This window comes from Carya illinoinensis, chromosome 16, assembly GCF_018687715.1.
Source record: "Carya illinoinensis cultivar Pawnee chromosome 16, C.illinoinensisPawnee_v1, whole genome shotgun sequence".
NCBI classification, from domain to species: domain Eukaryota; kingdom Viridiplantae; phylum Streptophyta; class Magnoliopsida; order Fagales; family Juglandaceae; genus Carya; species Carya illinoinensis.
Window position 1 is genome coordinate 8,931,480 of NC_056767.1, and position 71,027 is coordinate 9,002,506.

General features: G+C 35.0%; 6 protein-coding genes across 12 annotated transcripts in view; 2 read left to right on the forward strand and 4 right to left on the reverse strand.

The window, feature by feature from the left end:
• Window positions 1-13,294: 13,294 nt before the first annotated feature.
• On the reverse strand, window positions 13,295-16,599 carry LOC122298521. Of its 4 annotated transcripts, none has more exons than XM_043108307.1 (7): window positions 16,324-16,599; window positions 15,470-15,527; window positions 15,034-15,105; window positions 14,849-14,884; window positions 14,433-14,672; window positions 14,188-14,329; window positions 13,295-13,836 (listed from the first exon to the last, which is right to left on the reverse strand). In XM_043108307.1, exons 1-7 carry the CDS (start codon window positions 16,416-16,418, stop codon window positions 13,343-13,345), a joined length of 1,137 nt encoding a protein of 378 aa, XP_042964241.1. In that variant the 5' UTR covers window positions 16,419-16,599; the 3' UTR covers window positions 13,295-13,342. The 4 variants fall into 4 exon arrangements, with proteins under 4 accessions (XP_042964241.1, XP_042964244.1, XP_042964242.1 ...); XM_043108310.1 differs by having other exon boundaries at window positions 15,436-15,527; window positions 16,324-16,416; XM_043108311.1 differs by having other exon boundaries at window positions 13,660-13,836; window positions 14,192-14,329.
• A 2,296-nt stretch (window positions 16,600-18,895) lies between these two features.
• Window positions 18,896-28,389, forward strand: LOC122299624. Its single transcript, XM_043110012.1, has 7 exons — window positions 18,896-19,349; window positions 19,484-19,572; window positions 19,684-19,822; window positions 26,822-26,923; window positions 27,072-27,194; window positions 27,390-27,652; window positions 27,837-28,389. The coding sequence occupies exons 1-7, from the start codon at window positions 19,205-19,207 to the stop codon at window positions 27,945-27,947; spliced, it is 972 nt and encodes a 323-aa protein (XP_042965946.1). The 5' UTR covers window positions 18,896-19,204; the 3' UTR covers window positions 27,948-28,389.
• A 1,459-nt stretch (window positions 28,390-29,848) lies between these two features.
• LOC122299235 (DPH4 homolog) lies at window positions 29,849-34,783 on the forward strand. Of its 2 annotated transcripts, none has more exons than XM_043109336.1 (2): window positions 29,849-30,046; window positions 33,842-34,783. In XM_043109336.1, exon 2 carries the CDS (start codon window positions 33,875-33,877, stop codon window positions 34,424-34,426), a length of 552 nt encoding a protein of 183 aa, XP_042965270.1. In that variant the 5' UTR covers window positions 29,849-30,046; window positions 33,842-33,874; the 3' UTR covers window positions 34,427-34,783. The 2 variants fall into 2 exon arrangements, with proteins under 2 accessions (XP_042965270.1, XP_042965269.1); XM_043109335.1 differs by having other exon boundaries at window positions 29,850-30,089.
• A 4,925-nt stretch (window positions 34,784-39,708) lies between these two features.
• Window positions 39,709-42,625, reverse strand: LOC122299234 (succinate dehydrogenase subunit 5, mitochondrial-like). Of its 3 annotated transcripts, XM_043109334.1 has the most exons (6): window positions 42,302-42,445; window positions 42,103-42,187; window positions 41,822-41,947; window positions 41,135-41,445; window positions 40,865-41,050; window positions 39,709-40,064 (listed from the first exon to the last, which is right to left on the reverse strand). In XM_043109334.1, the coding sequence occupies exons 3-6, from the start codon at window positions 41,865-41,867 to the stop codon at window positions 40,008-40,010; spliced, it is 600 nt and encodes a 199-aa protein (XP_042965268.1). In that variant the 5' UTR covers window positions 41,868-41,947; window positions 42,103-42,187; window positions 42,302-42,445; the 3' UTR covers window positions 39,709-40,007. The 3 variants fall into 3 exon arrangements, with proteins under 3 accessions (XP_042965268.1, XP_042965267.1, XP_042965266.1); XM_043109333.1 differs by having other exon boundaries at window positions 41,822-42,177; window positions 42,302-42,427; XM_043109332.1 differs by lacking the exons at window positions 41,822-41,947; window positions 42,103-42,187 and having other exon boundaries at window positions 42,302-42,625.
• Window positions 42,626-62,534: 19,909 nt separating this feature from the next.
• On the reverse strand, window positions 62,535-65,733 carry LOC122298428 (patatin-like protein 2). The gene is made up of 7 exons (XM_043108159.1): window positions 65,461-65,733; window positions 65,083-65,264; window positions 64,761-64,950; window positions 64,451-64,612; window positions 64,024-64,326; window positions 63,742-63,914; window positions 62,535-63,132 (listed from the first exon to the last, which is right to left on the reverse strand). Exons 1-7 carry the CDS (start codon window positions 65,593-65,595, stop codon window positions 63,042-63,044), a joined length of 1,236 nt encoding a protein of 411 aa, XP_042964093.1. The 5' UTR covers window positions 65,596-65,733; the 3' UTR covers window positions 62,535-63,041.
• A 2,854-nt stretch (window positions 65,734-68,587) lies between these two features.
• LOC122299660 (patatin-like protein 2) overlaps window positions 68,588-71,027 on the reverse strand; it is a 3,879-nt gene continuing 1,439 nt past the window's right edge. The window contains exons 3-8 of the mRNA XM_043110057.1: window positions 70,992-71,027; window positions 70,225-70,389; window positions 69,664-69,966; window positions 69,434-69,572; window positions 69,009-69,045; window positions 68,588-68,889 (exon numbers count right to left, since the gene is read on the reverse strand). The exon at window positions 70,992-71,027 is cut by the window's right edge and continues 151 nt beyond it. Coding sequence (XP_042965991.1) covers window positions 68,853-68,889; window positions 69,009-69,045; window positions 69,434-69,572; window positions 69,664-69,966; window positions 70,225-70,389; window positions 70,992-71,027 — 717 coding nt within the window. The 3' untranslated portion in view covers window positions 68,588-68,852. The remainder of the gene's footprint in view (window positions 68,890-69,008; window positions 69,046-69,433; window positions 69,573-69,663; window positions 69,967-70,224; window positions 70,390-70,991) is intronic.

Genomic DNA, 71,027 nt, shown 5'->3' on the forward strand with positions numbered 1-71,027 from the left:
ATATATTCAAATTTATAAAACTTTTCATCTGAATATTTTATTTATTTATTAAAATATAGAAAATTATACAGAATCTCACATTTCAGAAGGATTATATCATTAAAGAGTTTTTAAAATTTTTTAGACAATGTCCAGTACAAGAGAAATTGTGCACAATGAAACTTATAACAGATAAATAGTTGACTTATAATCAAAGTTTGTATCTGAATTTATTGATCATAATTATAATTTTCTTCATTTATAAATTTAAGTTTATTTAAAAAAATATAAATAAGCATTAATTTAAATAATAAGAAAATACTATCCATCATTAAAAATATTATTAACATCTTTTAAGAGTATCGTGTCAATTTGATAAGAGCCTAAGATTTGTCTCTTGTGGAGGGGTAACCATCGCACTCTTGTTGCTTGAGTAGTTATTAGTCAATTTCAAACTATAAATACTATAATATTGTCATCCTATCATAAAATATTATTAGGTCTTATCATAAAATTTTTGACTTTATCACTTTTTTTAATGTCTATATGTTGATAAGATAAAATTCTCACATTAGAATAATATAAAAAAATAATATTTATGATCGTAGAGAATGTAAATGCTGAATAATTTTTTTTTAAAATAAATAAATAGAGTACTCATACAAAAAGAGAGATTTTTAATAATAAATTTATTCTTTTTAAAATGATTGTATGGTACTTATACATTCTCCAATTATATATAGTATTACTCTATAATTTATAGGCTGAAAACACTTTATGCATGTTTGGGCAACGAAACAAGATAAAAATTTTGTAAATAATAATAAAATAGTTTAAAGTAAGATATTTTATTGTATTTTAGGAAAGAAAGAAAATAAAATAATTTGAATAAAAGTATTATAAAGTTAAAATATTATTTTAATATTATTTTTATTTTAAAATTATATTATTTTTTATATTTTGTTTAGAAGTTTTAAAAAGTTATAATGATCATATAATAATTAAATGAAAAAATTGAAAATTTGTAATTGAAAATTTTTTTGTGTTTTATTGATGTTTAAGAAAGAAATTATGAAAAATTTTGAGATAAAATTAAACGTCATCAAAGTGTCCAAACATGGCCTAAATAATTATTCTGTTATTTTAATTATTTCCAAAATTGTTCGAGTATGATAATATTTCTCCTAGCTGTCGACATTTTTTGTAACGTGGACTAACGTACAAATAAAAGTTACCATGGGCAAATTGACATATTGTCATATGGCATGTTCTATTTATTTTTTTCACGAGGATTAACTCCCAAGACAAAAACCAATACTATAATTTATATATATATATATATATATAGGTAAGCACCCAGAGACTAAAAAAAAAAAAAAGAAATGTTTTTAATTACAAATAAATTTTATAAAAATAAATTCATAAGTTGAAATGTACTTTAAATTGTAAAATTATTTTTATTATAAATAAATATAATATATTATATAAAGTCACGATAAATTTGTGAATTGAAAATTTTTTTAATTGTGAATAGATCTTATAAAAATAGACTTACAGACTGATATAATTTGATGAAGTATATTAGATTATAAAATTATTTTTATTATAAAATAAATTTAATATATCATATAAAATTATATCAATTTGAAAATTTATTTTTATAAAAAAAATTTGTGTTTATAATAAGTATAAATTTAATTTTGAGAAATTGTTACAAACGCCTATCAACAAAAATTAAAAAGGGTAAAAACGAAAAAATTTAGTTAGAAGCACAATTGTGTATTAATATGTGCATTAATTTAATGTGATTAGTTAAAAAATAAATTTTATTAAAAATAATATTAATTTAAATTTTAAATATAAAAAATTAATATTAATATATATATTAATATATAACTTTATTTATACGTAATAAAATTTAAAAAAAAAATCCTAAAATTTAAAGTGTGGCGAGCTTCTTGTGCTATGTGTGGGCCTGCGGACCATGGCCGACCATGGCGCGTGGGTCCTCTGAGATAGGCACCCATGATTTTTTTTTTTTTTTTGGATATGAGCCTTGTTTGACCTCCACGTGTATGCCCGTAATTCTCGGCGCCAGTTTGTCCGTGAGCAAATTCACCGGCAAGGCCCACACGCACCCAACGTGCATGCACAAAGTGGCTTTTCTTTTCTTTATTTTCTTTTCATTTTATTATTATTATTATTATTATTATTAATTTAACTTTTGAACGTTTATTTAATAAACAGTAAATAGCTTTAGATTAAAATAATTTTATAATTAAAAATTTATATATTTAAAAGATATATTTATTATTTACAGAAATTCTAAATAGCAACTTATTTCAATTGAAATTATCTAAAAGATATTGAAAAGCTATATATTTAAAAGATATATTTTAATATTATTTACAATTTAAGCTATTAAACCCTCTAAATTCAATTTTTATGATTTTTTTCAGTAAATAAAGCGTTTTTATGTAAAGAAACTTTGGGTCAATTGAATTGGGGCGTGTGGTCACGAGACGAGAGGCGCGTGTGGTGCCACTTCAAATCTATCCTAAATGGTCAGTTATAGGACAAACAACCGCGTGAATGAAAGAACTTGATTAATAAGAGCGAGCCAGACGGCTGAATAGCGCTTTACGGCTTTAGAAAAAATGGCTTAGCGGCTTAGTAGACTCCCTCGAAACAAGAAATCAAATGTAAAAGTCGTGGTAAAAAAAAACAAAAATAAATGAAAAATACTATTCAATCCCCGTTCAAAGTTATTGTTAGTTTTTTTTAAAAATAATTTTTTAAAGCCCTTAATCATTTTTTAAGAATAAAAATATTTTATATTTATTAAAAAATATTTTTTGACCATTAAATAAATTAAAAAAATCACAATTAGTGACTTCTCTCGATGATATTATAGACTTAGTTTGTTTTCACGAACCAACTCAAATCATCTCATCTCATTTAATTATTATAACTTTCTTAAATCTTCATATAAAATAAAATAAAAAGTTTAATTTTTTCAAATTTTAAAATAAAAATATTATTAAAAAATTTATTATAATAATATTTTATTTAACTTTCAATTTTAATTTTAACTCATATCATCTGAAAAATAAACGAGGCATTAATAGTCTTGGCTCTTGAACAACTTTTCATCATATTGTTATAGGAAAACACTTCTTGCAAACGACTCAGGTAGCAAATTGCACACCAATACTAATATGGAAAAACTTTAATCTCAACTAATCTTATCTGTAAAAATAAACGAGATATTAAGTGGGAATATAATCTCCCTCACAAAAAACAAATAAGTGTTGCTATAAACCATCTTAGCTCTAGAACGACTTTTCACCATATTGTTATAGCAAAACTCTTCTTTCAAGCAACTCGAGTAGCAAATTGTACGTCAATACTGATATGAAAAAACTTTAATCTCAACTCATCTCATCTATAAAAATAAATGAGGCATTAAGTAGGAATATAATCTCCCTTACAAAAAGCAAAGAAGCGTTGCTATAAACTGTCTTGACTCTTGAACGACTTTTCACCATATTGTTATAGGAAAATTCTTCTTGCAAGCGACTTGGGTAGCAAATTGTGCACCAATACTGATATGGAAAAATTTTAATCTCAACTTATTTCATCTGTAAAAATAAACGAGACATTAAGTGGGAATATAATCTCCCTTACAAAAAATAAAGAAGCGTTGCTATAAACCATCTTGGCCCTTGAACGACTTTTCACCATATTGTTATAGGAAAACTCTTCTTGCAAGGGACTCAGGTGGCAAATTGCGCACCAATAGTAATATAGAAAATGAAACGGCTTGTTTAATTGAAATAGATTTTGTTGCATATGAAGCATAAGGTTTCAAATGGGGGGAGGAGCATTGTTTTTGGTATTGTACCGTACCAGCTAGTACATTCCGTATCAGTCACTAGGCTAGTACAGGTATGGTACCTGTTTTGTACCGGTTGAAATATAAGCTGGTAAACTAGTTGTACCGGCTTATATTTCTGCCTATACCGGTTGAAATACTAGCCTATACCGGCCGATATTTCAGTATTTATCTTCTTCTATTTTTTTTCATTTTTTCAAGCTATAATTTCATTTTTTGACCCCTAATTTATACCAGACTATTTATAATTTATATATACATATGTATTCATGTATAATTTATTCATGTATAGATTATTATTTTGAAATATAATTTATATATATAATTTATTTATATATCGACTATCCCGAAACGATACACGAAACAGTACCGGTACCGAAATATTTCGTTCCAGTGCCTTGACCGGTACGACATTCGGTACGGTATTCAAAACATTAGGAAGGAGCATTCGAGTTTCAGTCTTCAGATGAAGAGAAAACATAAAAATGCACCTTTGATGAAGATGAAACCTATACAACTCGTCTGTGAAGTTCATCTTCCTCATGTGAAATCACCAACCCCAAAGCCTCTTTAGAGTAAGAGCTCTTGTCAAAACAATAATAATGGGAGCAGAACCCCCAATATAAGCGAAGCCAAAAAGAAAATGGTTTTGGCTAAAACCACTAAGGCTAGAAGTCATCTTCCAAGTACAAAGGAGTTAGGCAAAGGAAATGGGGACAATGGGCAGCCGAGATTCGTGACTCATTTAAAGGAGTCCGGATTTGGTTAGGCACTTATAATACTCCTGAGGAGGCTTCCGAGGCTTATCAGAGAAAGAGGCTCAAGTTTGAAGCGGCTATGATTGCTAATGCTGCCTCTAAGAAAAGCAGTAATGATGTGGCATTTTCATCTTCTGTTGCGGCATCTCAGTCACATAAAACCCACATTTTGGGTTCTTTAGAAGACTCTAAAAGTGTTCTATCTCACACTTCTCTAGCTTTGGTTCTGCCATTGGAGACCCCTGCCTCCAACACCAATGGGAATACTGTCACTGATTCAGTCGAAGAAGAGGGTATTGATACTAATGCCGAGATTTATTTGGTTGGTTTGTTGTAGATGCCTGATGATTTGGGTCTCACAGGAGAACTATTTGATCCTATTTCATTTGGTGAAGAGATCGATGTTGGGTTGGAGTTTCTCTCTTTTGTTTTTTGTTTTTTTTTTTTAAATTAATAAATAGCCCTATCATGTCAGCATTGGTGTGCCGATGATACGCATATTTGCTTCTCCATAGAAGAACTATTTTTTTTTTTAATACTGAATTTAATGGCATGGTTCTTGGAACTATTTGATTCTTTTTTGGAGGAAGTGGCTTTTTTTCTTCTGCATTTTTCGATGATGTTGTGTATGTTTTGGTGGAATTGAAGAATCACACAAACAACATCAAGATGAACTGACTTTTCTTGCACAGGGCTGAGAGGAAATCTACAATCCGTGTTGCTAATAATTGTACCTACTGGCTTCATAACTTAGATGTCCATTTTATGTTATTCTGGATGTAGTAGAGATAGTGATGAGTCAACTACAACATCTAAGAGCGGCAGAGGAATTGAAGATGGCAAAAAGGTTTTTTTAGTTCCTATGGCTAGTTTCTCTCTCTGTGGAGCCAAATTGCAACAGAAATGAAAATGGCAAAAATAGGGTGAAATTTGGGGGAGGGGAGACAAAGAGAAGATAAAGGGAAGATGAAAATAGCAGTTCAGTTCTTTCTTCTTTGTATTTTGTTTCTTTTCTTTTTTTGACAATTACACAAATTCCCTGCCATGTCATCTTTCGGTGCACGATGGGTCCACAACACTGCTTGTACTTAGAAGAACTCTTATGATTGTGTTTGAAGAATAAGGTGATCTTAAATACTCTGTAAATAGTAGTAAAAAAAGTGATGAAAAAGTATTAAATAGTAGTGAATAATAATACAAAATAATAAAAAATACGTAAAATGTAATAATAAAATAATAAATAATAGAAAAATATTCTCATCACCACCCAAACCAGCCTTGTATCTTTAGGCAAAAGAGATCATTCAAAAAAGAAAGGGATATTGACTTTCTAGGCAGGTGAAAAAAAGGATGGCGTAAATGCGAAACTAAAACTAAAAGCGAAGGTAAAAGTAAAAGTGTTGGCGTAAAATCTATAGGGATATTCACAAAGTTCATGTATATATTTATAATTTATAATATATTACAACAAAATTAATAATTTATAATATAGCCAAGTTTGTATTTAATATAAAAATAATAATATATATACAATCATTTTTACAATTTTTTATACAATTCCTTTTCAAATGATGGATTTTTTATAAAATAACTTATAAAAATAATATCATTTTACAAAAATATCCTCAATTTAAAACACACTTATATAAAATGTTATAAAAATGATTGTCTGTTTTGACATTTGTCCAAATATAAGACCAACTCGTCAATAGCTTGAAAGCATATAACTCACTTTTCCTAATAAAAAATTCTGAATTCAAAACTCCCTACCATTTCATAAAACAAAATATGAGACCAAGCGAAGGGATCTCCTGAATTATGTACTTTCAACTTTTTGCTTTGTACCATTTGCACGAGGTGTTTGTTAGGAATCTTATACTCCATTGTTGTGATTTTTATTTACTTTACTGCATCCTATTTTATTTTTATCTTAGAAAAAAGCCAAAAACAGCACATTAATCTCTTTGCAACCCCGTTATATCTCTCTTCCCCTGTTTTCGTCTAACCGGACTCTCTGTTGAGTCCATGAGCAGAGTGCATTGGACCTAAAAAGAAATCTATTTGCAAGTCTATTTTTTGTGTCGCAAAACTCTTGGACCAAAGATCAGCTTCATGTTGTGCCTAGAGCAGCCCAGAAATCAAATATAAAATAGATAGAGTCAGTATTTAATTAGTTCGACAATTTACCTACGTCCACTGAAGTGGAAACACTATATTCAATGTGTTTATATAATATTACAAACACTCTCTCAAAACAACTCTCTATCTATCAATGGCACTACAAACTCACACTCAGAATTCATGTTCTTGGATAATCTTTACTTCAGCTATCCTCTCCTATTTATAGGAGAGGTTGACCTCTTCCCTCCACAACACATTACGTAATGGAGGGACACTTACCATAGTTGGAGATGCTAAATGCTTTCCAATGCACATGGGTGGATCTCAACACATGGGTGGACCTTAACAATCACTCCCTCCACCCAAGTATGCAATACTAGGATACTACATATTGCATCATTCCAATGATTGCACCATCTTATCGAAATGTTCGTTTGCCATGAAAGATTTTTGTTATAAAATGCACCCTAAGGCGCCAATGCACCCCTAGGTGCTTAGTAGTGTGACATATTAATTAAGTTCAAGCAGTGTTGGAACTTGATCTCAGTGACGACTTTCGTCAACATATCTGCTGGATTATTTTCAGTGCCAATTTTCTGAAGTAGAATATTCCCTTCTTCCAATATCTCATGTACAAAGTGGAAACGGACATCTATATGTTTTGTTCGAAAGTGATACACTTGATTCTTGGTCAAATGAATTGCACTTTGACACAAATGGTAACCTCTTGCTACTTAAAGCTCAAGTCTATTACCAATCCCTGCAACCGAATGGCTTCTTTCACGGCTTTCGTTATAGCCATGTATTCAACCTCAGTGGATGATAGTATAATTGTAAACTGCAAAGTTGATCGCCAACTAACTGGTCTTCCAACCATAGTGAACACATATCCAATTGTCGATCAGCGTTTGTCAAGATCACCTGCATAGTCTGAGTCAACATATCCAATTACTAGACTATCTTCACTCTTCTCAAACTTCAAACTAATATCTAAAGTCCCTAAAATATACAGTAGAATCCATTTAGCCGCATGCCAATGAGCATTTCCAGGATTATGCATATAGTGATTAACTAAGCTAACGGCCTGGGAGATATCAGGTCGTATATACTAGGGCTGCAAACCGATGCGTCGACATCGGTTTCGGTGTGGCACCGAAACCTCAATGATGTGGGAAAAGGTTGCTTACAACCGGCGAAACTGATCGACTGGAGGAGAGAAAACCGATTCTATTGGTCTCAACTAACGTCGGCGCAGTATTCAGTCTGCCGTCGGCGTCGTTTGGGATGGCCATGGGTGTGCAACGAAGCTCTGGTAGAGAGAAATAGAAGAAACCTGAAGCTTGAAGAAGAAGACGAAGAAGAAGGAAGGGGCCAAGGTCGTTTAATGTCATTTTGGAACGTCGATGGGCTTAAGCCAAACGGCGCCGTTCCACTAAATTTTTTTCTCAGTCAAGGGTCTTAAACTAAGCCAAATGGCACCGTTCCAAAATTTTTTTTTCTTAGTCAAGGGTCCTAAATGACGCCATTTCACTCATTAAAGTGAAACGGCGTCGTTTCTTTATAGGTAAAAAACAAAAAAATAAAAAGGTTATAACTGACATTGGCCAGTTCAGCAGTTTTCCCTGGATTGAACCGTGAATCGAACCGGCTGACGTCTGTTCCTATAGATTTAACTTGACCACCGACTGGTTCTTCGCTAGTTCCGACCTCTGGCGGTCAATCTCCATCGGTGTAGGCCAATTTTTTGGTTTGGTGTACAACACTAGTGTACACACCATGACATACACTAAGCTTCCAACAATACTTGTATATGGGACATTCCTCATGTAGTCCCGCTCTTCATCATCTTTAGGAGACTGCAATATACTGAACTTGAAATATAGGGCCATAGGAGTACTCATCGGCTTCGTCTTAGAGTCGATGTTGAAGCGTTACAGTATTCTCTTCAGATGCTGCTTCTGAGTAAGGTGAACTGTACCTTTCACCCTATCTCTGCTGATCTCCATCCCTAATATTTTCCGTGCTTCCCCCAGATCTTTCATTTCAAACTCATAACTCAACTGAGTTTTTAAACAATTTATCTCCCCCTTACTTTTACATACAATTAACATATCATCCATATATAAAAACAAATAAATGAAAGACTCATTAGTAAGTTTTCTGAAATATACATAGTGATCGTATTGGCAACGAGTGTATTTTAGATCCTTCATAAAGCGATCAAAACGCTTGTACCATTGCTGAGGTGACTGCTTCAAGCTATAGAGAGACTTCTTCAGACTGCAAACCCAATTTTCTTTTCCAACTTCTTTAAAACCTTCTGATTGAGACAGATAAATCTTCTCTTCCACATCACTATGTAAGAAAATTGTTTTCACATTAAGCTGTGCTAACTCAAGATCATATTGTGCAACCAAAGTTAGCAATATCTAGATGAATGAATGCTTTACAGCAGGAGAGAATACTTCATTGTAGTCAATTTCCTCTATCTGAGCGTAGCCTTTGGCTACCGATCTAGTTTTGTATCGCACTCCATTTTAGCAGATTGATCATCTTTCTGATTAAAGATCCACTTACAGTCAATTGTCTTTTTTCCTTTTGGAAGTGGCACTAGCTCCCAAGTCTGGTTCTGGTGAAGAGACTGCATCTTTTCATTCATCGCCTTTGTCCATTCGACTTGTTCACTGGACTGTGTGGCTTCTTTGTAAGTGGTTGGGATCGCACCTCCTTCAGCTAGTAGCACATATGTCACATAGTCTGCAAAACGTGTTGGTACACGTTTCTCTCGTCTCAACCTGTTCGCTGCTATTAATTCAAGTTGTATTGGAGGTAATGTGACTAGACTATCAACCTCATATTGTCTGTGCTCTTCATTTATTTCTCTTGAATCTTTTTCAGTTGAAAACTCCACCTTTTACGAATCACTAGGTGTTTCGCTATCATGGCTGCCTTCATTGGAGTCTTTATACTTATGTGACTTAAGCATCTCAGACTCATTGAATGTTACATCTTTACGGATGATAATCTTCTTAAACTCTATGCACCAGAGTCTATACCCTTTTACACCAGTACTAAAGCCTAAGAATTTTGTTTTCTTGGCTCTAGGGTCAAGCTTACTTTCTTTAGCATGATAGTAAGCAAGACATCCGAACACATGTAAAGAGTCATAATCAGTAGCATATGTACCTCTCCACATTTCAGTAAGTGTCTTCCCGTCATTGGCAGCTGCAGGTAGTCGGTTGATGATGTGGCAGGCATATGTCATAGTTTCAGTCCAAAATTGTTACTGAATCTAGCATCTAGTAACATACATCACACTTTCTCTATTAAAATAGGGTTCATCCGTTCTGCCACACCGTTCTGCTGTGAAGTACCTTGTATCGTGAAGTGTCTGACAATTCCCTCTCTCTGGCATACTTCCATAAAAGGTCTAAAGTGTACTCACCTCTATTATCAGATCTAAGCCGCTTGATCTTTCTGCCGGTCTAAGTCTCAATCATTTTCTTCCAATCAAGTAAGATTTTCAGCACTTCATCTTTATTCTTCATTGTATACACCCACACATGACGAGAATAATCATCCACAAAAGTTACAAACCAATACTTACCTCCCAAAGATGCATTTTGGGTAGGTCCCCAAATATCAGAGTGTACATAGTCAAGTATCCCCTGTGTATTATGTATAACAGTTCCAAACTTGATCCGCCTCTGGTTTCCCAATACACAATGCTAACAGAAAAAAAATTTACCAGTCTTAACACCTTTGAGTAAGTCTTGCTTCACCAGTATTTGTAAAACTTTTTCTCCTGCGTGTCCCATACGCATATGCCAAAGATTGGTGGTGTTGGCATCAATCTCATTTAGTTTCTCACAGCATGTAGAAACTCTTTCATCAACAGTACTTCCTTGCAAGAAGTATAAGTTTTCTCGCCTCAAACCCTTTATTGCCACCTGAACTCCCATTAGTACTTTGAGAGTTCCATCTTCAATGGTGATTTTGAATTCATTTGAATCCAAAAATCACAGTGAGATAAGATTTTTCCACAAGTCGAGAACGTACCAAACTTCTGTTAGAGTTTTGACGCTACCATCGTGCAGCTTTAACTGAATGCTACATATTCCCTGAGTTTTACAGGCACTGTCATTGCCCATAAGTACTGTTCCACCCTCAATCTTTGTAAAGTCAGTAAACCAATCCCGATTGGGACACATGTGATAGGTACATTCGCAATCCATAATCCGTTTATCGGAATGACAAATGAATGATGAAATTGTCAAGGAAAAATCTGAATCATCATCTTTGTCCACGACATTAGCTGTGGTGGGTTGATTTTGCTGTTGTCCTTTAAGCTTGGGATAATCCTTCTTCCAGTGTCATTTGTTGTGACAAAATGAGCACTCGTCTCTAGCGAGTTTTCTACCAACTGATGAACCACGTTATGTGGCTCGAATTTTTGATTAAAAACCTTTCTTCTTTCCAGGATACCTTGACTGTGGTCTCCTTCTTGCTGTTAACGCTTCACTTGATGTATCTAGTTGTACTTGCTTATCTTTTCTGCGATACTCATTGCTAATTAAAAAACTAGATACATCATCAAAACTGATCTTTTCCTTTCCATACAGTAGAGTAGTAATTAAATACTCATATGTATCAGACAAAGAATTTAACAAAAGTAAAATTTTATCTTCATCTTGGATTTCAATATTCAAGTTTAATAAATCAGCAAGAATTTGATTATAACTATTTAGATGTTCATACATAGAAATACCTTCACGAAATTGGAATCTGAAGAGCTTTTTCTTCAAGTGCAAACGGCTCTCAATACTCTTCTTCATAAACTTATCCTCAAATTTATGCTAAAATTCCTTAGCATTTGTCTCTTTCATAACAAAATACTTTTGTTCTTTGGTAAGGCATAACCGGGTTATACTACAAGCTTGGGTATTAAGCTTCCTCCAATCTTTTTCAATCATATCATCTAGTCTCTCTTCTAACGCAATATCCAACTCTTGTTGGATCAAAACGTCTATAACCTCATACTGCCATATGCAAAATTGCTAGTTCCATCAAACTTCCCAACTTCAAACTTGGCATTTGACACTGTGGACCAACATCTAAAGCTATTGGCGTTTCTAGAGTTCCTATCTCTTCCAGATCCTTCCATTTGAATTTAAAAAATTTAGACAAAAAGATTTCAAAATTCTAACCGTACGGATGAGTCCAGAATTATCTAAATAGTTAAAAAATACTATTTGATTGTTGAAATCGGACTCCAAATAACTTAGTTCAAGCCCAAAATAGATATGGAAAAATAATGGTCCTGATCGTGTGGCACGTGAGATGCACATGCTACAGTAGGGCGTCTGGTGACGCATGGGCGTGTGTAATACACACGCTATAGTTGCTTGTGTGCGTGAGGGCGGGTGAGACGCGTGTTGTACATGGACAGAAAACTCCCTATGGCACGTGGGAGCGAGTGGGAGAGTGATGAACAAGCGTCCTCAATCTCCGATGCACATGGGGGCGCGTGGAGTTCAGTTGTCTTCTTCCTTTGGTTGCTATTGAGGCGCGTGAATCACACTCTTTAACTTTTAGAGGAGTGTACGAGCTCCTCCGGTGGTCATTTTCGATGCCGTTTGCAGCAACAGATCCGTCTTGACGAGAGAAACATTGTAGTGTGATAAAAAGTTAATTTTGATCAACTAAAATTTTTTGGACAGCACGAACTGAAACTCTAATACCAATTTTTGTGCCCAGAGCCGCCTAGAAATCAAACACAAAATAGATAGAGACAGTATTTAAGTGGTTCGGCAATTTGTCTAGGTCCACTGGAACGGAAACACTATATTCAATGTGTTTGCATAAGATTACAAACACTCTCTCGAAACAACTTTCTATCTCTCAATGGCACTACAAACTCACACTCAGAGCTCATCTTCTTGGATGATCTTTGCTTCAACTATCCTTTTGTTTCTCGACGGTGAAGTAAGACTAAGCTCATGAGTTTATTTTCCTAGGTCGAAACAAGTTGATAGGATCCCATTTTTTTGCCCCCATGTTGCCATACGCCGAGGGGGGGGACCTCCATGTCGCCATACGCGGGAGGGGGGCATGGGGATGTAAAAAAGGAAAGAAAGGGATGGAGTTTCTCTCGCTTTTGGCATAACGGGCCCCTGCGGGAGGCCCGCAAATGGGCTATTAGCACAGTGGTAGAGTGCGCCCTTTATAATTGCGTCGTTGTGCTTGGGCTGTGAGGGCTCTCAGCCACATGGATAGTTCAATGTGCTCATCAACGCCTGACCCTGAGATGTGGATCATCCAAGACACATTCGCATGGCATACTTCTCCTGTTCGAACTGGGGTTTGAAACCAAACTTCTCCTCAGGAGAATAGATGGGGCGATTCAGGTGAGATCCAATGTAGATCCAACTTTCTATTCACTCGTGGGATCCGGGTTGAGCTCCTTCCTCTACAAAACATTACATAATAGAGGGACACTTACCATAGCTGGAGATGCTAAATGCTTTCCAATGCACATGGCTGGACCTAAACACTTCATTCATAAAAGGGTGAACCTGTCATCGAGAGATTAAAGTCTAGAGCGACGCATGCATTTGATGGGATTAAAAGAAGTATTCTTCTTTGTGGGAATAAACCAACAACCATTTGAAGGACTTGATTTGAGATCCCAATCCTTGACATTCTTGGGAATACAGACATCAGAAACCATTTGACCAAGGACACCATGAACACTAATGCTTGGTAGACTATGCAAGTGGATCAAACCTTGCTTATGTTCATTTTGCATTGAACCAACACCTTTACCATTGCCATACTCCATCGAAGTGGGTAAGAAGTAATTGTCACTTGGTCCAATAGCAACTTCGCGAAAGCTATTCGAGTTCTTTGTTGCTGCTTTCTTGAGGTCACCACAAATTGGCTCAGGGATCTCATCCCTTGTTCCCTCCATGCCCATCCTTTCTCCATCAAGTCGAAGTGTTCGCAGAGAATAAACTTTATCTGCCTTATCAAGAAGCTCCATCAAGGCAGCTTTGTATTCAATTGGATAATGCCGAAAATGACCTGGAGATCAGATGACACAATATCATTTAAGAATATCGTAGAAAGGAGTATTTGGAAATGAAACCAAGTTCAGTTTCATGAGAAATGGGAAGAATAAACAAGCACAGATAATGTCTTTTTCAATTTGTCCAAGGAAAAACAAAAAGAAACAAAATTTTTAGTTGTATCATAACTGCGTACATGCTTACGGGTTACTACCCAATTTGTATATAAATTATGTCTTCCTTTTGAATTTGCAACACTGAATGTGTATTTGAGCGCATTCAGGATGTAACTAGGATGGTTTCAGCAGTACTCAATATATGTAAGATTGTATATGTTAACACAACGGCATTAAGTTTAGAAGCAGACCTACGTGAGCAGACTCTTTCCACTTCACCAGCTTAACATCACCCCCAAGCTCTTGAATTCGTTGAGTAAAATAGCAAATAACTTCGCAAGGAGCAAGATCGTCATTTTCAGAGCAAAAAATGAGATATGGGGCCTTCATGCTCTGTATAAAAACAAAATTCAGTAAATGCAGGAGAAAATGAAGTAAAAAAGTAATGACGATAGATTCTAATACTAGCCAAAAGAAAAACAATAACTCCCCATACAATAGAAGAGTACAGAGTCTGCCAATATTCAGCACGCTGTGATTCAAATCTGCTGAGAAAGAGGGTATCAAGACCAGAAGAAATGCTGTGGGCAATCCATGATGCTAACCGTGGTGGATGGGACATTGTACGAACAGTTGGGTGAAGAACAAATCTTGTGCCCAAATCGCTGGTAAAATCAACCGGGCTGGAATCATAGATATAACCAGATATGCAGTATCTAACCAGTCGGAAGTCATCCTTCACAAGAAAATAATAATAATAATAATAATAATAATAATAATAATAATAATAATAATAATAATAATAATAATAAAAATGAGTTTCTCCTCAATATGCATTTTAATACAATGGAGACTACTCTGCTTAATTGCAAAATAGAAGGGGGAGGAGGGTAGAAGAACATAAGAGAATACCAGATTTTCCTGTCCTCCACACTTTCCATCAATTATCTGCCACAAAAGATAAATCTTTTTACTTATCTATCTGAAAAGGATTTTTAATTTCTTATAGCTGCACTGATACCTTATACCTACAGAGAACCCCTTTTCAAACTCACATATAAAGGCTGCCTTTACTTTAAAGAAATTATCTGAAGGACCTTGTACATGCAAGCTTTAGGACCACCAGAAAAAGAAGCAAGGACTACAGGGCATGGCCTAATCTTTAGCTCCTACACATCCAAAATATCAAAAAATGCATTTATCAGATGACCTTGTCCAATGGATGAAACTTGCAAAAGCTAAAGCACAAAGAGCACTAAACTTTACTTCTTGAAAAGGAATATAGAGTGCTATCTTAGTTTAAAGGAAACATTTGGTTCTGGAGTGAAATAATACAAAACGAAAAAAAATAAAAGATTCTGTAAGTCGTTTCTTTCCTAATTTTGGACCCGCCCAAATTGATGGCATTGAAACTGAAGCAGGAATTCCAAAAGATCACAGTTCCACAAGCATTCAATAAGAATAGGTTAAAGAAACAACTCAATAAAAGCTTTCATCACCTGTTATTGTAGGATAACTAAAATAAGCACCGACCTGAGCAAGTTCATTGAGAACATGAACTGCTAGACTCGTGGCCTTCTCAGGGAAAAACCTGCAGAGATAATAGATGAGGTCCAAAATCAATATCATATTAAAAAATAAAGAAAAAATAGAAAAGAGGAATTACAAATTTCATCTTTTAACTCAGGTGCCAGCAAATGAATACTTCAAACAAACATATCTAAGATTATCGAGTCAACAAGCACTAATACTACAAATGAAATTATCAAGACTCGAAAGAAACTCATTAATATAAGAATTGCACACGGGCTGGTCAGTATACTTCCATTGGAGTGTTTTCACAAAAAGCAAACATGAGATAACAGATCCAGTATTTCCTGTCCTGATTTAATTTGTAATTTTTTGCAACTGAATTTGACATAAATGATTCATTGCTCAAAGAGATACCAATATCCCCGTGCGCAATACTTGTGTAGTCAGAACCCATGTCTCAAGGCAAGATCAGCAGGTGCACATACATATCTCAGTATAAATCGAAAGGACCCTTGTTTACTAGCAATATATCGAATCAACTACCGTTAAGAAGAATCATGAATTAGAGAGTAACACAAGTCTCATCCAAAGCAACCCAATTTAGAGTCTAGCAAATAAAGCTCTAATTTACCGAAAAAATAGAAGAACAGGCTCTAGTCTTTTCACAATTTTTATGAACAATAACCGGGTTAGCTAACTTTCATTGATTAAAAAAAATCCAATAATTCAGCAGCAAGGTGAAAATTTCCCACTAAAACAGCTTATTAGCAACCCGCCAAACTAACCCCAAGCTCTCAATCTCACAGATTCAGATATAAAACGTAATCAATCGAGAAACAAATGAGTGAACTCACATATTGAGAAACTCGGAATGGCAGACGAGTGAATTCCATCCCAAAGAACCGTAGAGCTCTACGTAGCTCTTCACGTGCCTCTCCTGGCTCGACATCCATACGAATACAACCACTATCCCCTTATTAGATTTGAGTAATACTGGAAAACTCTCGTGTGTTGTACAGCGAGAGGTCTGAGTTTATATATTAGTCACTGTGCCGAGAATACAATGCAAGAATCTCTTTACGGTCTGTCCAAGATCCGAACGTCTATCGCACAGCAGAATTACACGGAGAGTTTTTCTACGAGGAAAGTCGTGTATTAATATTAATTTTTTTATATTTAAAATTTAAATTAATATTATTTTTAATAAATATTATTTTTAATAAAATTTATTTTTTAACTAATCATAATAAATTAATATACATATTAATATATAAATTTACTTGCAACTAAATTTTTTCTTACAAAAAAATTATAAAAAAAGAAATACTAGAGATACCGGAATGAAAATATTTTAGACATCCGCAAATCACGTACACCTTGGCTGTCAACGTTGTTGGCGCTTATTTCCTTAATACGCCCTCTACTTTCCCACCCTTTTCCCTTCTTCCCCAATAACATCTGCCCCTAAATCCCCACATTTCCTCCTTTTTCTCCTCGTTTCAGGAACTCAAATTCGTGGAATACATTTGCCAATTTCTGTACTGGGACACACTTATCCAAAAAAGTGGGAAAATCTCACCGAGGTGAAGCGAACTTCGACTTTTATCAATGGAGTAAAGAAAACAGAGCGGTATTAACGATTGGGCAGAGAAGATGACAGAAAGCTTTCTGTTTTTCAACTAAAATTATGCAGCCTTTTTCTTTCGTAAGCAACAGACCAACTTTATAAGATACAGTCATTAAGATAAGATGATATATTTTGAATGATTTATTTTTTAATATTTTGTCTTCCTCGGCAATTTTGTGTATATGCTCGTTGAGATTAGATGGTTAACCCATAATCCTTAACGCTGGAGACGTGGGAGAAAAGCCTTGACAATGGCTTGAACTGGGATTGATGATGAACACTATAAGAACTGGTTTATTAATATTTATCAAGCTTTTTTTATACTCTGGTGGATTGTTAAAAGTATTTAATTATAAAAAAATTATTTACATTCATTTTTACTTACTCTTTATATATTTTATTAATATAATTAATTGTATCAATTTTTTAATATAAAATAAATTATTTAATAAATCATATTAATAAAATATGTAAAAAATATATAAAAATAATTATACTTAATTTAACTCTTTAATTATATATATACTTTAATGTTGTGAAAGACAAAAACTATGATTTCGATTTATAAAATAATAAAGATTAAAAATATTAATTTTGTAATTATATATATATATATATTTAAAAAATGGTCATATTTTTATGGGAAGAACATTCGTTGGGCCGTGACTCCTATGTTAGTTGGAGGCCATGATTGCAGCTCCAAGTGGTCCCCAATTTCTCCTGGTTTTTTGTCAAGAATTTTCTAATTCATGACAATTATGTTATTTCCTTAATAAATGAGGGCAATAACATAATTTTATTATTCATGTTGACCTAAGATTAAACTTATAATAAAAATTCCTATTTAAAAGGTAAGTTGTTATGAATAGCGTATTTTACAAGTATAAAAAAAAATATGTATTTTAGAAAAAGATTATAGTTTGAGGTTTTTTAAACTAAATTTTAATTAGATAAGTAGGTAATTAAACTACATTTTAAAGTTCACAAAATAAATTTTGATCATATTTGATTGTTTTATTTTTAAGTTATTCTACTCAAGTCTTATACAACACAACTATTGTTTTTTTTTTTTAATTTTTATTTATTTATTTATTTATTTTACCTCTAGTATAGGATTGCCAAGTAGATCTTTTTTTTTTTTTTTTTTTTTTTGTTATGACACATAAGTATGAGTTAATTTTGTATTTGTTTTTTTTCAAAATTTAAGTTTGATTGGTTTACACATATATATTTATGGTATATATTTTTATTTAATTGTTTAGAAGTTAGGTTAGATAATAAATTATATTCGAGACTTATCCAAATCTTAGGTGTGTAACTAAACGTTAACCATGTTATATTATAATAATATTTTATTTATTATTATTTAAAATATTTAATCTCATCTGTATAATCAGACGAGCCTGAGTATCATTTTTTTTTAATATGAGATTGATCATTAAGAAATGAATTTTTTTATATAAATTTCAAATTTATTCGAGAGTTCGTGAGATTCTTTAGGTAAATGAGACTCCTATGTAAATTATTTATATTCCTATCTTTCTAATTTATTTTTAAATTTAAAATGAGATAATGGATGCCAAAGTCGGTGAAATAAAGAAGAGGCAAAATATTAAAAAAAGGAAGAAAAAAGAAACCTAAAAGTTTTCCTAAATTGCTATCTGAGTTTTGGTTCTTACACATTATATATTACACTTATTAGTTTTTAAATTAATTAAAATTTTCTATTCATCGTAAAAAAATAAAAAATTATACCAAAGTGCACACCGTTGCACCTAAAAGGTGCATGGCAATCATAAAGCGTCAAGCACAAGATTAGCAGACAACAACACATTTACAGCACTGCACTGCATAAAGAAGCAATCAAAATCACCGCCCTTTGCACTCGTATTTGCAGGAAGCAAAACGCGTTGGGGGGTTTATCTCAACTTTATCATCAATCAAACACAGCAAAGTTCTTTGATTGATTATTGCGATCCGGTTGATCTATCTATTATCTACCCTGTGGTGGATAGAAAAGGATCTCTTGTGCGAGGTAAATAGTTGAGAAAGACAGAGAGATGGTGGAATGAGGGTGAGTAAGAGGAAGAAGGGAGGGAGAGAGGGACATGGCGCTGGGGAGAGTGAGGTGGGGTTGCTCGTACAGGAAAACCACTCTGGTCGTTTGCTCCATCAACATTGTAATCGCTCTTTACGTTCTTCGCTCTCTTTATTCTTCTCTCTACATCTACTCCGGTAACGTCTCGAGAAACAGTAAGTCTCTCTTTTCTTTTCCATCCTCTTCAGGCTTAAATAATTCTTGCTATTTTTGGCTACGCCCACTTTCTGTTTTGGGGATTTTATGAAAACCCGGTTCTAAAGTTTTATTCTTTAATTATTTTTTTCAGTTGTTAACTATACCCCGGATCAGATTAGGAAAATGGAAGAATCGATTCGGATTCGGAGAGCGTCCGAACCGTTGGAGCTTGTTAAATTGGTAAGATCTGTTTTAGGTAGATGTATATATTTTGATCGGCTTATTGGGCATTAGTGTTGTTTGAGCTGTTTTGCCTTAGGGGTTCCTGAAATTCGTTGTTATGGCCTATAGGTGAAGGAACTTAAGGAGGGGCTTTCTAGAGGAGAGGTTGTGGTTGAATTGCCACGCCCTTTAAAACAGAAGATCTCCGACGAGATTTTGACGAGGTTGAAAAACTTGAATGTCAGTGCCAACGTCACTGATCAGCGAGGTGGGTGCAACTTAATTCCTTCTAATGTCCGTCGGCTGATGGTAGCGAAGGGATCGATTTCACTAATTGTGCTCTGCGGTTGATAATTTTTTTAAGACTAATGCTAGATTCTACACTACTCTTCTATTGTTTAATCATAGTTGGATTTATATATATAAACTTTCAACCTCTCACCCTTATTTGCCATGACTCTATTAAACATGGTGTATTTCTTTGAATTGGCTGATACATTTTTCCTGGATTTTGATATTTATCTATAAAAAGAAATATATATTTTTTTAACAATGATTGATCTGAGCTTATTAAGTATTGCCACGCCAATAAACTGGGATAATGGTGGGATATTTGTGCACTTTATAGCATTTTCCTTTTCTGAAACATTTAGTAAGTTATGTTTAAGATATGGCAGTTTGTTCTTTAAAGCATTAAGTTTCTTGAAGTCTCAGTAAAGCGTTTGTCCGATGTTTTACTAGTTTTAGCTAAAAACTTAATCATCTAGGCCCTTTATATTTGCAATAAGCTCCCTTTGTTCTGGACTTTTACGTTTGTCTTTTCTGTTCAATGTCTTGTTTTGGTACCAACATATGATCTTGCTTTCTGCTTCCAGTTCACGTCTGTTCCTTGTTCTGATTTTTTAAGTTGAATCTTTCCATATGTTCCAAACTAAAAGTTTAAGTGGGAATCTCCTTGCCGAGGGCCTGTGCAGCCCTGGGATTTGGGACTTGCGTAGTATTGATAGGCACATAATTCGCAGCTTGTGGGGTTGCTCCTTTGTGGGGTGGTGTTACTTAGCTTCATCAGGGGCTTCGGGAGGTGTGTTGGTATTGTGGGATAAGCGAGTGGTGGAGATGGTGGAAGAATGTACCGGGATGTTCTCTTTGGCAGTATCTTTTAAGAATATGGAGGATGGGTGGACGTGGGCTCTAGCTAACCTATATGGGCCCAATGCGGATAGAGAGCGAAATTTGTTGTGGGAGGAATTGGCGGGTTTACACTCTGTTTGGGACTTACCTTGGGTCTTTTGCGGAGACTTTAATGTAGTCAGGTTTCCTAGTGAAAGGGAGGGGGCATCCACGTCGACGAGCGCAATGGAAGCTTTTTCAGAGTTGATATTTGATTTGAACCTTGTGGACTTGCCGCTGCAAGGGGGGGCATATACTTGGTCCAATAGCCGAGGGGGGTCCCAACTGGATAGATTTCTAGTCTCTTCTTCATGGGAAACACGTTTCCCGGATCTATGCCAAAAAAGGTTGCCACGGGTATCTTCTGATCATTTCCCAATTTTGCTTGATTGTGGTGGCATTTATGGGGGTAGGCGTTCCTTCAAATTTGAGAATATGTGGTTGGAAGTTGAAGGATTTGTGGAGAAGGTACGGGATTGGTGGGATGGTTACTCTTTTGATGGTACCCCTAGCTTTATTGTGGTGAGTAAACTTAAAGCTCTTAAGTTAGATGTAAAAAAATGGAATGTAGAAGTTTTCAGACATACAGAAGTACAGAAAAATATCGTATGGGAAGAGCTGCACGCTTTGGAGGAAGGGGATGTTAATGAGGCTTCTTTGTCAGGGAAGAATGCGGTTGTGACCGAAATTGAGAAGGTATTGCTGCTGGAAGAGATATCTTGGAGGCAGAAGTCTAGGGCGCTTTGGTTGAAGGAGGGGGACAAGTGCACCAAGTTCTTTCACAAGGTGGCCAATTCACACAGGCGCAATAACGCTATTGAAGTCCTCCATTTTGGCTCACAGGTGTTGCTTTCTACTGAAGAAATTCAAGATCACACAGTGCAGTATTATGAGGAACTTCTTGCTGAAAAAGTAGAGTGGCGCCCCAAACTTGATGGTTTAAGTTTTGAACAGTTGGATTCCGAGGTAGCAGGATGGTTGGAGAGGCCGTTTGAGGAAGAGGAAGTGCATCTTGTGGTGAAAGGTATGTGTAAAGACAAAGCCCCGGGCCCAGATGGTTCCTCCATGGCTTTCTTTCAAGAATGTTGGGATATTGTGAAGGAGGAAGTAATGAAAATTTTTCATGATTTTCATACTACTAACAAGTTTGAAAAGTCACTAAACGCTACTTTCATTGCTCTCATTCCAAAGATAGTGGGTGCCAATGACTTGAAAAATTTCCGGCCTATCAGTTTGGTAGGTGGGATTTATAAAATCATCTCTAAGGTGCTAGCAAAGCGCATGAGCATAGTGATGGATAGTATCATATCCAAACCTCAAAATGCGTTCGTTCGGGGCTGGCAAATTTTAGACTCAGTCTTGATAGCAAATGAGTGTCTGGACAGTCGGTTAAGGGAAGGTAATCCCGGGGTTCTTTGCAAGCTAGATATGGAAAAAGCTTATGACCATGTGAGCTGGGATTTTCTTTTCTATATGCTTAGAAGATGTGGTTTTGGGGATAAGTGGTGTGAATGGATCAAGCATTGTGTATCGACAGCTCGGTTTTCAGCTCTAGTGAATAGAACATCATGTGGTTTTTTCCAGTCTTCTAGGGGTTTGAGACAAGGAGACCCACTATCCCCTTTCTTGTTTGTTATTGTGATGGAGGCTTTGAGTCGCATGGTGGAGGCTGCCGTAAGGGGGGGGTTTTCTCGCTGGTTTTTCAGTAGGCAGCAATAGTAATGTTAGCATCATTTCTCACTTACTTTTTGCGGATGACACCCTCATTCTTTGTGATGCAGAGAGTGGCCAGATTCGAGCCTTAAGGGCGTTGTTATTGTGTTTTGAAGCTGTATCGGGGCTCAAGGTGAACTTGGAGAAGACGGAGTTGGTCCCGATGGGGGATGTGAGTAATATAGCTTCGTTAGTGGAGCTATTGGGTTGTAAAATTACGGCCCTTCCTTTAAAATACTTAGGACTTCCCTTGGGGGCACCTTATAAAGCAATGAGCATTTGGGATGGAGTAGTAGAGAAGATTGAGAAAAGACTATCGGGTTGGAAGAGGCTGTACTTATCAAAAGGGGGAAGATTAACTCTCATTAAAAGCACTCTATCCAATCTCCCCACCTACTTTCTTTCCCTGTTCCCTTTACCAGTGAAGGTGGCAAACCGGATAGAGAAGTTGTTCCGAGCTTTCTTGTGGGGAGGCATGGGGGAGGAATTCAAGTTTCCCCTTGTGAGTTGGCAAAGGGTGACCTGGCCAATTGCGAGTGGGGGGTTAGGGGTGCGAAATTTGAGTGTGTTTAACAAGGCATTATTAGGGAAGTGGCTGTGGAGATATCACTTGGAAGGGAACTTGCTGTGGCGGGAGGTCATTGATCAAAAGTATGGTTGTGCGTGGGGGGAATGGTGTTCCTTAGAGCGTAGGGGGTCATATGGAGTAAGCTTGTGGAAATTCATAAGAAAGGGATGGAATGCTTTTGAAAAACATCTAAAGTTTGAGGTGGGTGATGGAGCACGAACCCGCTTTTGGTTAGATGCATGGAGTGGGGAGAGATCTCTATGTACTACATTTCCAGCAGTATTTAACTTGGCTGGAAATCAGCAGGCCTCAATCTCAGAATTGCTATGTCGGGCCAACGGGACGGCAACTTGGAATATTACTTTTACTAGAAATGCGCAGGATTGGGAACTTGAAGAGCTGGTAGATTTTTACAGTTATTTATATTCAGTAAATCTAGGCGTCAATGGGGGAGACCGACTGTTGTGGACTCACACGGGGAGTAAAAAGTTTACTGTTAAATCTTTTTATAAGGCCTTGACAATCCAACAGCAAACTTTCTTTCCGTGGAAGAGTATATGGAAGGTGTTAGTACCTTCTAAAGTTGCTTTCTTTACTTGGACAGCTGCTCAGGGGAAGATTTTAACGATTGATAATCTTAGAAAGCGAGGTATGGTTGTCATGGAGTGGTGCTATATGTGCAAAAAGAGTGGGGAATCAATAGATCACCTGCTTTTACATTGTGAGGTGGCTGGGGAGTTATGGGCTGGAATACTTAGTAGAACCGGGCTAAATTGGGTTATGCCTAGGAGTGTGGAGGAGGTACTTGCATGCTGGAACAGACCACACAACAGCGCTCAACTGGCAGCAGTGTGGTGGATGATGCCCTTGTGCTTAATGTGGTGTTTATGGTCGGAAAGGAATGAGAGGTGTTTTAATGCTAAGGAGCGTGGAGTGGGGGAAATCTGGAACTTTTTTGTATTCTCTTTGTTTCAATGGTTTTCTGCTATTGTTCTAAAGGGAGGGAATGTTCATGAGTTTCTATTTTCTTTATAGTCCACTAGAACGTAACTAGGTGTCTCACTTTGTATACTCCCTGTGTACTTGGGCATTGCCTAGTTTCTTCATATTCAATAAAGATTATTACTTATCAAAAAAAAAAAAAGTTCCTCTTTTGTTGTTACCATTTTTTTCTTGGCCACCATAATCACAACCATCATTGCAGCTGTGAGGCCATTATTGTTTGCACCACTGGTCTTGACACCATCAATGCCATGATCACCTCTGTCACGGCGATTGACTGACATGTATCTTTGAAATGTTATACCACAATTATCATCTACTGGTAAAAAAAAAAATTATGTATACCGCAAATTTACTAAGGTCTACCACGATTCACCTAGAATTCACTTGTGACTTACTGCCTTCTTGAGACTGCTGTTGCTTTTACCAACAGTATATATAGATCTATGCAATACCATCACCACTAGAAGCTACACTATCGCCAAATTAATAGTGTCATATTATTGGAACTGTTAGTATCACACCTTTGCACCTCCTTGTAACTACTTATCTCATTGCCACTACATGACCTCCATGCCAGCTCCATGGAGTTGGGTAGTAAACTTATCCTTTGATAGGGGGTTTTAATAATTAGTTTCAGAACTTTTTCTTCTTGATATAAGTAATAAAAGAAATTCAAATAAAAATTATGACTTTTCATTAGGAAATGGCTGCCCTCTGAATTCTCTTGTAGAAGTATCTGGATGTGGTGATTAGGTTTTCTTCTCTATTGGTAATAAAGCGTAAAAGGCACAATTCAAAGAATGGAACCTCCTTGCCGAGGGAAATTGACTTCTCTGGTAGATTCCGGTTAGTGGGAGTTATGCCTCAAAGGTTGGCAGACCTTTTTGCAAATTGGAGAAGTTTATATGGCAGTCCCCAAATCGCAGCAGTGTGGAAGATGGCTCCCATATGTTTAAGGCGGTGTATTTGGAGGGAAGGGATGATAGAAGTTTTAAAGAATTTGAACGGACAATGGATGACCTTAAAAGCTTCTTTTTCAATACTTTGTTACATTGGGTAATTACTATAGATTTAATGGATGAAGCTTTCGTAATTTCCTTGTGGAACTGGGGAAAGAAAAAAGAATGGAACCTTCTTACAAATTTATACTGTTGTGCAAATGTTTTAAGCTGTGAAGTTAATAGATTGATTGTAAATGAAATAAGCAAGTTAGCTTTGCTGCTGAACTGCAATTTGGTTTTTTCATTCAATGGAAATGTGATTAATTTTGATGCCTAAGGCTGCCCTTCTTTGTCTCTTTGACCAAGATGCTCAATAAAATATGGCCAAGAGGCTCTTTTTGAGTTATGATTGATCTATGAAAGATCCTACTGTGATATTGAACCTTTGAAAACTAAGAGGGAGGCCTCGTGGAAAGTTATGGTGGATTCTAAATCGGGTGTGCTTGGGGTGGATAATATTCTAATGAGGTACATTGGGCTATACGGAGTGGGGTTATGTAAGAGTATCAGAAGAGGATGGGGGTGTTTTTTACTTATACTAGACTAGAGGTGGGTGGGTGATGGCTTTGTGACTAGATTCTGACATGATTTATGCTGTGGTGACAAAGCCCTCAAGTAAGCTTTTTGAAAGATAAATAATATCGCAAATGCATAAGAAGCTTCTGTGGCTGATCTATTGGAATTCTCCAGTCGCCCCCTGCAGTGGAATGTTTATTTTTTCAGAGCGTCTTAAGACTAGGAAGTTGATGCCTTCACAGAGTTCCTTATCCTCTTATACTATACCAGATTACATCTTGGATGTATGGATAATATGCTTTGGACCCTACCAAGAGAGGGAAATTCACTGTTTAGTCTTTCTATAAGGTCCTTAACACCTCAGGATAGGAATCAATTCCCTTGGAGGAATATTTGTCAGACAAAGGTGCCTATGAGAGCCATTTCTTGTTGCCTGGACAGCCTCCTTTGGGAAAATTCTCGTCATGGACAACCTAAGGAAGCATCACATTATTGTGACTTATTGGTGCTCCATGTGCAGAAAGTGCGGGGAACCTGTTGAGCACCTTTTACTCCATTGTGAGATTGCTAGTACATTGTGGAATGACATTTTTGGGCGGAAAAAATCTATTTATCATCCTTTTTATCATCATCCTCTCAACATCCCTTGATGGAGTAATAAATGATAGGCCTACAAGTGAAACATAATAAATAGTCTCCAATAATTTAATATCATATCATGGAATGAAGAGAGGATGATGGTAAAAGGGATGATGAGTAGTATTACTCTTTCGACTGAGTTGGGTTGGCTTGAGTTATGCCCAAGAGGATAGTAGACCTCTTCGCCAATTGGAGACAATTATATGGTAGCTCACAAGTTACACCAGTACGAAAGATGATCCCAGTTTGTTCAGTGTGGCTTATTTGGAGAGAAATGAATGGACATTTTGAGGACTGCAAGTAAGCTGAGGAGCTTAAAACCTTTTTTGTAAAATACTTTCTTCTTTTGGGTAGCTTCTATACATTGTAATGAGCTGATTTTCCGTTGTGTGTTTTTTATTTTTTCTTTCTTATTTTTTCTTTTTTTTCCCTATTTCTAATTAGGAGTTCCTCCTGTATACTGTCCATGCACTTGGGCTGTCTTTTGCATTTCGAATAAAATCTTTGATTACCTCTAAGAAAAGGCCTTCAATTACCCATCTGTATCATTATGCAGTAAGCTAAAAAATATCGTCCTTTAAATTCTTGGGTTGCTGTAGTTAGTAATTTGACTCCATATTTGGCTTATTTTTGCATTGTTCTCTTGAACAAACAGAGGCAGTTGAAAGCTGGCGCAGAGAAAAACTTGAAGCAGCTAAGCGACGGTTAGCCAATAAGGGAGGGACTTTGAATTCTACTATTCCACATGAGGAAGCCAGTATGGTCTTTGCTTTCATGACTGTTTCTTTCGTGTTTGAGTCTGTTTGTATGCAGAAAACCTTTCAGATCACCATGCTCGAGTCTTTAAGGGATTCTAGTAAAATCATTGTTGACTGATGGCTAATTTCTGAAATTCATTTTTGCAGTGATGCTAGTAAGAGCCTTGGAGTCTGATTGGGCAGTGCTGTCAGAAGAAATTGGCCTTTGGATACCTGCTGAAGTCATTAACAAAGAACATGATGATAAACCCGAGGGTGAAGAAGAGTTAGGTAATTTATTTTCTCCCCCTTATAACCCCCTCACCCCCACTCGTCTAGATGCTGTCTCTTCTCTCACTTGAATCTCAAGAAAACCCCAGTTTTCATTTTTTCTCTGCTATTTTTCTGAAAAGCACCGTATATGATTTTGGTCTGGTGGAGAGATGTATAATATCAATCGCTGTGGTATATTTTTATTTTCTCCAGAGGATCAAATTTTACCGGGCAGGCCTGTTCCACCTGAATGCCATGCTGAACTTCATACAGATTATGGTGGTGCAGCTGTTAGATGGGGCCTTACCCACCATAAAGAAAGTGCAGCTGACTGCTGTCAAGCTTGCCTGGATCAGGCTAAACGTGCCAACCCTCGTGAAAAGAAATGTAATATATGGGTTTATTGTCCGTCTGAGGCAGGGTGCCACTCTCCAGATATCTATAAACACAAACATCAGGAATGCTGGTTAAAATATGTAAGTTTCAGCCTTCCTCTTCATTATGTTGGCACTCATCTTCTAATACAACCACCCCCCCCCCCCCCACCCCCCCCCCCCCAAAAAAAAAAAAAAAAACAGAAAAAAAAAATTGTTGTATTTCCTCATTTACGTTAAGTTTTCATCCCCATTCACATGATTAGTTCTGACAATCAAAATGCAGGCAGAAAAACCCAAAATAAGTTTCAGGGACAAGTATTCCGATTCATATAGAAATTCACACCCTACTGCCCCTTTTGTTGTACCATGGGTTTCTGGTGTTGTCAGTGCATGATTAGATTCGTCAACATTGGCCGGACGATTTGCATAGGATTGCAAGCTGCAGCTTGTATTATAGCTTGAAAAGCACATGAAGGTAGCTCCACCAAGTTCTTTGTGATCCGGTTCTTATTCATTGTATTGAGAAGGAAAAAGGAAGAAGAGATGAGGACAGGGGTGGTGATGGTCTCTACTTCCTTTTTTGTCAATCAATTTTTGTAGCATTGGGTGTGGTTGTCTTGGTGCTGATGACTTTTTAAATCGAGAAGTCTGTTGCTAAGGCAAGGGGACAATTAGGTAGATGGGAAAAATGCTTTCATTGTGGATTCAATGATCTGCAAAAGTGATTCATTGTAGTTGGGAATGTGAACTAATTCTATCGAAACGATTCATTATTATGGGGATGTGATTACTAAGGCACTTGTTAAAATGATTCATTTTAACAGATGATTACTGAATCACTGATGTATTGACAGAAGGACTGATCTGATAAAGTTAAAAGTACATAAGAGTAAAAAAAAGTTTACAACTAGAGAATATATGGAGAAATCTATCCAAAAGGTAAATCAAATGGATTATAATAATAATTAATCCTAAAAGAAAATATGCTTCTTAGATGGATGGATTGATAGAATTAATTTTATTAAAAAAATTTAAGAAAAATATTTTAATCACAAAAGAATTATACAAAAATAAACGTACAAACTGATATGATTAGATGTGATATGTCATATTGTAAAGTTAATTTCTAATAGATTTTTATAAATTTAAATTAGTTTATGTGTTTATTTTGTATAATCTCTGTGTCTGCAACCGTTTTCAAAATTTAATAGATTGTTTTGGAGGAACTTCCTTCAAACAAAAAGCTTTCAATTGGATTTATTTATTTTATATTTTCCTAAATTGATTCAATTAGAGGCATGCTAATCTCCTTTTAAAATAATGCAAACAATCAACAATGGTTAATATACATGCTAGAAGATAATAAAAATAGAAATTCCTTCTAATTTTTAGACAAAATTAGATGGTTCAATTCGGATAAAATATGAACATATCATGTGCATTGTATAATATTTTATTATTGTTTGAGGAATAATAATATATATTCAACTCTTTTATAATTATTTTTTTAACTCATTTCAAATCAATCGATGCAAACATATCATTTCAATAAAAATAATTTTCAATTTTATAAGAGTACTATTATTCTAAATCCTTAACATTATATATTGTTTATATGAAATAATTTAATTTAAAAGCTAAAATTTAAAATCTAACTCTTACAAAGAATTCTTAATATTTAAATTATGTAAATTGTGTGCTCGACATATTCAATTTGAAAATAAAACAATTCATATAAATCTATCTTAATTTTATAAGAAATAATATTTACAGTCGTGGAATGTGTAAATATTATATAAATTTTTTTTAAAAATAAATAAATAAAAAATTTATATAAAAAAATATTTCATTTACACACTTTATAATTATATATATAACATTATTTAAATTTTATTTAATCTTAAAATAAAAAAAGGTACGTAAATCTTTTCCGCTTTTGCCAAGGTATTTAATTAACTTAAGGGTCAAATTCCCAGCCGGTCAGGTGTGTAACTTTTACATCTGCGAATGGGAAGCTGCACATAGGAGTTGCAGCAAAATAGGATTAAAGTTAGAATTGCTAGAATTTTGAATTTTAAGATGTTTTAATATTAAATAATTTTAAAATTAAAAAAATTTAAATTATTTATTATGTTTTATATAAAAATTTTAAAAAATTATAACCAAAAAATCAGAATTTTATAAACATAAATTGATTAATATTAAAAAATTATATTATAATAATATTTTATTTATTATTATTAAAAATATTTTATCTCATATCGTCTATAACAACTTAATGCCAAACCGAACTATTTCTTGTTGTTTCTTCCCCCTCTCTTTCCCTTCCCCACCGCCGTCGCCTGCTCTCTCTCTCTCTCTCTCTCTCATAGCAAATAATCTCTCATTCGAAACCTCCCTCCCTTTTCTCCGCTTGTTGCCCCCCCTCAATCTCAAGGAGGACATCGTCGAGAGATCTGTGGTCGCCGATAGATCTGTGGCCATCGCCAAGAGGTACACTGCCGTCTTCAACCGTGAACATTTAACTCTTTATGAGGTTAAAACTCAGCCATTTTTACTCTGATTTTGTTGCCTTTTAATTTCTGTTTGGATACCGAGAAAATGTGAGAGGGATTTCTGTTTGGCTGCTGAGAAAATATGGGATCAATTTCTGTTTGAGTTTGATGTGGCGCCTCCCTATATATTAGTTTGAGTTTGATAAAGGCTGTTTGAGTTCGAGTTTGACATGCTATTTGAGTTTGGTTTCTGCTGAGAAAAGGCTGGTAGTGGCGCCTCCCCTTATATTAGTTTGATTTTGATAAAGGCCCCTGTTTGCCCAAGAAACTATGATAAAATTCATTAGTGATTATACTTTATCAAGAAACTCCAAATTACTGTTTTGCTCTTTTGCTTTTTGGTTTTTCATAAAGAAGTATTTGATGTGGGTTTTTGGCTTGCAAAATTATATACATCTGTAATTAATGACCTATTGGCATGTAACTCAGTTCAAAAGAAACACAACCCAGGTCATTTCCCACCCCTTCTCAGAGCAAAAATACAAAACCCAGTGCAAAAAACAACACAAATTTGCAGCCCCAAAAATATTGGTTGTGATCGATCGCTAAAAGGAACATATACCAATTGATCAACGCATCAACATTTCATATCACTGTCAGCTTCCTTCTATTCTGCATTAACAACTGTTTAGAAACACTATGTTGTAAATTAAATGTGGCACACATCTTGAATTTCTGCTTCCTTTTCAAGGATAAAGTTATATTTGAAACCTCTGTATTGAATCTAAACCTCTGTTCCATAAACATTTATAAACATTTGAAACAATAAACGGTAACTCTCACGGAATAACCAAATATTAGATTGCAATCGTAAAGCACAAGTACTGCAATAAAGTGAAGTCTATGAGAAGATCAGGATTACCCATTCCAAATTTATATTGATGTCTACCGTCCAAAGTGGGGAGGGAATCCAAAGTGCCAAATTGAAAGATTGCTCCACTCACGAAACAAGCAATGGAAAAGCAAAAGCCCATATTTTTTGTTGATTTCACTTTTATTACTTCCTAATCATTTTGCTACAATTATAAACGTGTAAAGAACTACAGAAAAATCTGTATTTACACAAGGAAATTATAATTTTTGGGGACCCTGGAAGAAACCATGGAAGAACGGGAGATCAGTTTTCGCATCAAACATATAGAAATTGCAAACCAGATCAAATATGCCCTAAATACTTAATATGCAGAAGAGAATGCCAAAACGAAAAAAAAAAAAAAAAAACACAGGTAACGGCTAAAATCCAGCGGGTTCCGAATTGGAGATGGGTTTGTTCCAAAGCACTCGACAGAGAGGAGAAAGAGGAGAGGGCGCAGGGGAGAAAAAGGAAAGGGAAAAGGGGAGAGGAGAATCAGGAGAGGCGCTGTGTAGAGAAAAGGAAAACGGGGAGAGGAACAGAAGAGAGGAGATGGTGCGGGGGATAGGATAGAGAAAGGAAGAGAGCTGCTTCGGTACAACCACCCACCATAAGACATATAAACCTCATATATGTTGAAATTCTATTGGCTGGTGTTGAGACTTTTCACCCGACTGGTTTTGAGTTTTTCTCGTAACTTAAATAAAACAAAGCCCTAAATCTGGTTGCACTCTTTGTTCTTGTTGTCGTAGCAAAGTCACTCGTCTCCGCGATGACATCACTATGAATCTGGTATCTTCCGCATATGGCATCATCTAGGAGTTCGAAAAATCTGACACTCAGAGAACTTTCTTTCTCGTCGGCACCGCAGATATGGCACCAGAAATTGCCCCATAGCCTCTGGAATTTGGCCTTTTAGGATTTTGTAAAGAGGGGAAGTTCTAATTTTTAGCTAGAATTCTACTCACTTGGGGTTTGGGTTATTGCGGGATTAGTACATGGAATGCTGAGAGTTTGACTATTGGAGCGTTTGTCTGTAAATATTCTTATTGCTCGCTATTTTGGATTTTAACTCTTTTAGGCTATCTTAAATTCGATACCTGGAATGCTCTCTTTCTTATTGTTGGCTATATTAGTTCTGCTTTACTATCGGTAAAATTTTTTCTCATTCATGCTAATGATCAATGAAACAAGGATCTTTGGAATATTACTATGGTGTTCTTCTTCTATATGAAAGGCGTTTTTTATTGTTTTTGCTAATATTTCATCTTCAATATCTATCTTTTTCCCTAAAACTAATTACTTCCTGTATTATAGTGAATGCCTTTATTAAAGGTCAATAATGAATAACGGGTTTGTAGGATTGGAAGGAAACTATGTTTTCGGCAGCTTTCTTCTACTGCTTTGCTTGATGTCCAGTTTAACTGAGTTTCTGGCCTTGCATTAGATAATTCTAGTGATATATTTGAGATACACTGTGGATGCAACATTTATAATCTTTCTTCTGGGCAGATTGGTGAGTTTAAGGGCTGGGGTTTGCATCTGTGTAAACTAGCTTAAAGGACTTTGTATGTATCAGGATTAATTAAAGCCTTTATCTAGGCCCACTTTTGCCCCATAAGCAAGTCATTCTTAAGCAATGAGAGCATTTATACATTGAAGGGCTAGGAAATGTGCAAATTGATAGCAAAGTCTCATGAGTAATCATCACACCAGCAGATGGCTGCAAACTACCTCACATAAGTTGTGCTTCAATTCTTAGGTAGCCACATCTTTCTTGACTGTAGAATAATTCGCACAAAGCGATGTTAGGCATTTGGATTTCAAGCAAACCTTGGATATTGAGACTCCAATTTAAGACAACACCCACCCACCCCCCCCCCCCCCCCCCCCCCCCCAACCCAACAACATGAAACAATTTTTTAATTAAGTTCAAAAGCCTACTGAGAGTCTTTAAACTTAAAAAATATGAAAATACAATTATTCCCTTAAATGAACTACGTAAGAGCCAAGATCCTTTGGATCAATTGGCAACACCTTGGTTTCTCACTAAGGGAACTAAGGAATGAATCCCCCATGTATAAAAAATAAATAAATAACATAAGAAGAAAAGTGGCTGGAGAGACACTTTTCACAGTGGGCGATACCCCCTTTGCCCACCATGAACAGTGGCTCTCCAGTCCCCCTTTCCTGTTTCTTTTTTTATTTGAGGTTATTTGTTTTGATAGTTAAAAATAATAGAATAATTAAAAATGTCATTTGAGGTTATAAATGTCATTTAATATATTTATGTTTACTTTTTTTCGTGGATGTTTAAAAACTTTTAGGATGCTTTTAAAATTAGAATTTTAACATCCCTGAGTACTTGTGTTGCGCCTTTGTGCTTATAAATAAAGAATTTCAAGATTTGGGGTCTTGAAAACTTTTTAAAAATGGGGTCTTAAACCCAAAAAAAGGTAACACTACTGAGGGTGTATGGCACATGTCCTAAATACTATCACATGGTTGCCCTATTTTTGTGATAATTTTTTTTTTGGGGTTCTCTTTTTTTTTTTCTTTTTTTGTTGTTGTTTTGTGGTGTTTTTGGGGGGGGGGGGGGGGGGGGGGGGGGGGGGGGTGATGAGGTTAATATGGTTCACAAAAATATTTACTTTTATGAATTCTTAATGTGAATCAGAACAAATTTTGTTAAACTGGTTGATGGCTAAAGCATGAGTAAATGGAAGTGGTTGGGGAGACTTCGGTGATTGGAAGGGTTTCAGTAGATACTCATCTCCCTTATACAGAAATTCTTCTTTCACCAAGCAGTGCAGAAATTTGTGATTCAGCCACTTCTGTTAGTGCTTGATACTGATAACATTTGCAATACTTTGGTTGCAGTGGGAGATATCTGATAACAAGCAACTTCCTATCATGCTACTTGGCGTGAAAGCCATTGTAGAGACCCACTACAATATTTTATCTGTTAAGGAAGATGCAAGCTATGAAGAAATTCGTACAAGCTACCGATCTGCCATCCTTAATTCCCATCCAGATAAGTTGCAGAAGACATCAGAGACATCTGATCCTGACCAAGAGTTGAGGGAAAGATTTTTGAAGGTACAGAGAGCTTGGGAAGTCCTCAGCAATTTGAGGTTGCGGGCAGTTTATGATAGTGAGTTGCGAGATTTGAGACAGGATGCTGTAGCTGCAGATGATATCAGCTTGGAGGATATGATGGTTGAAGATTCTGGAGATGCATTGGAGCTCTTTTATCAGTGTCGATGTGGTGATTACTTCTCTGTCGATTCTCTGGAGTTGGGAAAAATGGGATATGTATTGTTGAGAGAGGGGAATAAGATTTCTTTGCAGACCCCAGATGCTTCACTGGCATCGGTGGTTCTTCCATGCGGGTCTTGTTCATTGAAAATTCGGCTATTGATTAACTCGGATATTTTCATTTCAATCGACGATAGTTTGGCTTGATTGTGCTGTTGTCGTGAAAAGGCTTAGATTTGACCACAGCTCCTCATCCTTGTGCTTGAATTCCATGCCATAGTATCTTTCTTGCCTAATGTCTTCCAGGCAATCAGTTGGAGCTGTGGAGGAAGACGCCATAAAACTGCAGCTGTGAGCTGTGAAGAAAACAATGAAAACAGAGATGAACAAAGTATGCATCATGGGATACACAAAACATGCCGCGAATGAACAAAATAATTAGTTTCGGGTTGCTGGAGGAAAGTTAAATTTGTTTAATTTCCCTTACTGATTAATGTCTCCGATTACATGCTGTTGATCCTTGAGAACTCAATTTTACTTTGAATTCACTTAGACCCTTTTAAATTTGTATTTGTATTTTTTTTAAATTACAAACCTTGGCCGGTACCCATTCTCCAAAACCCGGGTATACCTGGGCCGAGTACCGGGTTTAAAACTCGGAATCTTTTTTTTTTTTTTTTTTTAAAACCAAACCCAATGCCAAAAGTTTTGGCACTGGTTTAAAATCCCCAATGTCTGCCGATTCTCCCTATTTCTCTCTCTCTCTACCAATCTGCTAGAAACCCTATTCTCCCTCCCTCAGTTCGTCGTCATTGACTTGCCATCATCCTCCTCATCATCCTAAAAAACACTACAAATTCAGGTTAGTTTTTTATTATCTCTTCTTCCATTTTGGTTCTTTAGTTTATAACTTTATGGTGCAGTTTGTTTGGGGGTTGTGATTTGTTGATGTGGACCATTGTGCATGCTTGAGTTGAAGTACTCATTTTGGCGAAAATTTGTTTTGGGTTTTTGGTTTTGGGTGTGATTTGTTTTGGTGTGGACCATTTTCACATGTTGCAAGTGATTTTGGACGATTGTTGGGAGTGATGGAGTAGATGAGGACGAAGATTCTAATGATAGGGGTGCGTGTGGTATTTTTATGGGTGGAACCTCATATCCAGAAGAAAATGGAAAAGAATTAGAAGGAGAATATGAGGAATATATTTGAAAAATAGATTTGAAATAATACATTTCTGTTGAAAAATAATACATCACTTCACAGCCTGCGTGCATAAGATTTGCACAATGAGCCTATTCCATGATTTGTTTTTTTGGAAACTGTCTTGTTAACACTCTTTAGTAAAATACTTATAAAAAAAAAATAAAAACACTCTTTAGTAAAATCTGATGATTGGAATGCATGTGCCTTAATAAACTAGAATCAATGGTTCTAGATCAAGTACATTTCTGCTGAAAAATTATACATCAACTCACATTTCTACTGCATTTGGTTTTCATTTTTTGTTGTCTATATATGGCTAGAATGAGACCCAGCATTATGTATTTTAATTTCTAGCTTTTCTTTGGTTTTATTGTAACTTTAATAGATGGAAGAAGATTATGTTAGTTGTAATGTCGGTACAACCCAAGGGGACTCCTCTTCTATTCCATTTGATGTAAAGGAGCTTGGGAGTATTCCAATCACCTCACCCATACATATACAACATCCTACTCGTTCTTCCCACATTTATGCAAAAAATCACCTAGCAACTAATCTATGGTATGTGGACACTTTATTAAAGTGCAACCTATTGACCACGATAACTTAAAATCTTAGTGTAATTATTGCGTTAAGCTATATAGTTGCCACTACAAGAATGACACTTTATATTTGATACACCACTTTCAAAATTCATGTGAAACTTCCCCTCTTAGAGTTAAAAGAGTTGGAAAAAGTCAATCATCTAGTATTAATAGGGATGCGGAGGAAAGAGTGTGTAGTCTACAAGGTCTAGTGAAATATAATGTAGAAAAACTTACTGTGTCAATTGCTAAGTTTTTTATTAGGTGTAAATTGTCTTTTAGGCTTATGGAGTATGATGGGTTTATTAAATTTGTGGTTGATTTAGAGTCTAATTTACTTTGTCATCTTGAACCACTTAAAAAATGGACTGTATTAAGTTGTATAATGAAGATAACCACTTTAAAAATGGATTGTTGGATAGTCAAAAAAATCTGTCTCACTACCGAATTTTAGACATTGGTGCAAAATATAAATTACGTGTGCATTATCGTGTATTTTTTTAAATGTAATTGGTGATTGCATAAAAAAAATAACAAAGTTTTGCCAATTCCTTACTATAAGGGCAACACTATTGAGAGAGTGTTAGTCTTGGGATTGTATAAATGAGGTGGTGATAAAATTTTGACCATCGCAATTGATAATGTCTCCTGAAATGATGTTTGTTGATTACATGATGAGGAGAATAAAAGATAATGATCGTACTATATTGAGTAGTGAAGTTCTTCATATGCGGTATGTTGCCCATATCTTGAATCTGATTGTTATGGATTGCTTGAAAGATGTTTTTGATTTTGTGTCAAAGATTAGGGATGCTGTCAAGTATATAAAATCCTTGTCGTCAATATTTGTTAAGTTCAAGATTTGTGCGATGAACGAAAAAATCAGTGGGAGGATGATTTACTTGGATGTTCCTACTTATAGAACTCCACATATTTGATATTGAGTATCGCTGAAAAACATAAACAAGCATTTGAACAATGTGTTTGTGGATGAACAATTCGTGAACTCTATTAGTGATGATTAAAAAATGCACAGAATTTTGTGGAGTTGCTGAAAATTTTTAATGATGTTATATTGAGCATTTCTGGTTCTTTGTATGCAACGAATAATGTATATTTTGAGTAACTTTGTATAATTGAAGATACATTAAATGATATATGTTTTATTAATGATATTATCACTAGTACTATGAGCATATACATGATAAGCACGTATGACAAGTATTGAGGTAGCACAAATAGGTTCAATTTAATGATATATGTTGTTGTTGTACTTGATTCATGATATAAATGATGACAATGAAGTTTTAGTTGCAAAAGTGTAGAGGGTATGAGTTAGTGGATAAGATAGAAGATAGGGTTAAACTCCTTTTAGGCTGCTTAATCGAGCAGTTTAACATATTTCGTGTGGCTAGTGCTGGGGGAGTTCTAATGTGACTGAAGGGAGGCCAAATATTACTAATACAAAAATTAGTAATGAGTAGGCACTACCTTCGACTAAATTTAATATCATATTCACCAATTCCTTAAGGAGTGGGGTGTTATGGATTTTAGATTGGAGCTAGAAAGGTATTTTTCTGAGATATGTATAAAAGACTCGCTCAATTTTAATATTTTAGATTGGTTGAGAGTAAATGTCGTCAATTATCCTGTCCTTGACGAGATAGCATGTGATGTGTTAATCAATTTTGGGTGCAAATGAGGGTTTTGACAGTTTCTAGAGACAATGAACTCCTAAAAGGATCTAATATGCGTTCTCCAGTACAGAATGCAAACTTCAAAGCGATAGTGGAATTGAGGGTGACTAACACATAACGTGCTATCTTACCAAGGACATGATAATTAGCATCATTAACTTCACCAATATAAGATATCAAAATCGAGTGAGTCATTTACATGCATTTTAGACAAATACCTCTTTAGCTTTGATCTAAACTCCATAATTCCCCACTCTTTAAGGAATCTAGCGAACATGATCTTAAATTTATTCAAAGACGGTGTCGGCTCATTACCAATTTTTGTGTTAGTAGTGCTTGGCCTCCCACTTGGCCTCCCTTGAGCCACATAACTCCCTTCACTAGTCACACAAAATGTGTAATACTGCTCAATCAAGTGGTCTAAAAGGAGTTTAACCCTATCATCTATCTTATCCGTCAACTCATAACTTTTGCAACCAAACTTCATTGCCATAATTTTATATCATGGATCAAGTACAAAAATAATATATATCATCAAGTTGAACCTATTTGTGCTATCCCAAGCCCAATATTTGCTTCTCATATTTATGTCCATAGTACTAGTGATAATATAATTACTTAAGTACATATCTTTTAATGCATGTTCAATTGTGCAAAATTGCTCAAAATATACATTAGCTGTTATATACAAAAGTCCAAAAATGCTTAACGTAACATCATATAATTTTTTTAGCAACTCTACAAAAATTCGTGCATTTTTTAATCATCACTAATGGGGTTCATAAATTATTCATCCACAAATACATATTGTTCAAAGACTTATTTATGTTTTTTAGCAATACTCAACATTAAATATGTGGAGTTTCATTTAGTCGAAACATCCAAATAAATCATCCTCATTATTTTTTCCTTTACTGTACAATTTTTGAACTTGGCAAATCTTGATGGCAAGGATTTTACATACCTAACGACATCCGTAATATTTGATACAAAATCATAAACATCATTCAAACCATCTATAACAATCAGATTCAAGATATGGGAAGCACACCTCATATGAAGAAATTCACCACCCAATATAGTACGATCATTGTCTTTTATTCTCCTCATCATGTAATCAACAATAATATCATTTCAAGAGGTATTATCAATTGTGATGGTTAAAATTTTATCAACACCCCATTCATGCAATCCCAAGTCTATACCCTTTCAATAGTTTCGCTCCTATAGTAAGGAATTTGGCAAAATTTCGATATTTTTGGAAGACTTCCAAGCTCCTCTACATCCAATAGAATAGAAGAGGAGTTGCCAATTCCTTAGGTTGTACTGATATTACAACTCACAGGATCTTCTTTCATCTATTAAAGTTAGAACAAAACTAAAGAAAAAATGAAAGGGGTTGTGTAGTTATGGATTGGTGTTATTTATATTAAAAAAAATAAAGAATATGTGAATCACCTCGCATTGTGAGGTAACAAGGGAGTTATGGGATGAGATCTTTCACAGGATTGAAGTTGCTTGGGTTATGTCTGGTAGAGTTTTGGGTTGTTGAAAGAAGATGCAATGTTGTCATCAAGTGGCAGTTCTGTGGAAGATGATTTCGTTGTATATCATGTGTATTTGATCGGAAAGAAATGCGCATTGCTTTGAAGACAAGGAACGCACTAGGGGGGAGCTAAAGAACTTTTTTCTACACTGTAATGCTTTGATTTTGTGCCATGGTATTGAACAAGAGCAACGTTTATTATTTTCTATCTTTAATTTATTTCTTAAAATATATTTAGGTGTTCTCTGTATACTTTCTGTGTACTTGGATTATGCCTATTTCATTCAGATAAATAATATTTAACATTTTGGATATTGATATAGGAGTTTCTACCCATAAAAACACCTTGCACCCCTATCATTAGAATCATTGTCTTGATCACTAAAGGCTTGTGACTTGATTGGTATAACCCGTAGCATCTAAAATAGAAGTATGGAGTTTGAAACTCCCTTCTCCAAATGTATCAAAAAAAAGAAAAAAGAATCTTCATCCTTATCTACTCCATCACTCCCAACAATCAATTGTCTAAAATCACTTGCGACATGCGAAAATGGTCCACGCCAAAATAAATCACATCCAAAATCAGAAACCCAAAATAAATTTTCCCCAAAATGAGTACTTCAACTCAAGCATGCACAGTGGTCCACACCAACATATCACACCCACCCAAAATCAGAAACCCAGCCTGTTTCCATTGTGAAAAACATTATCCTAAACACAATTCTGGATATTAACATTGAACTTCCCAAAAACCATGGGTCTAAGCTCTATGCTCAACATATGATCCAGAGAGTCCTGAAGTTCCAAGAACTGTGATCTGCAAGAAAAATAATAAAAAAGAAACAATTTTTGTTAGGATTAATCCACGACACCAGGAAAAGACTTGATTATTGCCCATAATGAATGAGATAAATATTTGTTAACGAGAACCTACACTCATTGCACGTAGGATATTTGCAGTGCCACATCATAAAGATTCTGAAATAGAAACTTCAAGGCTTATGCATAAGTTATTCCCCGGGTAAAAACTGTCTCAGATAAGGGGAAGGGGATGTTTAGAGGTTAAATTTATAGTTATTCTTCAAACAGTCTGATCTTTAGCCACTAGTTCTCCTAGGTGGTCCACGTAATAAGGAATCAATTTCACATATACTACGGGTCGGCAAAGAACTATAATTTAAGAGTACAATGGCTTGACTAGAGCTTTCATGCTCATTTTTGTATCAGTTTCTCAAAAATCACGAAGATACATTATTTGTATATTTCGAAAATTACAAACTAGGCCAGATGCTGAAGGTATGAAGCTTCTGATGGCATACTGAACCATTACATAAGTTTCATACCTTCAGCATCTGGTATGGTGGACATTCTAACTAAAAGAGTTCAGTAAGCTCTAAAAGGTTAGGGTGAAAACATTTGCCACAGTAAGAATCTTTTGTATCTGGTGCTTCGTTAAGAAAAAAGGAAAATTTGTAAGTCAAAGTAGCACACCGGTCCCCTAGAATTTCTAAAGATGATGACGTTCTTAACCCCGTTACATTCATAGAGTCTATGGTGGACATTCTAACTAAAAGAGTCCGGTAAGGCTCTAAAAGGCCGAGGGTGAAAGTTTATTACCTTTCCCCACTCAGAATCAAGTCCACTGCATCTCATCTTCAAATGTATCATCTTTGTTCCCAACTCTGTCTCCACTTTCTTCCGCAAATAGGTCTCATCGGGCCCAAATGCATCCAAATAAGTGTTGTAGCGATTGTAAACTGTTTGAAGTGCATTCTTAAGCTCATCTGACAAGGGCTTGACATCCTACAGAAGATTTGAGATCATCAAACTACAAGAACTGGACATACAGAAGAATGGAAGGTCAATTGTGTATACAGTTTACAATACCTCACCACTCAGTCCAATTGAGTCATCAATTTCCATCTTTAAAGTTACAAGGATACCACCAAATTCCTCAACTGCTTCGGCCGCACGGAAAACATTTGCCACAACCTCCTTGCCAGCTGTGTCGTCAGTGCTTTTAGACAATGCAGCCTTCACATCATGGACAACAGAGTTGGGAAGCTCATCCCAATTGGCAGCCAATAAATCCTTGAAGACACTGCGAAGCTCAGGGTCTTTTATGACTGGCATATGAGTTACATCTTCACTATAGAACCGCTTGCTTCTGCTGGCTATCGAAACAGAAGACAAGCAACCTGTGGATTTGCCCTATGAGTAACAAGTTCAGAACGTAAAATGCATGTCAACGTTATAACAATCAAATAATATGCCTACTGAGACCAACTAAAAGCTAACCCACTTTGCCAACTGTGGGAACAAACCGTTGCTCAGAGGTCCACATGCTGTATAGAGCATACAAGCAACACTAAGACTAAATTACTCACATCTCATTATACTCTGCATAAATAATTTTTTGATGGGCATACTACGCATAAAGTATTGTCCTAACACCCCAAAGAATACAAACTACAACCATTCATCAAACAATTTTCGTCACAGAATATAAGTATTACGAACTCTCGACCAACTTTAATTTCACGGAACTTTCACAGGGCATGTCCCAGCACTTGCCTATGATTACATGCACTGGAGAACTTTTATGGTACACTCTTCGCATAGAAATGTGCACACGTGGCCACAGACGAAAATATATAGTGTCACACTCTTATTGCAAGCCTTATGTACCTCCTGCGATTTCTGAAAAATAAAAAATCTTTATTTGGTTTGAGGAGCAACTTCTTGCAGCTCACAAGCAACCACACGAATAAAACCGGGCCCCTGACTGAGCCGCCGTTCAGTAAGGAGATCATTAACGGTCATTAACGAGCTTGAAGAATGAAAAATGAACCAACCGAAACGGTAACAAAATCACAGGAAACGGATGCGAAGAAGAACGAGATCCGATTCATTCAGCAGGCCGCGCAATCCTAGGGCAAACTTTGCAATTTAAATAACCGATTTCAGCCGGGGAAATTAAAAAAAAAAAAAAAATCAGAAAGTCGGACATGATTCTTCATAGGGGAAAGTAAAAGTCAAGAAAGATAAAAGCACCGGAGAGGGGGAAGTTGTGAGAGCCGGAAGGAGACGGAGATGTGAGACTGAAGAGGCTTCGAGTAGCGTCGTGGGTGTGGAGGTGGGAGCGGCGGAGGAGGAAGGTGTGGGTGACGCGGTAAGATCTGGAGCAAAGCGACCGGTATAGCGATCTTAGAGCCAACGTCTTGTCCATTTTTGGCTCTCTCACTCTGAAGAAGATGACGAGCAAGAAGACAGAAGAATTAGCAAAGCTTGAAGAGTGGGGCAGTGACACAACGCATAGCTTTGCGTGTCTTTCGTTAAGCGTGCCGAGCGAAAGACCTTATTTCACTGTTTCCTATATTTTTTTGGAGAGGAAAACGTTAATGTTATCAACGGCTTTTATAGCTGTGATTTTTTTTTAAAATTTTTTTTACTTAATAATTAAATAAATATTTTTTAATAATATTATAAATTCTCTTATTTTTTTAAATATTTTTAATGCGTTAAAAAAATATACGTAAAAAAATCAAAAAACAAAAAATCTTAAAAATACAAACAGGAGCTTTCAGCTGTGGGAGTAGTACTGTCCTATTTCTTTTGAAAAATGTTTAGACCATCATTGGTAGCTCCCGCTTGGGGCTGTTACTGGCCATTTTTTTTATTTTATTCTTTTTGCTTTTGTTTAATAATTAAGTAATTATTGTTTAATAATATTGTGAATATTTAAAAAAGAATATTTAGTTGTAAAAAAAAAAATACATAAAAAAAGGGTCAAAAATAAAAACACATATTACAACTAGCAGTAGCTCCCCCTCCCAGCGGTAGCCGTTGTGCTTCATCCATTGTTCATTTTCACAAAACATATTATCTTACTTTAATTATTATAATTTTTTTAAATTTTTATATAAAATAAAATAAATAATTTAATTTTTTAAAATTTTAATATAAAAATAATATATTTTAATAATATTTTATTTAATTATTAACTTTAATCTCAATTAATCTTATCTCTGAAAATAAAGGAAGTCTTAAATCAATTTCAATGACTTTTATATTATATAAGAAATATAAATTATTTTAAAAAGTAGTTTCATCTGATTATTACGTAAAAAGAATTGTAAAATACAATTAGCTATAGTAACCTGCTACTTGTTACATTAGACTACTTCCCATGAAAAAAAAAAAAAACAGCGTTTTTATTTTCTCTCCAGCATCCATATCGTACAATCCTGAAAAATTTTTCGTTCATCGGGGGGAGGGGGTTTGGTGCTTCGGTTCCACCACCCACCTCCCCTCCTCGCCGGCCAAGGCCTTCTTTTCCCTTTTTCTTTATTTTTTTTCCTTTTTTTTTAGCTTATTTCCGGTTGCTCCGTTCAACTCTGTCGATCTACTACTTTCTAGCGGCCTAGGGCGAACACGCGACCTCTTTTCAGCTTCTCCTGGTGCCGATCGTCATTTTGGCGGAAGGTATCTTCCCATCAAGTGTCGCATTTGTCACACGCGCGGATTAAGCTGCGCATGGTTTTCACACACCGTCGTGCCTCGAGGAGCTTTCTGCCATCACGAGCGACAGTTTCGGGGTTTGCAGCATCAGATCTTTCAGATCCATCCAGTCTTGTCTCTCTAGATGTGGTGCGTGGCCTGCACGCGCCGCCATCGCCGATTCCGCCAGCTCGCTGGAGTTTCGACACAGTTTTCGGATGCTACATTATGTTTCTACTTTTCCTAACTAAAGATCAAGTAAAAGTGAATGTGATAGTTCCTTCTAGTCAGTTCAGACCAACATGTTGCAGCACAACCTTCTTCACTGCGGCTTCCAGCTGCAGTTTTATAGTCTGTTTATCAGACTATTTTAAAACCGTCACCAAGCAGTATTCCCCTTGTGGGAATTGGGTGGGAGCTATTTGTTTGGTTCCGATCACCCCCTTTGTTTTTTCCTTTTGTGTTATAATGTGTGTTGGCTTTGGGAAGACTGTAGGGGACTCCCACCCCATCAAACTTGTATCTTGTTTCTATTAGTTTATCTATAAATGTTCTATTTGCTAAGAGAAAAAAAAAAAAAACCTGCCACTTGTTACTATTCATCCTATAATTTTATTTATTTATTTATATTTCATTTACTTCCTCATTTACTTTTATTTTGATTTGTACCATGTAAGCAAAGTCTTTTTATAATTCATCATTTAAAACACATATATTTCATTTTCTTCTCAAAAAATATCTTGAAAATATTTTTAAACCAATTTTTTCATATTTTTATTTTATTTTTAATTTTTATTTAACTTGTATATTTTTATTTTACGTGTATAGGATCGAAGTATTTTACGTTATATATAAAAACAAATTACAAATAAAAAAAATATATTGATATTGTAAATTTCTTGGTAGAAAGGAAATATTTAAAAAGAATAAAAAAAGATTATTTAAATTATACGAAGAAAAAATAGATAAACTAATATATGATATATTGTAAAAGTCAATATATAAAATAGAAAAAATAAATTTTGATGATATATTTTAAATAATAGGATAAAGAATCCATTAAGAGTGCCTCATCATTCTCATGAATAGCCAAACCCAAACCTTTATTTTAATTAATATGAAATAAATCTTTATAATAGATTATCTATTTTTTTATTATATAATAATAAAATAATATTAATTTATTTTTTTAATTTTTAATTTTATCATATTGTACCATTTTAGATATTGAGAGGCAAAGAAATGATAGAGCTAGGGGTGTACACGAAACCGGCAAACCGGCCGTGACCGACTCAGACCGGCCGCCGGAGACCGGAACCGGCCGAAACCGCCAAGGAACCGGTTGGCGGTCAGCAGCGATTTAGCAAAACCGACGTTCGTCGGTTCGGTCGCGGTTTGAGGCCGGCTCAAACCGCTAAACCGGCCGACAACATAAACATATATATTTTTTAATTTATACCTAAATAAAACGACGCCGTTCCACTAAGTGGAACGGCGTCGTTTGATTCTGTTATGATAAAACACATGTAAACGACGCCGTTTGTATTAAAGCAAACGGCGCCGTTTTATCTATGATAACGAAAAAAAAAATAAGTAGAACGACGCCGTTGGATTTAAAACCAAACGGCGTCGTTTTGATCTCCTTCTTCCTCCTTCTTTTTCTTCCCCCGATTCTCACAGCTTCTCTCTCTCTCTCCTCTGTAACTCTCTCTCTCTCTACTCTCTCCGAGCACCAGCGCCGCTAGAGGAACCGACAACCGATCGAGAACCGCCAGAGAACCGCTGGAGTAGATACGGACGGTTTTCCTCCCCCCCATCGACCGGTTACGGTCGGTTGCTCCGGTGAATCTCACCTCATCGGTCGGCGTCGGTTTTACCCAAAAACCGCGCCGATGAGGTCGGTTTTCACCCCTAGATAGAGCAGATGAAGACTTTAGAGGGAAAGAAGCGGGAAGTACTTGGGAGAGAGAATATCAAGAGAAGGTGAGAAAGGGTTCAAAAAAATAATAAAATTTAGATTTGATCATTCTACAGTATCAATCAAATATGACTTTTGTTTTCAATATACTATAGTTAAAGTTTATTGTAGATACTGAATCAGCCAATTTCTTATCCTTAATAGCCATTTGAGGCATTTTATTTACATATGGCTATTCTAGACTTTGCTAGATGCAGTCGGCAAATGCAGTCGGCATGCAAACGGCTGTACGGAATGAATAAAAAAAAATTATAAAAATAATTTTTTTTTCATAATTGTACAGAATAAATAAAAAAAAGTTATAAAAATAAATTTTTTTTTCATATAGGTCCCATATTAATTTATTTTTTTCAAAGCGACTGCACGCCGACTGTATTTGCCGACTGCAAAAATCATTTCTCTGGCTACTCTAATGAGAATGCTTTAACTTCAAACCATATGATTATTTATTAAAACAATATAAAAATAGAAACAAAACAGAAATAAAATGAATTTAAAAATTTTATTTTTTATACTTTTAGAAGTTATTTTATTTTAAATATATTTTTTATCTTTTAATAAACTATGTGTCACACCCATACGACAAAATGAACCATAGACGGCACAATAGCAATCCTTTTCTTTTGATCAATATTTTCGGTATTTTTTTTTTATTGAATAGACTTTTTTGAGTTGGAGGTTTCCTCCCCATATTTAAAATATTATCTTGTATTTTTTTTTTTATCACGTGAAAAGTATATATTTTTTTTAAATCAAAGAGTACATGATAACTTTTTTAAATTAAAATTTTTAAAAATAATATATAAATTGACACAAATCTTTTATAAAAAAATAAATTCAATAGAATAAATTAATTTTTTTATAATAAAATCTACTATTTTTAAAAAATATTTAAGAGAGGCTAATATATTTTGAGTCCGTACAAATTATTAATCTTGTAAAAAATACGTACATGGTACTCAATAGAATTATTTTTATTATAAATATGAAAAGGCCACTGCTGAATTTTTGGTCTTAACTTTTCTCCAACCTAATTTAAAAGAAAGTTGTCTTTCTTAAATTTTATTGGGCTTGATTTTGGTAAGCTCAGTCTAATTGATCCCATCAAGACCTCTAGGCCTATGTTGGGCCATGTTTTCCAAGTATTCTTATTTTAAAATAATATTTATAATTATAGTATGTACAAATCATGCACACATTTAAAAAAAAAAAGATGAATTTTAAATTTATAGAAAAAATTAATTTTTTTTAATGATAGGCTTCGTTTTTTTAAAATAGTATACGAAACTTGCGCAGCTAAGACTATATACTCTTCATTGTTGCTATCATTGCTTCGACGCATCACACCTGGAACCTCACACACCATATAATGAAAGCAAAAATGAAACCATCCGAGAATTCAGAGCTAAAGAGAAGGACAGTAGATATGGGTTATCATGAAGGGCAAGGTGGAATCTAAAAGTTACTAAGACAGGCAAATAAATTACAACGAGAGAATTATTTTGTCTACACAGAAATCCTATAAAAATGATTTTACAGACTGATGTGTCGATCTATTTTCTTATAAATTGAATTTTTTAATTAACTACCAAGAGTATTAAGTTAGCATATAACTTACTGTTGCTAATATTTCATATTTTAAATGGATCATCCATCACTTCTCATCTCTACTTTTGTCTCCAAAGCTTGAACTTTCCCGTGTCATCCATTTTCACTTTTTCATCTCCACACTTCATCAGTTCATCATCAGCTCACAAAACTCAAAAATAGTAGAGGTGAACCAAAATCCATTTGTCAGTGATGAGGAAGGTTACAAACTTAAATAAAGATAGGCAAACAATAACAGAATTAATTTGTCTACCCAGAAATCCTACAAAAATGATTTTAAGTGCTGATGTGTCAATAAATTTTCTGATATGTTAAACTTTTTAGTTAACATTTCACCATGTTTGCAGAAGAGTTTATTTTTTGGGTAAGTTTGACACACAGATTGAAGTGGCAATCCAAGGAAGTGTCTAGTTTTGGAAGTTGGCACAGACAATTTGTTAAAACTATAACTAATGATGGAAGTAGTGTGCAGTCAATATAAAGCTATGATGTTAGGAAGTGAAAACTCTTCTTGTCAAGACTCATCTCTACTTCTAGGACTGCTAAGAAAATCAGAACACACACAATGAGACCTTAGAACTCCATAAATTAGTTATCAGATAAACCCCCTCAGGCGTTCAAGCATGCAAGCCAATCAAAGGTAAAAACCTGAAAATCGAAAGGTCTGACTGTTATTTGAGCATGAAGTTAACCAGATGTATACAAACCCGAGTCGTGGACGTAATTCTTCAACTGTTCCCTAGTTTACCTATTTTTAAGAAGAGATATAGGAATATGAAAAGCAGCTCCATGTTACTTGTTAGTAGTCACTGTTGCTAGTTTCCTCTTGCCTTTTCCAAGTCGGGAAGATCTGTCAATACATTTACCTTCCATATCAGAACAGAGGAAAAAGAACATAAAATAAATAAAATAAAATAACAAATACGGTTAAAAGCAAAACAAAAAAGTGAAAAGATAACAAGACATATGGACATTTAACAAAAATAGTAATAGCCAACACATTTATTATTAGAAAAAAGCTACCCAGCCTCCGTTTTGCTTAACGCACGCCACACTTTTGTCACAGCCCCCAGGAGATTTGCCCGGGACCACGCCTCGGCACGACCCATGGAGGGTCAGGACAGTCACATGGCTAGTTTGCTTGCATGCCTTGGCTCAAACCATGACACGCAGCAGGTGAGCATGGAGGCTACTGACCGTGAGCAGACCATGCGTGCCCTTGAGCGTGCATCTGCGCGCATGCATGAGTGCCCCCACACCACCTAGCAAGGCCAGTGGTGTGCCCCCACAGGCACGCCATCCAGCGCACTACTCCAGCCCGTGCCTTGCAGAGTAGGTTAGTGGCATGCCTCGCGGCGTGCCATCCAGCGCATGGCTCCAGCCCATGCCTTGCGGAGCAAGTCAGTGGCATGCCCACCGGGCATGTCATCCAGCGCATGGCTCCAGCCCATACCTTGCAGACTCAGCGCCCAGGCCACCAGCCTGGCCCATGCCATGCACCATCATGACTTGCCTTCAGCAAGCCATGCCCATCATGCCGTGCACCACCATGGCTCACCTTCAACAAGCCATGCCCACCATGGCTCACCACCCATCAAGCCATGACCGCACCACCTGACCATGGACCAACCTGACCATCGTGCACCACCTAGCCCACCATGGGCCATGCATGCCACGGCTAGCCTTGGTCCATGGCCATTATCTTGTTATTTATTTTATTTATTTAATTTGCTTTATTCATTTATTTTCTAGGGATCTATTGGGGGTTTCCAATTTGTTTTTCTTATAAATAGGACCTCCTTCATTTGCTTGAGGATCTTTTGGAAAAACCCTAGAGGGAAGACTATTGTTTGAGAGATCATAAACTGGTGCCTTTGCACTTAGGCTTTTTGGTTGCAATTCGTGAATCCCAAAAAGAGAATCACACTTTGCAATTCTTCGAATAAGTGTGATTCAATTTATATTGTTCTTGCAACTTGGTGCAATTCGTGAATCCAAGTTGTGTTTATCAATATATGAGGTTGATTCATTACTTGTGCAATTCGTGAATCAAGTATTGATTTATCCTTTTATGTGTTTGTTCATTCAAGTTCATTAGTATTTTGCTATTGTTCTTGAGTGTTCTTTATTTTGTTCTTGAGTGATCTTCATTGTTCATGCATGTTCTTCATTGTGTTCATGCGTGTTCATCATTGTTTTTGAGGTGTTCATATCATAATTTGCTTATCCAATCCGTCCAACCCCTCAAAATCGCCCACCATAGGGTTTGTCAACTTTCCATATTGGTTTGCTCCATCTTTCATGCCTTAGTCGCCCACCCCAATTGCCAATCAAGGTTCCTATAATTTATGAACCCTAGTTGACTCATTCCATACTCCATAGTCGGCCATACACATCATCCATGATATCCCAAGATTTTAGGAGAGTCATTTCCAAGATTTGAGGGAAATCATCTTCCAAGATTTTAGAAAACTTCCTAAAATCTCTCGTCCATCAAATTTCGGCCAGCCCTAGCCATTCACTTCACATCACTCATCTTCAATCCTAGCCACCCATCTTACCTTTTCCAAACCCTAAACAAATCATCCAAACCCTGAGCCTATCTTCCAAGTGGCGCCTACACCATAGCACTCACTAGTGCCGTGCGCCCATCACCCTTGAACCACACCATCACTCTTTATCTTCCATCACTCCATACACCCATCTTAGCCTAAACATTTAACCCACCATCCCCAAGTGGTCATATTGACCACATTTGCACGTGAGCCAAGCAAGAGAGGAACCAAGGTTCGGTCATCACAAGGCCACCATTGGCGTGGAGGACTTGGTGTTTTGGGTCTAGACCGAGGACCCCAACAACTCCTTCCATGTCACGATTTATTATCAAAATAAACCGGGTTGCCCTTTACTCTTGCCACGCACTCTCTCTTCTCCAGAGTTCTTCAATCTGACGCCCTCACTTCAAACTCTTCTCCCTCTTCTTCATCTCCCCTAATTGCAGCTATCCTCCACCATTACTGTGAGACTCTTCTCTCTCACCCATCGCCCTTCACGTCTCTCTCCCTTGAACGAAGACCCATCTCTCTCACCGGTTTATTGGCTACATCTCTCCATCATAGACGTCAATAACCCAAGGTGAGAACCTCTCCATCTCAATCTCTCTCCCTCTCTATGGATTTTGGTACTTTTAAATGTCTTAGCTCGTCTTTCAAGATAGTCTATTAGATGGTAAATTGCTGATTTTTGTTTTTTTTTTGTCTGTTTACTGTTTTGGCTTTGAGGAATTGTGGGTGGTTTCGTGATTTAAGCTTTGTCATGATAAGGGGTTTTTCTCTAATATTGATTGGGTTGGTTTGATGGCCTGTTTGATTTTCATCTCCCCCTTAATTTATCTATCTTGCTGTGAAGTTTCACCAGAAAACTACTCTGTATATGATTGAAGTGCTAATTTATCTCTGAAACTATGTCATGTGATTTATTAGTTCTTAGATTTACCTTTGTCGGCAGAGATAGCAAAGCCAGACGGCGGTGAAACTAGAAGACGGACGATGATGGTGTCGGTAGCAAGAATGTGGGAGGAGAGAGAGGGGAGGGGGGGGGGAATGCGAGGAAGACGTAGATGGGAGAAGAACGCTGGGGGTGGGTGGGATATTGAATTTGGATTTATGGCAAAAGATACAAAACGTATGCTTCATTTAATAAAACGCAAATGACATGTAGGATGGAGTGCAGAGATTGGGGAATAGTAGGAGGCTGGGTAGCAGAACTCTTATTATTAATACCCAATAATTTATGAAAAAAATATGCACTCAATTAGCAGTGTCTTAAAATGCTAGTCAGGTTTCTACTTCCTCGGAAAAAAGGAGTGGGTCAAAGTTTAAAATGTAAACAACTGAGACAAAGGGCCTATTTGGGATTGTGTTACTAGAGGCTAAGAACCCCAAAATTCAAAGAATCCTCCCAGAAATAGCCAACGATGCATTGGGATACGGGGGTAAACATATAAGTAAATCACCAGTACAAATACAAGTGTTGATGTCTGTCTAATAGTTTTTTATAGGATACCATCAAGTACCTTAAAATCTATTTGGTGGCGTAGCTCACGTCCACAATATATGCATAGTCTGAAGTATGTGTCAACACCAAGATCAGTACCCTGTGCACATTTTACATATAAGAAGTTTATGGATCATATAACTGCAAGTCTGAAACATAAAAAGATACATGCATGATAGATAAGTGAAGAAATTCATGAGCCTAACTCATCTCATAAAACCGGTTTAAGCAATGTCCCTCTCTTGTTGAACCAGTTTTGTAAGATGAGTTAGACCCATGAATTTCTTCATGGTATCAGAGCCTACCACAAAACGAATGGAGGCCCACACTACTTACCACGTGACAAGGGCCATTAAAAATACCAGTCTGCACATGATAGAGGGTGTTGAGGAATAAATCCTACATTACTTATACAAGGTCTTGTGCATATTTATAAAGTTAGAATAAACATCTCTCTTTGAATCGGTTTTATAAGATGAGTTAGGCTCATAAATTTTTTCATGGCATCAGAGCTTACCATAGGACGAATGGGGACCCTCACTACCTAACTCATGACAAGGACTAGAAAAATACTGACATGCACGTGAGGGAAGGTGTTGAGGAATAAATCTCATATTGTTGGTAGATAAGGTCTTGGGCATATTTATAATCAATGAGTAACACTTTCTTGTTGAACTAGTTTTATGAAATGAGTTAGATCCATGAATTTCTTCAATAACCAGAAGGAAATGGCTTAACATATAAATTTTCTGCAGATATGATTCTTTTCTTTCTTCTTTCATTTTTCCTTTCTTTTTGGAAGTCTAACATACAGATGACTGAGTTAAGAAAATTTCAAGATGTTTTATTTTTTCTTCTTTCAAGTCGTCTTTTCAGCCAAAAGAGAAATGATACTTGGACAATATATAAAATGACAAGCTATTTCGTTATCCCATTTATCATAGACTTTATAACAAAAAATATACTTTCCTGACTGACCTCTTGATATATAAAAGCCGACAAGTGACTGGAACTACTTAAAATAGAATTAGACAAGTGTTGAAGGATCAATTATTCTAAAAACTTAAACTTAAAAGCACAACACCAACAATACATATCAAGCTAACAAAAATTGGCACCACCTTGCCTTTAGATGTGCAGCTGATTCTGAGCCCAAAAACATATAAAAAAAAGAAAAAAACAAGTTGTTTCCTAGGACTCAAAATAGATGTTTCATAGGGAAGACAAACTTTGATACCATGTTAAAGAATCAATAATCATAAAAGTTTAAACTTATAGGAACTCAGCCCCACATGTTCACAAATTGGACCTATTGGAATCATAAAAAACACAGCCCCAAAAACATTTTGACAAAAACATAGTTATCTTATCAACTGTCCCCAAAAATTCTCAAATACACAAATTATAATTAATACACAAATAGTCCCAAAAACACAAAATTGTGTGAGTTTCGTGTTTACTAGAAAATGGATAGTTTCAAAAAACTCACCAGTCACAACCATTGACAAACACAGATTCACAAACAAAGATTCACCAACACAGACTCACCAACACATCATTACCAATACAGATTAATCATCAATAGAACATTTTCACAACCAATTATTAAAAGTCACTCTGATTTCGTTGAAATTGACTCAATTGAGAAAGGGACAAAGAGAGGCAATGGGGACAAAATCAAGGTACTGATGAGACCCTTGCAACTTCAACCTTCATATATTCTCAAAACCCTGTAAAATTTTCATAGAAAACAAAAATTAAAACATTAAAACGAGAGAGAGAGAGAGAGAGAGAGAGAGAGAGAGAGAGAGAGAGAGAGAGAGAGAGAGAGAGAGAGAGAGAGAGAGAGAGAGAGAGAGAGAGAGAGAGAGAGAGAGAGAGAGGAGTGTAACTGGTCCAATTCGGTCCAGTTTTAGATATATTTTAGAATCGAACTGGTATATATCAGTTTTGAGATTTGAAGAACCAATACTGCACCAATTACACCCCTAAACCGGTACTTCTGGTTTTACCAATTTTTTCAGTATATTATATATTATATATAATATAGTATATAATAATATAGTGATGATATATTATAGTATGTTATAAAGAATAATTGTATTATAGACTATAGTGATATATGATTTTAAAATTTAATATTATATTAATTAGTAATTTATCATATAATAAAAAATTATTTTATATCAAATTATATATATTATATATAAAAGTTATATAATATAAAAAATATTTTATATAATATAAAAAATCAATATATATATATGAACCGATTCAGTCCTGTGTTAGAAAAAGAAAAATCAGAACATGACCAATTTTGACTAATTTTGAGAAAAATGAAACTGGTACCTGGCCATGTCTGGTCTAGTCTGGTTTACTAGTTCACCAATTTTTTTTCACCCTTAAGGGAGAGAGAGAGAGAGAGAGAGAGAGAGAGAGAGAGAGACAATGAGAGAAGAGAGATGAGAGGCGACGAGAGAAGACAAATGTTCATACTTGGTCTCTAGAAGAGAGAGAAACAGAGAGGTGATGGAAGAAGAGATCGGAGGTGGGGTGAATGCTAACCACAGGCTAGGCTGTAGCTGAGATCGTGGGGCTAGGGTTTGTGAAGCTACGACTAACACTAAAGACTAAAGTGAACTAGTGAAGAATCGTTTGGGGAGAGGGGGGAGTAAGCTTGGCCAAAAGTTAAATGATGTTGTAAAACAACATTTTAACCTCTAATAACTAAAGACTGAGACGTAAGTAGTTGCCATTTTATGTTGAGTATGGAATTTCGCCATTTTGTGACCAAAACAGAGTCAAACGATACAGTTTTGACTATGTTTTGGCCCTTTTGATCCCATTATTTTTTTTCCTAAATCCTAAATCATTCCTAAATCCTAAATCAAATTCTAAACAAATTTTAATCTTTGTTTTAATCATTAAATCCTTTATTCAATATTTTTATAATCTTTTTATTACTAAGTTTAATTCTTAGTATTGATTATTAACAATTACTATTCAACTAATGTCTAATTATATGTTATTACACTATAGTATTACATGTTATTAAATATTAACTTAATATAATATTTTATACTAATGTTTAGCTTATTCTTATTATAAACTTATACCATAGTTTTAATTACATGTTATTATATTAGTTTCTAACTTATTTCTAATTTAATTATATACTAGATTTAGTATTAAATGTTATTATTTAATATATTATTAAACATAGTATTACATGTTAATATATTATTATACATTAGTGGCTTAGTGCTTATACATTAGTATTATATGTTATTATATATTGATTATTATATATTAGTATTACATGTTATTATATACTAATGTTTATACATTAGTCATTTATTATTATACGTTACTAATACATGTTATTATAATTTTGTTCTTAAATATTAGTATTACATGTGATTAACTTATAAGCAGTTCATTACTCATGGTGGGCGATGACGCATGGCGGGCAATTGATTGTGGCGGACAAAAATGACGACCAAATGACCACGGCAAGAAAGAGTTTAGATGCTGCCCACGAGAAACTGATCATGACAAGAAAGAGGATCTGATGGAGTAGGTGAAAGGTGATGGATCCAAGCATCAAAGGGGCACAATAAATTTTAAAAATCAAATCATTTGATTTGGAGCAAAGGAGTAGGAACATGAAGACAAAAATAAGAGAAATGATTTGTGTAGTCGGCAAATACAGTCGGCGTGCAGTCGGCTTGAAAAAAATGAATTAATATGAGACCTATATGAAAAAAAAATTATTTTTATAACTTTTTTTATTCATTCTGTACAACCATGAAAAAAAAAATATTTTTATATTTTTATTTATTTATTCCGTACAACTGACTACATGTCGACTGCATTTGCCGACTGCATCTAGCAAAGCTCCAAAAATAATGCACTTTAACTGCTTAGGCATCTAGGCTCACCTATGTGTCCCAATTCATACAAGCATAGCCCAAGGGATACGCGAAAAGAAAATCATCATTACAAGACGGACAATCATCATTGCTAAAAAGTGCTCAAAGACGAGCAATTTTCCTATGCAAAAGTTATTTCGTATCTAACAATCTTAGTCGAGCAAGAATTGAAAGCATTCACTAAATTATCTTGGTTTTTCTATTTCAAATTTGAGATTTTAATTTTATATATGCAAACAAATTTGATTTTTAGAGATTTCCTCACGAAACTCCTTGAGGTTCCTCAAGAATCCGAGTGGCTACACGCCTTGGGAATATACTTCTCGAAAATCACCCGCGTGACATGGCATATCAGCTACAAAAGCCCCTCCTAGGTGCCGCCCAAGCCTTTTAATCTGTTTGCACCAAATAGAGTGCTCAGTATCAACTGCGGGCATCCCGGGCCTTCATCAATGCTAAAGCATGGCCTCGTATGAGTATCACTCGTGTATCACCAACCTCACCACATTCTAGCGAAATGACTCAGGTTTACAAATTTCAAACTTGTAATTTTTATTATACTAACTTATTTGGTTTTTGATGAAAATCTCTCAAAGTGGTTAACTCAGCCCGCCGCCACAATAGTGTAATCGAGCATTCTCCCATACACCAATGACGAGTCTAAAAACTCGCTCGCAATGCCCAAAAAAAGATTTTGAAGGTCAAGAGACCATGCAATCCTTAAACACCAATTATGAGTCTAAAGACTTGGGATCGGTCTCCACGAAAAAGGGTGCAGAGGTCAACAGCCAACGCGACTTTTAAATACTAATGATGAGTTCAAAGACTCATGGTGCCTAAGAAAAAGTTTTCAAAGGTCAAGAGACCATACAATCCTTAAACACCAATGACGAGTCTAATGACTCGCGGTATCCAGGAAAAAGGGCACGGAGATTAATAGACCACGCGACCCTTAAACACCAATGACGAGTCCAAAGACTTGCAGTGCCCACAAAAAATGAAAAGGTTAGGGACCGCCTGACCCAACTCACACCTTGCCAGAGTCAATAGGTGGCACAAGTTATCAGACTGCCCGACTTCCCTCGTGACAAGCCAACGTGCAGGAAAGGTTAATGATCACCCAACCTCCTAGGAGCCCAATAGGTGAGTGTAACTGCTGCCAGCGGGTGACCTTCGAGAACGAGCCTCCAAACTCCACAACTTCCTTGTGTGAGTTTCCTTTGAGAATAAGTTGACGGGCTTCCTGACCACTTGAGCACAGATTACTGCAAACCAACTACAACATCAACCCCAAAATGGGAACATTAGGGGCAGAAAATCCACTACTACCAACAATAGCAAAAATGATCACGGAAATACACACAAAAAAGTAATCATGGAAATATGCACTCTCGCTGATAATTAACAATCTCTCAAGCAATCATTCACACAACAAACAAACTAAAGCTGAGCCCCACGCTCACACCTAATGAGGTCGAGTGCATCGCTCGCCAAATCAGAGCTTTGTGCTCATACTTAGTGTTGTTAAGTACATCTCACACCTATCTCTCCAAACTGAGCTCCTCACCACTTAGCACAAAACAAACAGAAAACTAGGAACCAAACAAGAAACCCATGAAACATTTTCTAAGTTTATTCTTCAAATTATTGACTTGAAGATTCTAAAGGCCTTCTTGTCCAACAAATCGCCCTTAAGAATCTTGAGCATCTATAGGGGTCAAATAAGCAACATATAATTTAGCCTCAAGATAAGACTAAAAATCAAGTTAAGAGATAAAGACAAGAAGTGATAGGATAAGTTGACTTAGTTCATAAAAGGAAAGAGATTTAGACTCCTAAAAGGAAAGAAACTAAGACTCTCAAAAGGAATGAGCTTCACAAGACAAGTTGACTCAATCACTCAAAAGAAATAGACATCTATATAATGCGGAGACTCTCACCAAACTCTCCACACAATAACTCTACACAAGCTCTCTACACAAAATCTCTCCATAGAAGCTTCCTACACCCAAACTCCACCACACATAGCGGCTCCAAAAGATTTTTCCTAAATTCCTTTATTGTATTGTGAGATATGTGAGCCATGAGAAATTATAAAATCACCTATTATAGTGGATTTAGCCCCCAAATAACCTGTGGACGAAGGCATTATGCCGAACCATATAAATATCTGTGTCTCTATCTTTATTTGTTTATTTGCTATTTATTATATGGATTAATACAAAGAGCACCGTATTGATGCCCAAATCACAATTGTGAGCCGGAGATAATTATTTCCTCCGTTCCAGTATGTTGTGCAAATTTATGCATTAACATTTATGATTAGAATTAGATGCAATTATATTTATAAAAACTCAAAGTTGGTTTGTCAAAATTAAATAATTGACAAATAAGCCCAAACTCATTAAATAAAAGTATGAGTTGATAAATATAAAATGAGTCAAATGTTAACTGAAGAGAGCTTGAATTGCATACATCCCTAGATTGGAGTTTCCTACCCTACCACGTTTTTTTAATAAACAAATTCCACCTTCAACTTTTGTAAATACAAGTACAATATCTTTTCCAACAAACATCAAGTGTTTACACTCTTGCCATAACTGCCGCCAACGGGTTACTTTCGAGAATGAGCCTCCGAGCTCCACAACCACCTTGTATGGGTTTCCTTTGAGAATGAGTCAACAGGCTTCCTGTCCACTTAAGCGCGGATTACTGCAAACCAACTTCAACATCAACCCCAAAATGGGAACACCAGGAGTAAAAAATTCACTAGTACCAATAATAGTAAAAATGATCACGGAAATACACACAAAAAACCAATTATAGAAATATGCACTCTTCGCCGACGATAAACAATCTCTCATGCAAACATCCACACAAATAAACAAACTAAAGCTGAGCCCTGCGTTCGCACCTAATGCGGTCGAGTACATCTCCCTCCAAATCAAAGCTTCGTGCTCGCACCTAATTCAATCAAGTACATCTCCAACCTATCTCTCCAAGCTGAACTCCTTACCACTTAGCACAAAACAAACAGAAAACCAGAGACCAAACATGAAACCAATGACCAATTTTCAAAATTTGTTATGTAAATTATTGACTTGAAAATTCTCAAGACCTTATTGTTTGGTAAATCGCACTTAAGAATGTAGGCATCTATAAGGGTCAAATCAGCAACCTATAATTTAGTTTCAAGATAAGGCCTAAAATCAAACTAAGAGATAAAACCAAGAAGTGATAGGACAAGTTGACTCAGACTTCTAAAAGGAAAGAGACTCAGGCTCTCAAAAGAAATGAATTTTACAAAACAATCTGGATTCAATCACTCTAAGAAAATAGATCTCTATATAATGCAGAGACTCTCCACAAACTCTCGACACAAGAACTCTACACAAGCTCTTCACACAAAATCATGGAAGCTTCCTACACCCAAACTCCACCATTGTATTGTGAGATATGTAAGATATGAGAAATAAAAATCATGGAAGCTTCCTACACACAAAATCAGTGAATATAAAAAATCTTTCCTAAATTCCTCTATTGTATTGTGAGATATGTGAGATATGAGAAATTGTAAAATCACTCATTATAGTGGATTTAGTTCTAAATAACCTGTGAATGTATGTATTATACCGAATCACGTATATCTCTGTGTTTCTATTTTTATTTGTTTATTTTTTATTTATTATATAAATAAATGCGAAAAGTATTGTATCGATAATTGAATTACCATTGTAGGCTGGAGATAATTATTTCCTCATTTTCGATCTGTTGTGCAAATTTATGTATTAACATTTATGATTAGAAGCAAACGCAATGATATTTATAAAAAATAAAAGTCGGTTGTCGAAATTAAATAATTGATAAATAAGCTCGAATTGTTTAGTTAAATAAATGAATGAATGAGTTGGTAAATATAGAATATGGGTCAAATGTTAACTAAAGAGAGCTTGAATTGCATACATCGTAGTTTGGAGTTTCCGTCCCTACCACGCTTTTTTAATAAAGAAATTCCACCTTCAACTTTTGTAAATCTCTCTCTCTCTCTTACCATTCGATCACATGCTTATAATTAATTTACATGGAAAATTCAACCTATCGAATCATTGTATTAAAATATTAGGATTTGATATTCATTAATTACGACAGAAGTAATATAAATATTGCAAGATATATAACATGAATTAACATTTTTTTTTTTCCTTTTCTCAACTTCAAATTATTAATCACATTATCGCCCATATGAAAGAATGATTGCAAAAGGAATTACTTCGGATGGCAATTCCTGTTCGTTTCGTCATGAATATTGAAATATATGGTCCATTTTGAATTCTACTATTTAATTAACGGATGACACAAAATGACTTGTTTAATCAATTTAGTAGTTAATTTTTATTGATCCATTTTAATCTGTTTAACTCACTTCAACTCATTTAACTTGTTTCATATAATTAATGGCCGGTTGAGCTAATCTATATATTTATTTTTTAACCTAATTAATATAATTTCATATATAATATAAATATAGCTATTAAATAATTCACACTTACAATTGAATTCATCATAAAATATTTTATTATCAATATTCAAATCAATAATGTATAAGAAAACTAATAATTTCAGAAAATAATATTACATATATATTAACAAAAAAACTTTAATAGTTTAAGATATAACGTAGTCAAATATTAATATTAATATTACATTTTCCCAACAATAATAAAAGATATATAAGACTAAACATTTATAAAATTTAACTATAGAATTTGTTCATATTCTATGGGTTGATTGTGGGTTTCATAGGTTGACAGTTTGCAATTGACCTATTTGTTAATCGTATCTTATTGGATCAATCTATTTTGACCTAAACATATTTATATCAAACCTAATTAATTAATTTATTTTATATCGTATTTATATTAAATTCATAGTTACTGTTAATATAATTTTACACAAGGGTATCTCACTCACTTTTCTCATTGATTAAATTTTTTAATTAACTTGATATCTTTTTAGCTAAAAACGGATGGCTTCGGGTGGTGGCTCCCTGTTCGATCGTAGAGCCACCCGAATCATATCTGAATGAGGAAACAAAACACATAAATTAGCTAGTTAGGGCAGATTGGAATTGATTGAAAACGGCAAAGCATGGGACAAATTATTAAAATAATCACGAAATCAAAAATTGGTAGCAATCGCAATCTAACTTGACTGGTAGATATCAGTCCTTTTCAAGTCCGAGTCCAGAGATCAACATGATCAGCCAATTGTCTCGTGCAATTCCAGAATATTAGTTGAACTAATTAGAATCAAACTTCTTCGAGTTTTTACTAATTAAATATACACATAAAGTTAAAAAAAAAAATTACAAATTACAACTATAGGTCATTTTCAAACGATATAAGAAATTAGCCAAATAATTAATGATCATTCCATCTGTTAAATAAAAAATATTTAAAGAAATTATGTCAAGAAATTTCATTCAAGTCATGTACTTTTGTTACATAAAAATTTAAAATGCCAAGTCATTTTTTTTACACTAGTCAAGAACTTGAAAAACATAATTAATTATTTCAGAGTTTTTAATTTATTTAGTGAAAATTGAGGTTCTTAAATTATAAAATTAAAATGCATTAATATACTAAAAATTATATAATTTAGTTATATATAAAAAAATGATTTATGTAGTTATAGAGTATATATAAGCATTATACAGTCTCTTTAAAAAAATAAAAAAAATATAAAATTCACATAAAAATAATTAATTTTTTCATAACGAATCGTACCTTTTTTTAAGGGAATATTGAGATCATGATATTTGTATAGTACCGATTGTATCTAGGATTTCTCTATTATAAATCAATATTAATTAATAAGATTTAACTTTTATTTTTGTTTTATATTTTTCCCCCTCTTTCAGTAATTATCTGCATTTAATTTTAGTTGGTCCTATGATAGGTACGTACCACTCGTACTGCATATTATTGGGTTGTCGTGGAAAATGGAAACCCATACATTAATATATACGCTTATCGTCAACAACAACTTGATCGGTGCGTCGGTCGCATTGATGATTGGCTCTTGGATTAAGTCCAAAAATTTATATATAATCGAAATCGTTTTCATGGTTCAAACCCACCACAAAATTTTCCAATTCTTTGGATGTTAAAGAGCTGAGTACAGCTAGCTGCAAATTCAGCGCCCATGGATAAAATTCCAAACTGATGCAGGACAGAATTCAGGTTCCCTGCAAAATATATATATATATATATACTTTTAATAATTCGAAGAGAGATGTGTAATATACAAGTACTAGATGATCTCACGATGTCTATTTTTATGTATAGTAGCCAAGTTCTTTTTTATTTTTTTATTTCTAACGTGGCATCCTTTCCATGCAAGTTCTCCCCGCACTATATTTTTCGTCATGCATGAATCTTTTTTGGTTGCATACATTGTTTTGGTCTTATTAAAGTTCAATTCGTGCTATTTTATATATATATATATATATATTAATGGTGAAGGTAAGAGATACTTAACTAGATGAGTAATGCTACATACGGTTGTAGTACACAACACAACCGTCGTGTAATGATTTTGAAAAAAATTGAAGTCTACTGTTAAACTTAAAATTAGTTTTTTTTTTTAATATAGATCTTGTATTTACTCATTTTTTTAAAAAGATTACGCAACGCTTGCACAGCTATATACAAATACAAATATCATTTCTCTAACTGGATTGGGTTTGCAAGTTTAATGAGGAGACTTTTGAGCTTTTAGTTTTATTGTGAGAAACTTGATCACCCTTTGGTTGTGTTAGAATATATATAATTACGTACATATATATATATATATTATAGAATTAATATATATTTCTTTTTATGGTTATAATTATTGCTCTCTACAATAATTAGGTTAGTTCTTCTAATTACTATCGATCAATTAGCATTATTATTGACAGATTAGTATTTATTGTATTATTTGTAATTTAAACCTAGCTAGCTAGCTCATTCAACTATAAATATGCCCTCGATCTGGCCTATATATCAATCATACATTAATTTTAGATATAGAAACTAGAAATATAAGTTTATTTCTAAATGATTGTTTGGAAGGAATCACAAGACTTATCAAATCATGAAAACCAAAAAAAAAAAAAAAAAAAAAAGGGAAGATCTAAAAACAATAATCCATCAAAGGTCAAAGCTCACAATGTCTAATAAATCGCTTTATTAATTTTTTTCCTTTCTTAGCAACCAAACAAGAGGCTAAGTGAAGGAATTCAGAACCATCCATTTGATCCAATCGGACAAATGGAATACATAAACCAAGAAATTAAAGCTAACACTTTCATAAACAATATTCGAGACAAACAGAAACATTAATATTTGAAAAAAAATAAATACAAGAATTAAACCCAAATTAAGGAACAATATTAATTGAGACACACATTGATATATAATTAAAACATCTGAAAATATATATGTTCTAAGCTCTCGATTAATCGTGGGTGCTTAAAACATATATAAAAGATGTTTCTAGTACTGTAAGGCCGTATATATGTTGTATAGCTGTTGTTAGCGTTTATTATAGGTAGGTGAAAGAACAATCCACTGCTGGTTTGGTGAGCATGCAGGTTGACACTGTGAAAGTTTGACTGGGAGGCCAGAAACGAGTGGAACAGGGAAGCCAAAACCCTAGTAAAAATTAACTTACATCATCATTTGTGATGATCATGATGACTTTCAGTTTTTTCAACGGGAGACCTTGCATGGCGAAGATGCCTCTCTTCGGAAAGAAGTTTTGCAAACCTGCAGCAAAGACATATTTTATGCTTTCCATTATTATGCATGAATCTTAATGTGAAAATTAAATTAAGAAACTCCCAAAAAATAAGAAGAAGTTTGATATACATAAAAGAGTAATGTTAGCTAGATGTAGTCCTAAAGTGTGCAGATTTTGTGCACTCTGATGAGGATACTTAGAATAATATATCCGTAAAGAGTAATAAAATAATTTGAGTTTAGATATTTTATTTAATTTTGAGAGAGAACAGAAAAAAAGTTGAATGGAAATATCATAGAGTTAATTTTTTGATATAATTTTTGTTTAAAAATTTGAAAAAGTAGTACTTTTTTTTTTATATTTTGTTTGGGAGTTTAAGAAAATTATAATAATTAGATAAAATATTTGTAATTTTGAAATTTAAAAGTGTTTTGTGTTTATATATTTGAAAAGAAAATATTTAAAAATATTTGAGAATATTTAAGAACACGTACAGTTATATTATCAAACGGATTTTCATTCAAAAAAATAGCGTTTCCTATTATATATATATACATATATATGTCTCAAGTTTATCCAATTTTTTTTAAAGATGACTTGTACAAATTAATCGTTTTCCTCCGTAATATATATACCTTACGAGAGCCTCTGCATTTGTTTCACTATTTGAAGGTTCACAGAGGCCGGTATCCAGATTCACCCTAGAGACTCGTTTTTTCAGCAATTCTTCTCCAACTTTGACAAGATCATCCAAGTTCTTCGTTGTGGCAACGTCCACAGAAGATACTACCCCACTCAATGTATCTTCCTGCATTATTTTGATTCAAATATTAAACATGCCCATGTTAATCGAGTGCATAAAAACATGCCTACTTGTCATGGAAATATGGATTTGAATAAACATGATATATATATACCTGAATCCGCAGATAGCTTTGCTCAGAATGAAGGGCTTGGAAAACCTCAGAGAGATGGACGTCAACCATATCTGCACTTGCTTGAGAAAATACATCAATTATTGGGGTGGAACCACCTCTGGTTAACCAATCTAGTATGCCCCACTTGGCTGCATCACGAGCTTTGTATTTCTCTTCGTCTTTACGCGAGCCAGTTCCTAATGATATGACCAAAAACCGGCCATAGTCCATCGGTTTTATAGGGAAGAAGTCGGGACTTCCTCTAAGGATCTCCTTTGTCACTTCACCAATGGCAAGTAAAGCCTGGAAAAGACACCAATTTAGCAGGTTAACACCAGTTTGCATTATATTTTTCTCAGGGGAAAAAAAACATGCTAAAATTACTATTAATGGTATTATGTAGAATCTGAAACAGCTTGAAAGATACCGGATTATTAGCAGCAACCCCACCATCTGTAAGGTTGAATTCTCTGACGTTCTCTTCTGGGTCTTTGGTTTCAAAGTAATAAGGTGGAAGATATGTTGGTGCAGCTGAGGTTGCGATGCATACATCTGACAGTAGGGCATTTAAGCTTGGGTTTTTTTTTACCTGGTGCATAAAAGAAGGAAACCAAAGTGAATCTTAGTACTCCATCATTTGCAATCACTTCCTAATTTAGAGGATAAGAAAAGCTAGATCAAGTCTCTAATAATCAGTCTTGAAGATTCTATTTGAAGAGAAGATGATATTCAAGTACCTCATAGCTAGAGAAGATGGTTGGCTGCAGTCGCTTGAGATCAAATGTTGGGATGACAACATTTGTCAAAGTCTGATGCATTCTTGTACTTCCCAGTTTTTCCCTGACAAGGTTATGCAGATACTTCCCATCGTACTTGGGTCCCGAAAGGGCTTTGAGGATCTTTGTAGTAAGTGGAAATAGCGGACAACTGCAATTTTGGAAAAAGTACATAACTCGTTTTAGTAACTAAAATGAATGGAATCAGGCTAATAATCAAATAGGAAAGCTTTGTCCTCATGAAAAGTAAAGTTTCATCGCAAATGAGTTCTAAATAATTTACTTGTTTTGTGGGAATATTTTAGGGCAATGGTTTAAGTAGAAGTTCTTGATATCCTTAGCAGCAAAGACAGGTCTCTTCTTTTCATTTGGAGCAGTTAGCATGGCAGTTACAAGGCCGCCTGTGCTTGTTCCTGCAATCACATCAAAATAATCTGCTATTCTTGCATCTTCCCCGTCCAGCTTCTGCACCATGCACCAAAAATTCAGGGTAAATGATAGAAGATTACATGCATGCTGAAACATTCTGCTCATATATATATATATATATATATACACACACACATGGTGCATGCTTAAATGTGAATAAAAATGCAATGAAGGATACATTGGATGCAGGATTCGCTTGGCATGAAACATTATATTCCTGTATATATCTAACCTGAAGCTCAGATTCTAAGAAATCAAGGATGGTTCCTGGGATAAGCCCTCTTATTCCTCCGCCATCAATGCTGAGAACAGTGATTACATTTCCATAAGTGGGTGGCTGTAGGGGTACAATACGTTTTGCTTCCATTAGGGATAAGGGAGATCGAGTGACAGAGAGATAAGGAGGGGGAGGGTGTTTTCGAGACTTGTAAAGAAACTGTGAATTCTTTCAAGAGGCAGCTGCTTGCTTAAAAGTGGTAAGTTGAGATCCTGATCCATTCTTTGATAGGATTAGGGGTATATATAGTCCTGATTCCTCTGAATTTTCAATATTCAAGCGCGTCATTTGATTGGACCAAACCCCAAAAGAGAGTCATTCAATGAATGTGTTTCAACTTTGACCCAACTTTTGCATGCTTCCTTGGATAATGTTAAAATTGTATTACACTTGAGGTCATAAATCAATGGGAAAATTAATTGAAAAGTTCATGAATACAATATACCCTCTTGCTTTGGCATAGAAATGGTCCCATATGCTTTAATTTGGCCACAGCCCACAGTATGCTCGTGCAGAGAGGAGACTTGTAGTTGGGGCTTGAGAAGAATTGTAGTTGAGCATAAAGCATGCATGAGTAGCTAGAACCATACAGGCCAAACAGGTGTCTAATTATGCACTTATCCCATTTTGATTGTTTACCCTCAAGTTAATCAACCTATCAATTCGTGACTACTGATCCTTAGTTTAGCATTATCCTGAACTTTCTTTTCCCTAGATCACATGCAATGAATTCCACATTCAAATATGACAAGATAATCAAACTACAATTTTTGACATGTTAATTTTGATTCGCGAAAGGCGGCACCTCCAGCAACCAAAGGAGGGTGATAACATTGAAAAGTAAATTGGTTTGAGGATAACTTGATTCCGATTTTTCGCGCAAAAGGATAAGGTACTTGTTAGGAATTGAGTATTCAACAAAGGAGTACCGGTCAAGTACAATGTCTGCATAAATTCCAACGTGGTTGACATTTCAATCTGCTAGCTGCATGCACAAGGAAATATTAAGAGACTTGATCATTCTATTGGTCTCATACAAAACCAGCAGAACTGTGAGACATTCCTAACCATTAATTGATTGGAAAAATAACCAAGTAGGGGTGAACACCTACAGAACTGCAGCATGATCAGTAGTTTATGTTGGATGTTTTTGACTTAAGGTTTTTCTTCTTAGGAGCATTTAGCAGCACCTGTCTACAACATTCTGTGGTTGTGATTAACACACTTGATAACATTTATATCATATTATAGTGTTAACTTGGTCTGATTTTAAATTTACTTTTCACTGTTCTTTTAATTGCTACACCAGTTCCACATAATGAAGCTCGAGGATGGTAACTGAATTACATAAATGATCAAGAATATTGGCCTGGTTTGTTTTGCAATTTCTTTCACGTTGCAAAATTAATAAAAAAGTGGCCTCCAATAAAGTAAACTGTGAAGAAACGTATACTCTACTGCAAAATTTGCCTGCACAAACTGATGAATTGACTACTTTAATTTCTACCCATGGTGGCTGCATGCTAGACATGCATGATTATTGTGCGGGTAAGCTATATAGTAAAAAAATAACAAAATTAGCGACAGATCCTCCTGAGCATATATAGAAACAAATAAGCAACATTTAGAACAAATAATAGAAACAATGACAACCACGGTAGAAGCATATGGTACAAATATTTACTTTATTCAATGATGTACCATCATATATATATACACACTACATACAATTGACATTTATACCCTCACAAGTTACACTAATTATAACCATGCCCTCTTAGTATGTGGAGAAATCTGATGTGTTGATCAGCAAACTTTACAAAATGTGGAGAAATATCACCACTTAGTATCTTATTATGAATGAAGTGATAATCAATCTCTATGTGTTTAGTTCTCTCATGGAACTCAAAATTAATTGAGGCAATTTGCATTGCAGCTTGATTATCATAAAATAGCTGAAGAGGAACAGAAGCTTGAAACCGGTTTCTTTCTGATCCTTCTGCAACACTCGAAAGGTTTTCTGGATTCTCATTGGGAGAAATATTAGCAGAAGACACATCTCCGTTCAATGTTCTTGAGCTGTGATCATAGCAGTACTGAATAGGAATATTACTTCAGTTTCATTTATCAGACCAGAACCACACAAATGTGAAATTCTACTCTGTCTAATAGAGCTCTCTACAACTTTTTTTTGAAGCTATTATTCCTAATGATAGGACCATAAATTGAACATGATCAGAGAACATTTAAAAGATTTTGAAGGGTGTGCTCATTATGTTTAGTACTCATCATAAACTCCAGTAAATAAGTTGCATTCTCTTTGCCATGTAAGTATATTAGTCTTGCCGGCCTATTTATTCTTCCACTTTCCAAAAGCTGTGATCAATCAAGTAGAACAAATCCTTTGCTCCTTCTATGGAGGTGTGCCTATTAGCTCTAGGTCCGAGTGGCGTCGGAAGCAGTATGCTTCTGATCAAAGAAAGGAGTTCTGGGTATTAGAACCTTGGAAGTGTGGGGGTAAGACGACTATATATATATATATATACTGAAATATGTATGGATCATTTTTACCAGTAGTGACGGATTAGCTAGTTTGGTTTGGTTAGATGAGATATTTTTTTCTAGAGAAGGCACTTTCGAGGTACTTAGTACTCTTGGTCATGGAAGAATATGATCTCAAACTTAATAGATATTGCCTAGATCAATATTAAGCTTTCTTAGTTGAGTTCCCCTAGTAATGATTTCTCAAATTATTATGGCTTTTTTCAATAGATGAAGTGCTTCTTCCTATGTACTGGATCAGGCAGAGTGGAAAACCTTGAAGCATTAATTGGCCATGGCCACCAAATTTTCCCTTGCCCATTGATCTTGCGTACTGCACTAGGTTCAAATGCAAAAGCCTTCCCTTAATTAGTGGCTGACTCAGATTATTTAATGGTAATTTATAGTACTGTATCTGGTGTGAGAGAAATGGAAGGATATTTCAAAAAGGCAACAGGCCGGACACCTCCAATAGTGGGGCTAAAATAATGCAGGAGCAGCTAAAAAGGTTCCTTTTCCTATTAATATATATATATATATGTATATATAGTGGTCTTTCTATATATAAACATCTTTGACACTTTATGATACACAGGAATTGATAACGAGGCTTTAGAACCTTAACAAGGACTTAGCGTTCTTCATTATCTTGTAATGTTAGTGTTATTTAAAGCATTAGTCATTTAAAACATAAATGCGCCAATCTTCAACTTCATAGGGAGATTTGAGGCGAATAATAGCCTCACTTTGGAAAGTCATCTGAATCAAACGTTCAGCTTTTCCATTTGTGATATTGATTTTCCCCCTCAAGACTTCCTTTCTTGTGACAGTATTTTTGCAAACCTGTAAAAATAGTTTAATGTACACATTAGAATTGTTATAAATCATGGACGTGAAATCCATTGTACATATGTAGTGACAGAGTCACAGAAGTATGCGCAAACAAACATATTTTTCCATACTTTCTCAAAGCCTCCTCATTTGTGCCACCATTTTCGACTGTTTTGTTGGGAGCTGTTCTGACACAGAGATGATTATAAATAAAGGAGAGACGAAATTTAACGTAGTTCGGCAATTACCTACGTCCACAACTGCTGTAATTGCACTATGAAATAATTTTTACAAAAACTCTCTCTTGTAAACTCTCTGCTCACCCACTCTCTTTTTCTCTTCTTTTTCTCCCACACTTTGTCTGCACGCACACACTCTCTGTTTTCTCTCTACACTACTCTGCTACACACTCACCTCAACTGAGCTCTCTCCTATTTATAGGAGAGAGCAGCCTACAATATTTTTTGGTGCATTCGGTGCCTAATATGACAAATGAACAAACGGTGCATGACTCACCATTTTCTCTTTTTATTTTCTTTTTGTCTCCATCCGCAACATGTTTCTGACAAACCATTCTTCAAATTCACCCTTGAAACTGGTTTCTTCAACAATTCTTCCCCAATGCCCACAAGTTTGTCCAAGTTTTTCTTTGTAGACACATCAACAGAAGCTTCTGTCCTAGTCAATGTGTAATCCTAGCCACTCATTTCATAAAAACAATCATTAATAACTTCAATGTTTTATTCAAAAACTAGAGAATAGTACTAAAATTAAGGAATTTCTTACTTGGATTCTAAGGTAATTGCTTTCAGAATGAAAAGCTTGGAAAACCACAGCAAGATGCAAATCAACCATATCTGCACTTGCTTGAGTAAACACATCCAATAAAGGAACTGAACCATCATGAAGTAACCAATCCAGAGTTCCCCACTTTGCAGCCATTTTTGCATTATATTTTTTTTCTATTTTCCTTGAGCCTGTGCCTACTGAGATTATCAGAAAGCGACTATAATCCATGGGTTTAATTGGAAAGAAATCAGGATTTGCATCAAAGATCTGTTTGGTCACTTCGTTTATCGCTAGTAACGCCTAGCCCACATATATACAATATCCACAAGACAAATAAATATATAAATAAATCATTTAAGTGATAATATTAATTATCTATACTTATATTTTTACTTACAAAACCATACATGCTGATGTGTTAGTTACTGGAAATGTTAGAATTTTAAAATCCAAAATTTGAAATTCAAATTAAAAAAAAAAAAGGCTAATAAAATGAAATTATCACTCAATACGTATAAAAGATATGGATAGCACAACTCTATTAATTATTACATATACCGGATTGTTTGCAGCAACACCACCATCTATAAGATTGAATTCACAAATATTCGAGCCTTCACAATTTTGGTTCTTGAAATAGTGGGCAGGAAGGTAAGTTGGAGCTGCTGAAGTGCCGATACATATGTCGGAAAGTCGAGCATTCAAACGGGAGTCCTTTTTGGCTTGCATGAAATTAAGTTAGAATTTGCCATCTCTTATAAGATTATTTATTTTTGAATATATGAATATTAATATTTAGAAAAATTATATTATCAAGCTAGTGTGTAGAGCACGCATAATAAAATACTTACATAATATAATTTGATTTGAGAGATAAATTTTAAAATTTAAATCTTACAAATCAAATTTTACCACATAAATTATGTAAATGCATCTACATCCACGCCACTAACTTAAAAGTAGAATAACTCAAATATTTAATATTAAAAGAAAGCCTCAAATCCATCCCTATCTTTTTTTCTTTTTTTTTTTTTAAAGATACTTGTGGATTGAAAGAAATTATATATTAATAATGGCTTTTTTTTTTTATTAAGAAATTAATGTTCAATGTAAATGTCTTAATTTTTTTACCTTGAATATTATATATACCTGATTTTTATTTCCCATAGAGAAACATAGTACTGGGGCTTAGGTTTTGTTATGGTTTCTAGCTATTGCAAGCGTTGGAGTAGTACTACAACTCCTGAAGTGAGATTTTCGATAGTCTTTATTTAAGAAATACAATTTACAATTCGAAAAGAGATAGATACACAGGATCTACATACCTCATACGATGTGAAAATGGTTGGCTGCATATATTT

What these genes read in the sequence shown, in the direction of transcription:
- LOC122298521 (XM_043108307.1), bottom strand. Translation starts at nt 16,418, where the DNA reads ATGTCGAGCCAGGAGAGGCACGTGAAGAGCTACGTAGAGCTCTACGGT. An exon ending in CTAAAGCTTGCATGTACAAG is followed by an intron (nt 14,885 to 15,033) that starts GTCCTTCAGATA and finishes CTTTTGTGGCAG; the next exon opens with ATAATTGATGGAAAGTGTGG. An exon ending in AGACTCTGTACTCTTCTATT is followed by an intron (nt 14,330 to 14,432) that starts GTATGGGGAGTT and finishes GTTTTTATACAG; the next exon opens with AGCATGAAGGCCCCATATCT.
- LOC122299624 (XM_043110012.1), top strand. Translation starts at nt 19,205, where the DNA reads ATGGCGCTGGGGAGAGTGAGGTGGGGTTGCTCGTACAGGAAAACCACT. An exon ending in CGTTGGAGCTTGTTAAATTG is followed by an intron (nt 19,573 to 19,683) that starts GTAAGATCTGTT and finishes TATGGCCTATAG; the next exon opens with GTGAAGGAACTTAAGGAGGG. An exon ending in CAACGTCACTGATCAGCGAG is followed by an intron (nt 19,823 to 26,821) that starts GTGGGTGCAACT and finishes TTGAACAAACAG; the next exon opens with AGGCAGTTGAAAGCTGGCGC.
- LOC122299235 (XM_043109336.1), top strand. Translation starts at nt 33,875, where the DNA reads ATGCTACTTGGCGTGAAAGCCATTGTAGAGACCCACTACAATATTTTA.
- LOC122299234 (XM_043109332.1), bottom strand. Translation starts at nt 42,476, where the DNA reads ATGGACAAGACGTTGGCTCTAAGATCGCTATACCGGTCGCTTTGCTCC. An exon ending in TCACAACTTCCCCCTCTCCG is followed by an intron (nt 41,446 to 42,301) that starts GTGCTTTTATCT and finishes GCAAATCCACAG; the next exon opens with GTTGCTTGTCTTCTGTTTCG. An exon ending in TTGATTCTGAGTGGGGAAAG is followed by an intron (nt 40,065 to 40,864) that starts GTAATAAACTTT and finishes TTTTTCTTGCAG; the next exon opens with ATCACAGTTCTTGGAACTTC.
- LOC122298428 (XM_043108159.1), bottom strand. Translation starts at nt 65,595, where the DNA reads ATGGAAGCAAAACGTATTGTACCCCTACAGCCACCCACTTATGGAAAT. An exon ending in AAAATATTCCCACAAAACAA is followed by an intron (nt 64,951 to 65,082) that starts GTAAATTATTTA and finishes CCAAAATTGCAG; the next exon opens with TTGTCCGCTATTTCCACTTA. An exon ending in CCATCTTCTCTAGCTATGAG is followed by an intron (nt 64,613 to 64,760) that starts GTACTTGAATAT and finishes TTTATGCACCAG; the next exon opens with GTAAAAAAAAACCCAAGCTT.